The sequence below is a fragment of the Cynocephalus volans genome, chromosome 1 (assembly GCF_027409185.1).
Source record: "Cynocephalus volans isolate mCynVol1 chromosome 1, mCynVol1.pri, whole genome shotgun sequence".
Classification (NCBI taxonomy): Eukaryota; Metazoa; Chordata; class Mammalia; order Dermoptera; family Cynocephalidae; genus Cynocephalus; species Cynocephalus volans.
This window is the reverse complement of record NC_084460.1, coordinates 281,813,823-281,885,083: the sequence shown is the minus strand read 5'-3', so window position 1 is coordinate 281,885,083 and position 71,261 is coordinate 281,813,823. Positions and strand designations below refer to the sequence as shown.

General features: G+C 45.2%; 3 protein-coding genes across 3 annotated transcripts in view; 1 reads left to right on the top strand and 2 right to left on the bottom strand.

The window, feature by feature from the left end:
* RUFY4 (RUN and FYVE domain containing 4) overlaps positions 1 to 5,086 on the bottom strand; it is a 14,321-nt gene extending 9,235 nt beyond the window's left edge. Inside the window, exons 1-6 of the mRNA XM_063079076.1 lie at positions 5,041 to 5,086; positions 4,810 to 4,916; positions 1,467 to 1,595; positions 1,160 to 1,266; positions 689 to 832; positions 199 to 268 (exon numbers count right to left, since the gene is read on the bottom strand). Of these exons, the coding sequence (XP_062935146.1) occupies positions 199 to 268; positions 689 to 832; positions 1,160 to 1,266; positions 1,467 to 1,595; positions 4,810 to 4,916; positions 5,041 to 5,086 (603 nt within the window). The remainder of the gene's footprint in view (positions 1 to 198; positions 269 to 688; positions 833 to 1,159; positions 1,267 to 1,466; positions 1,596 to 4,809; positions 4,917 to 5,040) is intronic.
* A 21,642-nt stretch (positions 5,087 to 26,728) lies between these two features.
* Positions 26,729 to 27,808, top strand: LOC134387901 (C-X-C chemokine receptor type 2-like). The gene has a single exon (XM_063110495.1). It carries the CDS (start codon positions 26,729 to 26,731, stop codon positions 27,806 to 27,808), a length of 1,080 nt encoding a protein of 359 aa, XP_062966565.1.
* A 19,098-nt stretch (positions 27,809 to 46,906) lies between these two features.
* Positions 46,907 to 47,923, bottom strand: LOC134391673 (C-X-C chemokine receptor type 1-like). Its single transcript, XM_063115660.1, has one exon. The coding sequence runs from the start codon at positions 47,777 to 47,779 to the stop codon at positions 46,907 to 46,909; it is 873 nt and encodes a 290-aa protein (XP_062971730.1). The 5' UTR covers positions 47,780 to 47,923.
* Between the last annotated feature and the right edge of the window lie 23,338 nt (positions 47,924 to 71,261).

Below are 71,261 nucleotides of genomic sequence, written 5' to 3'. Positions count from 1 at the left end.
TGGGTATCCCTAGGAATATGAGCCCTCTCCTCCCCTGTGGCTCCCCAGTCCCTGGTCCACACATTGTCCTCTCTCTGTCTGTCCAGTTGGGTCAGGGCTCTGTATACACTCAGAGCGGGGAGCCCAGTTATTGCCCAACCTGGGGGTTTCAGCAAGATGGGGAAGAGGCAACTCAGAGTGAAGGTGGGGTAGAGGTACCTTCTTTGGGGAACCTTTGGTCTTTCTAGGTCTTCTGCCCTGGGTCTGGCTGGAGTTGGAACAGCGTGATCTGAAAGTGAAAGAGGCAGGGAACCCTAGGCCTTTCTTTAGTGGTGAACTTGGTCCTCAGATGGAGGATACCCTATCTCTCAAACCACCACTTAATCCTACCATGCTTCCTGCATTCCCCCCTCTTCCTTCATGCATCCCACTCTCCATTCCTCCATATATTCCATCCTAGTATTCCACCCTCCGTTCATCCTTTCAACCCTCCAACAAATCCTTAGGGAGTGTGTATTCTATACAGCATGATGGGATAGCATGACGATACACAGGGAAAAGGGAAGGCTAGGGAGTGGAGGATCAGGCATCAGTGAGCAAGAAGGGAAGGAGAAGCGGATGGAGGCTGAGAGCCTGGGGCTTGCTTGGGGTGCATGTGGTAATGGGAGAGGCATTGAAGAGAGTCTCCCTCCACACTGCACCCACTCACTCTGAGAACATGGGCCAGGCCCCATCCAGATCTGGCTGCTGCAGGTCCAAGTCAAAGGCCACCCCATTGAGAGTGTAGAGAGAGTCCAGAATGTCTTCTCGGAGGTCAGGACACAACAGCGGGCTCCGGGGGCCATACCATTCCCTGTATTTACCATGATCAACACCCTTAAACTTTTACCCTATTGCTATTATCACCTCTGATCCCAGAGTTCTGCCTTCACTATACACCATAATGGGACTGTTCCCCATTGGTGGCCCTTTGGGAGCAGAGGCCCAAGCACCATTATGCTAGCAGGACTCCTGGGTTTTACCCTCCCTTCTCCTCTTACTTCCCTGACTATTCCTTTCTGACTCTCATTTTAATTGTCCTTGATGTTAAATCATCCATCTGGAGTAAGGAAGGCACTTTCACGAGGGAGGGAAAGTGGTCTTAGGCAGTATTTGTAGGACAATATACAGGCACCCCCACCTGGTGAGCTGTGGGTTCAGGAGGCAGAGCTGCAGGGACTCAGCCAGCTGTCTGTGGACCAGGCAGAAGCGGATGAAGGCACGGCCTTTTCCCAAGGGCGTCTTCAACTGCAGAGGTACAGGGGACAAAAAAGGGAGGATGGTATTAGGACTGTGGGAGCTCAGCCACCACAGCAGGGACTACATGAAAGTAGCCTCGGATGGGCCCTATCCCCTTCCCCACCCCCAGCAGCCATTCCCATCAAGGCCTGGTGGTGGGGCCTGCCATGCTTTTCAGGTCAGCCTTCCTACCACCTGACCCTGGATACCTTGTCCTGTGAGCGGATGAAGCAGGTCAGCTCTGTGTCACCCCGCTGCTGTTGCCGCAGGGCAGTGCAGAGGAAGTCCCAGTAATCCTTCTGAGGCCCCAGGAAGCTCTTCTGCTCTTTCTGGTCAAACTGGAAGCAAGATGAGGGAAAGGAAAGTATAGCAGTGCTTCCTCCTAGACTGCATGTCACCTTCCAGCACTCTGAGCAGGCATGCAGTAGAGAAAAGGGTTTGTGCAGACAGACTTCAGGTCCTAGGCTTCAGGTCCTAGCTGTGCCCTTACTGGCTATGCGACCAGGAGCAAGCTGCTTGACCTCTGTGAGCCTCAGTGTTCTCCTTCATTCATGTGGGAACATTAGCTGAGCAGTTAATATGTGCCAGGCCCTGTTCTAAGCTCTGGGGATACAGCAATGAACACACTGACCTAATAAAAACTCATATCTTGGTAGGGGAGGTAGCCAATGACCAGGCCAAATGTGTAAAACATACATACAACATGTTAGATAGTGATGATTGCTCTGGAGATGAAGTAAAGCAGGGAAAGAGAATAGAAAGAGTGGTGTGTGTGTGCATGTATGCATGCATGCATGTGTACGTGTTGAAAATTAGATTGAGGTGGCCAGAAAAAGCCTCCAGATCTGAAGGAGGTGAGAAAGTGTGCCATGCAAATTTCTGGGGGGCAGCATTCCAGGCAGAGGGACTATCAAGTGCAAAGGCCCTGAGGCAGGAGCAAGCCTGTTGTGCCCAAGGCACATCCAGGCAGCCAGTGCAGCTGGAGTACAGCAGAGGAGTGGCAGACTGGCAAAAGGTGAAGCCAAAGGAGGAGAAAGGATATTTCTGTATGTGGGGAAGGGTGCCAAGCCCCTCAGAGGATTAAATAATGTAGAACAGGCTGAAGGCAGCCCCTCCACCCAGAAGCAGGCAAGAGAGCAATGCCCAGGGACCCAGGTAGGAGCTGAGGCAGCCCCTCCTCCCAGAAGCAGGCAGGAGAGCAATGCCTGGGGTCCTAGGCAGGAGCTGAGGGCAGCCCCCCACCTTCTGGAAGCACGTACGAGAGCACACTGAAAGCTCTACTTCAGTGTGGGTGGTCCACCACAGCCACAACCACAGCCACGGCTGCCACAAAAGTGGCTCTATGCCACAGTAGTAGACAGAGCCACCATGCAGGCAACCTGCCAGACACTCAACTGCATCGACACAAGGAGAGTCAACAGTGAAGACCATAAAAAGAAGAGGATCTCTCTCTACTCAAAGCCCACTCCAAAGTAATAGAAAAAACAACTGTTCTACCAGATGGCCAGACACCAATGTAATGATACTAGAAATATGAAAACCCAAGCAAATATTACACTACCAAAAAAAAAATACAGTAATTCTCAAATGCCAGACCTAGTAAAAGCAGGAAACCCTTGAAATGACTGAAAAAGGAATTCCAAGGAACAATCTTAAGGAAACTCATCGAGATATGAGAAGACTCAGACAACATAAGGAAACAAGGAAAAAAAAATCCAAGATATGAAGGAACACATTTACAAAGAGATTAATACCTTAAAAAAGAATGTAGCAGAACTCATGGAACTGAAAAATTCACTCAATGAAATAAAAAACACAACTGATAAGCAGCAGGCTAGAACAAGTAGACAAAAGAACTTCTGACCTTGAAGATGGTCTTTTCAAAATAACTCAGGTAGATAAAAAAAGGAAAAAAGAATTTTAAAAAATGGAGGAAATCTAGAAGAGCTAGAAGACAAACTTAAGTGCATTAACACTCAAATCACAGTTGTTCCAGAAGGGGAGGAGAAAGGAAAAGGCATGGAAAACCTACTCAGTGAAATAATAATGGAAAACTTTCCAGGTATAGGAAGAGACATGGACCTTCAGATTCAGGAGGCACAAAGATCTCCAAATAGATTTAATCCAAAAGATCCTCACCAAGACCATTATACTCAAACTGGCAAAGCTCAAAGACAAAGAGAAAATCTTAAAAGAAGCAAGAGAAAGGTGTCAACTCACCTATAAGGGAGCCCCTGTCAGACTAACAGCAGAATTCTCAACAGAAACTCTATTGGCCAGAAGAAAATGGGATGGTATATTCAAAATACTAAAAGAAAAATACTCCCAGCCAAGAGTACTATACCCAGCAAGGCTATCCTTCAGAAACGAGGGAAAAATAGTGTATTTTGCAGACAAACATAAGCTGCAGGAGTTCACCACCACAAAACCAGCCCTAAATCCCCAAGGAAGTCCTGCATCTGAAATCCAAAAAACGATAATTACTACCACGAATACAGAAGAAAGAATAAAACCCACCAGTAGAACAAAAATGTAAATGAGAAAGAAAGAAACTAAATCTTAACACTGTAATGACAATGTAATAAAAAACCGTAATGACAATGTAATAATGCCTGCTTTATTTCTGATTTTAGTAATTTTGGTCTTCCCCCTATTTTTCTTGCTTAGTATAGATAAAGGTTTGCAAATTTTGATCTTTTTAAAGAATCAACTTTTGGTTTTCTTGATTTTCTCTACTGTTTTTTAATTCTCTATTTCATATATTTCTGCTGTAATCTTTGTTGTTTCCTACTTATATTTGATTCTGGTTTAGTTTGCTCTTTTTCCCTTTCTTAAGGTAGAAGTTTACATTACTGATTTGAGATTTTTCTTATTTTTAATATAGGTGTTTATAAGTATAAATTTTCCTCTAAGCACTGCATGAGCCCTGCATCCTATAAATTTTGATACGTTGCACTTTGATCTTTATCTCAAAGTACTCTCTAATTTCCCTGTGATTTTTCTTTTTACTCTTTGTTCAATTAGGAGAGTGTTGTATAATTTCCACACATTTGTGAATTTTCTAAATTTCTTTCTGTTACTGTGGTCAGAGAACATATTTTCTATGATCTTAGTCTTTCTAAATGTATTAAGACTTGTTTTGTGGCCAAAAATTAAAAAAATTGAAAAAAATTTGAGGCAAATAAAGGGCTTAGCATGGCACATAGTAAGTGCTGAAGAATCTTAGTGATAGTTATGTTTGGGGCTCTAAGCAGCAGCAAGAAGGGCCAGTCCTAGGACATGCATGACTTTTGAAGCTTTGGTTTGTAGAGCAGGGTGGCTGCCCTGAACCCCTGGTCCCACCCCACCTCAGCTTTGTCCCACCTCCTTTTGCAGGCTACAATGACAGCCTCCAAGAGTGAGTTTAGATGTCAGGAGGGACTTGCTGATGCTAAGGGAGATGAGACAGTGCATAGTAACAAAGGAAGGCAGTGGCTCTTTCTCAGTATCTGGGCAAGCCTCCTGGTGATCTGGGCCTGTGGAGAGGGTTGGGGAGTGGAGGAGAGGGCCCACCTGCAGCAGCAGCTCCAGGCAGCTGCAGAATCTGTGCAGCTCGGCACTGGCATCTGTCACCGGCCCTTGCCCATCGCCATAGCCCTGGAAGATGGCAGAGATGGCAGCTGTGGGGAGGATGGCAGATATCAGACATCAGACATCATGGAGGGAGGCCTCTGAGGGAGAGGCTCCCAGGGCCCTCACTTCTCCTGCACCTCAGTTGCAGGAGATCTCTCAGGACACACTCACTTTTCAGGTCCCTGGTGACTTTGAGGATAGCCCCCTCTTCTGCCATGGGTACTTGAGAATGATGTGATTCCTTGTGGTTTGGAAAGGCAGCCCAGGAAAGACACTCTGGGCTCAGCTGTCCGTCTGTCTCCTTAAGCAAAGGAGGAATCAGTGCCTAGAGAGGGAAGGCGACTTGTCTAGGGTCACATGGTGAGTCAACTAGTGGGGTGAACCAGCTCTTTCTTGTAGGCCAGTGTGCAAAGATGCCAGGCACTGTGCTCATAGCTTGACATCCTTGTCTCCTTCCGTCCCCACAATAACCCCAGCAGGTAATTAAGTCCATTTCACACAAGGTGAACCTGGGGCACAGAGAAGGTAAGGCTTTTATCTGACATTTCAAAGCTGAGTGGTGGAGCCAGAATTTGAGTTCAGGTCTCTGTGCCCTCAGGGTGAGTGCCCATGCCAGGTGGACTGTGGGCTGGGGGAACCTCACCTCCCTTCCCCACAGAGAGCCCTCAGCCTTGCCAGAACAGTCACCGTCCTTGAGTCACAAAGTCATCCTTTCCAGGGCCTCAGCTGAGTGGAAAATGTGTGTTCATTGAGCAGAGGGAGGCAGAAGGAAAGCGAGGCCCAGAGCTGGGACTGGGTCCGAGGCTGGTTGTGTGGGGAGCTGGGTGCCTGGTGTTAGTCCTGCTGCTCTCTCCCTGTGGGGGACCTCAGTCTACTCTTCTCCCAACAGTCCTGGGCCTCACACTGGGACATTGTGGCCCTGAGAGCTCGTGCGATGAAGGTAAATGATGGGTGGGGGAGGAGTGCAGGGAAGACAAGGGTGGGAGTCAGGCGACCTGACCCTCACTCACTGTGTGACCTCGGGGAAGTCACTTGCCTTCCTTGAGCCTCAGTTTCCCCATCTGTAGGCCTAGTGATTGGACTGAGGGTCTCTGTAGTCCCTTCCAGCCCAGATCCTCTGTGAAATCCACAGACAGCCAGATGTCCCTCCTCCTACCCTCATCCCAATCCAGGACCCTCGCTCTGGGCATTAGTATCCTTTCCCTGCCACCCTAGACCCAGGGCTCTCCCTGTTACTCACCTGGGAGGGCCTGGATGGCTGGGACGTGGAGAGCGGGGCTCTGCAGCCTGAGCCTGTCCCTTGTGCACAGCAATTCCCAAGCGTGCTGCCTGAGAAGTGACTCAGGCCCAGCCTAGCCTAGCACCCTGGATGGGGAAACCCAGCTCAGAGTGGGAGGAGCAGAAGACCCTGCCAGTGAGGGGCAGGATCCAGGCCACCAGGCAGAGTGATGATATGGGGTGGTTCCCCTCAGCAGACCCAGGGTAAGCTCACTTGTTGGCCAAGCACGACTTATCCATGGTCATAGCAGCAACCGGGCTAGTCCAGTCTCCTTTAGCTTTCCCTCGCTTGCTCTTGTCTTTCTTCCTTTGCGCCACCAGGGGGCACAAGGAGGCCGTGGTGCTGCCCCAGTTGGTCCTTCTGCCTGTGTCCTCTGTTGTCTGTCACTTGGTTGGAGTGTGGTGCAGGTGGAGAGGAGATGACAGGGTTCCACCAAAGGTCTCTGTCCTCCTGTCCACCTCAGTCTGTTGAGGGGTCCCCGTGAGTGCTGGTCACCAGGCCATCCTCCCAGTCCTGGTGCCCACTCCTAGAAGGATGGAAGTGAAACCACAGGTGAGATGCTGTGTCCAGCCACCGGCCGGGAGGGCTGCCCAGTGGGCTGAGGCCTCCCGCCCTGGCCGTGCTCTGCCTATTTGAGGCTCGGGACTTTCCAGGCCGGGCGTCCCCTGGGGCTAGTACTGGGGGCAGAGAACAGAGGAGCAGGGACCTGCCAGGATGCTTTTCCACAGGTAAAGTGGCACGCAGCGGTGCCCAGGGCTGTCTGCCCTCTGCCCCGACTCCCTGCCGGTCTCCCCCGTGCAGAGGCTCCCTCCCCGTCACTGTGCCCGAGTCCCTGTGTCCCGTCCCTGTCTCTCCCTCATTCTGTCTCCGCATCTGGTCCCTGCCTCTGCCGTCGTCCATCACCCGGGACCCCGCCGCCCCTCCCCGCGCGCCCGCGCCCTCGGGCCTCCCGGGTCACTTCTGCGTCCGAGCGCCCGTGTCACCGCCCTCGCGCGTCCCCGCAGTCCCCGCGTCCTGGCGGTGCGGGCGCGGAAGGCGAGGAGTCCGGGCAGGGCGGGCTGGGGGCGTCGCCGCTCCCTCCCGCGTCGCTGGCGCCCTGGGCCGGGCCGTCGCCGGGGCTGGGGCGAGTCGCTCCCGGGGCGCCCGGGTCCCCGTGCCCGTCCGCCGGGCTCCGGGCCGGATGGGCTGCACGGTGAGCCTGGTGTGCTGCGAGGCGCTGGAGCCCGGGCCCCCCTGCGGCCCCCAGCCCCCGGGGAGTCCCCCGGCCCCGGCGCCGGCCCCGTGCTGGGAGCCCGGGGGTTCGGGCCACGCGGAGAGGAGGCGTCTGCCGCTTCAGGTAGGGCGCTGCGGGATGGGGTGGGGGAGGTCGCTCAGCCCACCTGAGACAGGTAAGGAGCTCAGCCAGGAAAGTGCAGGTCAGAGCCTGGGAAGGGGGCAAGGCAGGCTCCACTAGGGAAAGGGGGCGGGGTGGAGGGGCAGGACCAGGTGAAGGGGCCGCCAGCCAGGCTGAGGTCTCATCTGGGTTTCTAGTGCCCTTGGACGAGGGTGAAGCGGTACCTGACCCTTACAAAGGCAAATAGCTCAGGGCAGGTTTAGGAACCAGTGCTGGGGAAAGGCAGGGAAAGCATTAATTTTCTCTGGGCTGGAGCATGGGGGAACTGTGGCTGTCTTCCCTGATTGGGGCTCTGTGGGTAGAAGAGAGTGTCTTCTGAGGCAGGAGGGTCCCACCAGAGCCAGGACTGACCCAGGATGGCGGGGACAGTTGGGCCCTCACCTCTGCATTCTCTGTTCCTGGTAAGTCTTGGAGTCTTTCAGGTGGGAAATCTCCCAGGGGGTGGAGCGTGGCCTGAGTTGGGGGGAACCACCAGGCCTGGTACAGGTGTGGGCACTGGAATTCCCGTGGAAAATCAGGAGGAGATATTTGGGGTCACCAGGGACAGGACAACCCCACTCTAGGTTCTCTGCAGATTCCCAGCCTGCCTCCATGGTGTTGGCTGGGAAGGGGGCAGCCTCTTGAGACTTGTTTGCTGTGATGTGGTTTGGACTGTGCTGGTGTCTCATGTTCCTCCACCTGAAGCAAATGGGGTCTAGGGAAGGGGACTCAAAATGTACCCTGTGGGGCCAAGCCCGTGGCGCACTTGGGAGAGTGCGGCGCTGGGAGCACGGCGACGCTCCCGCCACTGGTTCGGATCCTATATAGGAATGGCCAGTGCACTCACTGGCTGAGTGCCGGTCACGAAAGGACAAAAAAAAAAAAAAAAAAAAATGTACCCTGTGGCCACATCCCTGCCTTTTCTAGGGGCAGCTAGTGAAGCCAGATGAGTTTCTTTTTTTTTTTTTTTTTCCTTCTTTTAAATTATTATTATTATTTTTTTTAAATTTTATTTTGTCGATATACATTGTAGCTGATTAATGCTCCCCATCACCAAAACCTCCCTCCCTTCTCCCTCCCCCCCTTCCCCCCAACCATGTCCTTTCTGTTTGTTTGTTGTATCAACTTCAAATAATTGTGGTTGTTATATCTTCTTCCCCCCCCCCCGTTTGTGTGTGTATGTGTGTATGTGTGTGTGTGAATTTATTTTTTTTTATTTTTTTTTATTTTTTTTTTTTAAATTTTATTTTGTCGATATACATTGTAGCTGATTAATGCTCCCCATCAACAAAACCTCCCTCCCTTCTCCCTCCCCCCCCTCCCTCCCAACAATGTCCTTTCTGTTTGTTTGTTGTATCAACTTCAAATAATTGTGGTTGTTATATCTTCTTCCTCCCCGCCCCCCGGGTTTGTGTGTGTATGTGTGTATGTGTGTGTGTGAATTTATATATTAATTTTTAGCTCCCTCCAATAAGTGAGAACATGTGGTATTTCTCTTTCTGTGCCTGACTTGTTTCACTTAATATAATTCTCTCAAGGTCCATCCATGTTGTTGCAAATGGCAGTATTTCATTCGTTTTTATAGCTGAGTAGTATTCCATTGTGTAGATGTACCACATTTTCCGTATCCACTCATCTGATGATGGGCATTTGGGCTGGTTCCAACTCTTGGCTATTGTAAAGAGTGCTGCGATGAACATTGGGGAACAGGTATACCTTCGACTTGATGATTTCCATTCCTCTGGGTATATTCCCAACAGTGGGATGGCTGGGTCGTATGGTAGATCTATTTGCAATTGTTTAAGGAACCTCCATACCATTTTCCATAGAGGCTGCACCATTTTGCAGTCCCACCAACAATGTATGAGAGTTCCTTTTTCTCCGCAGCCTCGCCAGCATTTATCGTTCATAGTCTTTTGGATTTTAGCCATCCTAACTGGGGTTAGGTGGTATCTCAATGTGGTTTTGATTTGCATTTCCCGGATGCTGAGTGATGTTGAGCATTTTTTCATATGTCTGTTGGCCATTTGTATATCTTCCTTAGAGAAATGCCTACTTAGCTCTTTTGCCCATTTTTTAATTGGGTTGCTTGTTTTCTTCTTGTAAAGTTGTTTGAGTTCCTTATATATTCTGGATATTAATCCTTTGTCAGATGTATATTTTGCAAATATTTTCTCCCACTCTGTTGGTTGTCTTTTAACTCTTTTAATTGTTTCTTTTGCTGTGCAGAAGCTTTTTAGTTTGATATAATCCCATTTGTTTATTTTTCCTTTGGTTGCCCGTGCTTTTGGGGTCGTATTCATGAAGTCTGTGCCCAGTCCTATTTCCTGAAGTGTTTCCCCTATGTTTTCTTTAAGAAGTTTTATTGTCTCAGGGTGTATATTTAAATCCTTAATCCATTTTGAGTTGATTTTAGTATACGGTGAGAGGTATGGATCTAGTTTCATTCTCCTGCATATCGATATCCAGTTATCCCAGCACCACTTGCTGAAGAGGCAGTCCCTTCCCCAGTGAATAGGTTTGGTGCCTTTGTCAAAGATCAGATGGCAGTAAGTGTGTGGGTTGATTTCTGGATTCTCTATTCTATTCCATTGGTCAGTGTGTCTGTTTTTATGCCAGTACCATACTGTTTTGGTTATTATAGCTTTGTAGTATAGCTTAAAGTCAGGTAGTGTTATGCCTCCAGCTTTATTTTTTTTGCTGAGCATTGCTTTGGCTATTCGTGGTCTTTTATTGTTCCATATAAATGTCTGAATAGTTTTTTCCATTTCTGAGAAAAATGTCTTTGGAATTTTGATGGGGATTGCATTGAATTTGTATATCACTTTGGGTAGTATGGACATTTTCACTATGTTGATTCTTCCAATCCAAGAGCATGGAATATCTTTCCATCTTCTTGTATCCTCTCTAATTTCTCTCAGCAGTGGTTTGTAGTTCTCATTATAGAGATTTTTCACCTCCTTGGTTAACTCAATTCCTAAGTATTTTATTTTTTTGGTGGCTATTGTAAATGGGCAGGCTTTCTTGATTTCTCCTTCTGCATGTTCACTATTGGAGAAAAGAAATGCTACTGATTTTTGTGTGTTGATTTTGTATCCTGCTACTGTGCTGAAATCATTTATCAATTCCAACAGTTTTTTTGTAGAGGTTTTAGGCTGTTCGATATATATAGGATCATGTCATCTGCAAACAGGGACAGTTTGACTTCATCTTTTCCAATCTGGATGCCCTTTATTTCCTTCTCTTCTCTGATTGCTCTGCCTAGTACTTCCAACACTATGTTGAATAGGAGTGGTGAGAGTGGGCATCCTTGTCTAGTGCCTGTTCTTAAAGGAAAAGCTTTCAGCTTTTCCCCATTCAGGATGATATTGGCAGTGGGTTTGTCATATATGGCTTTAATTATGTTGAGATACTTTCCCTCTATACCTAACTTATAGAGGGTCTTTGTCATGAATGAGTGCTGAACTTTATCAAATGCTTTTTCAGCATCTATAGAGATGATCATATGGTCCTTGAGTTTGAGTTTATTAATATGGTGTATCACATTTATTGATTTGCCTATGTTGAACCAACCTTGCATCCCTGGGATGAATCCCACTTGATCGTGATGAATAATTTTTCGTATGTGTTGCTGTATTCTGTTTGCTAGTATTTTAGTGAGGATTTTTGCATCTATATTCATCAAGGATATCGGCCTGTAGTTTTCTTTTTTGGTTATATCTTTACCTGGTTTTGGAATCAGGATGATGTTTGCTTCATAGAATGAGTTTGGGAGATTTGTGTCCGTTTCAATCTTTTGGAATAGTTTGTAAAGAATCGGTGTCAATTCCTCTTTGAATGTTTGGTAAAATTCTGCTGTGAATCCATCTGGTCCTGGGCTTTTCTTTGTTGGGAGCCTTCTGATAACAGCTTCAATCTCCTTTATTGTTATTGGTCTGTTCAAATTTTCTACGTCTTCACGGTTCAGTTTTGGGAGCTTGTGTGTGTCCAGAAATTTATCCATTTCCTCCAGATTTTCAAATTTGTTGGCGTATAGTTGTTTATAGTAGTCTCGAATGATTCCTTGTATTTCAGATGAATCAGTTGTAATATCGCCTTTTTCATTTCTAATTTTTGTTATTTGAGTCTTCTCTCTTCTTTTTTTTGTTAGCCATGCTAATGGTTTGTCAATTTTATTTATCTTTTCAAAAAACCAACTTTTTGATTCGTTGATCTTTTGAATTGTTTTTTGGTTTTCAATTTCATTCAGTTCTGCTCTGATCTTAATGATTTCTTTCCGTCTGCTAACTTTAGGATTGGATTGTTCTTGTTTTTCTAGTTCTTTAAGGTGAAGTGTTAGGTTGTTCACTTGCCATCTTTCCATTCTTCTGAAGTGAGCATTTAATGCAATAAATTTTCCCCTCAATACTGCTTTTGCAGTATCCCACAGGTTTTGGTATGATGTATCATTGTTTTCATTAGTTTCAATAAACTTTTTGATTTCCTGCTTGATTTCTTCTTGGACCCATATGTCATTAAGTAGAATGCTGTTTAATTTCCATGTGTTTGTATAGTTTCCAGAGTTTTGTTTGTTATTAATTTCTAGTTTTAATCCACTGTGGTCTGAGAAGATACATGGGATAATTCCAATTTTTTTGAATTTATTGAGACTTGATTTGTGACCTAATATGTGATCTATCTTGGAGAATGATCCATGTGCTGATGAGAAGAATGAATATTCTGAGGTTGTTGGGTGGAATGTTCTGTAGATATCTGCCAATTCCAATTGGTCTAGAGTCTTGTTTAGATCTTGTGTTTCTCTACTGATTCTTTGCCTAGATGATCTGTCTAATATTGACAGTGGAGTGTTCAGGTCCCCTGCTATTATGGTATTAGTGTCTATTTCCTTCTTTAGGTCTAATAGAGTTTGTTTTATAAATCTGGCTGCTCCAACATTGGGTGCGTACATATTTATGATTGTTATGTCTTCTTGATGGATCAGTCCTTTTATCATTAAGTAGTGTCCCTCATTGTCTCTTTTTATGGTTTTTAGTTTAAAGTCTATTTTGTCAGATATAAGAATAGCCACTCCAGCTCGTTTTTCTTTTCTGTTTGCATGGTAAATTTTTTTCCATCCTTTCACTCTTAGTCTGTGTGAATCTTTATGGGTGAGGTGGGTCTCTTGTAGGCAGCATATAGTTGGGTCCTGCTTTTTGATCCAGTCAGCCAGTCTGTGTCTTTTAATTGGGGAATTTAAGCCTTTAACATTAAGAGTTGTTATTGAAAGGTGTTGATTTATTCCTAGCATTTTATTGGTTGTTTGGTTGTCTTAGGTGTCTTTTGTTCCTTGCTTTCTGATTTACTGTTTGGTTTCTTTGTTTGTTGGTTCCTTAGGTTGTAGATAGTGTTTTTGTTAGCTTGTTTTCTCTTCATGAATGCCATTTTTATTGTACTAGCGGGTTTAGATTTTTCTTAGGTTTTTATGGCAGTGGTAGTTATTTTTCAGGAACCAAACCCAGTACTCCCTTGAGGATTTCTTGTAAGGGTGGTCTTGTGGTAGTGAACTCCCGCAGTTTTTGTTTGTCTGAGAAATATACTATTTGCCCCTCATTTCGGAAGGATAGCCTTGCAGGGTAGAGTATTCTTGGCTGGCAATCTTTGTCTTTTAGTATTTTGAAAATATCATCCCATTCCTTTCTAGCTTTTAGGGTTTGTGATGAAAAGTCTGATGTTAACCTGATTGGGGCTCCCTTATAGGTGATTTGACGCTTCTCTCTTGCAGCTTTTAAGATTCTCTCTTTGTCTCTGAGTTTTGCCAATTTGACTATGACATGTCTTGGAGAAGGCCTTTTTGGGTTGAATACGTTTGGAGATCGTTGAGCTTCCTGGATCTGAAGATCTGTGATTTTCCTATACCTGGGAAGTTTTCTGCCACTATTTTGTTGAATATGTTTTCAATGGAATCTCCATTTTCCTCCCCTTCTGGAATACCCATGACTCGGATATTTGAGCGCTTGAGGTTGTCTGATATCTCTCTCAGATTTTCTTCCATGTCCTTGATTCTTTTTTCTTTCTTTTTGTCTGCTTGTGTTATTTCAAACAGCCCATCTTCAAGTTCAGAGGTTCTCTCTTCAACTTCGACAAGCCTGCTGGTTAAACTCTCCGTTGTGTTTTTTATTTCGCTGAATAACTTCTTCAGTTCAGCAAGTTCTGCTACATTTTTTTTCAGGACATTGATTTCCTTGTATATTTCCTCTTTCAGATCCTGTATACTTTTCCTCATTTCATCATGATGTCTAGCTGAGTTTTCTTGTATCTCATTCAGTTTCCTTAGAATTATCACTCGAAATTCCTTGTCAGTCATTTCAAGGGCTTCTTGTTCTATAGGATCTAGAGTATGAGATTTATTAACTTTTGGTGGTGTACTTTCTTGATTTTTTGTATTTCTGGTGTCTTTTTTTTGGTGTTTATTCATTGTGGCAGGGGGTTTCACAGTCCACCGGTTTAAGACTAATGACTAACTAGGATGTTGCTGTGGTTGCCAATTTGGTATGGCTCCCGCCGTGACTGCTCAGTTGGCCTCTAGTGTCTTGTGTGTGTGGTTGCCTCGGGTCTTGGGCTTCTCCGGGGATCCACCTTTCTGGTCAGCTTGTACTCTGCTGGGCTGGTGGATCACGTACCACAGGGTGTGTGATCTCTGTTGAGCTTTCACTTTCTGTACAGGACTTCTCCCCGTTCCGTGTGCTCTGGCCCAGGCTGTTAGATCGTGCAGTGGCGACCCCACCGGGTGTGTGGTTTCTGTCGAGTCTCCGCCTCCCTGGCCGCACGTCTCCCCCCTCTGTGCACACTGTGCTGGGTTGGGGCCTGTCTTCTGCACCCCTCGTCTATCAGCTGGGCCTTCAAGACCCTGCTCAGCACCGCCTCGCCCAGGAAGTCTACCAGGTTTCTGCTAGGCACAGACGACCGGTCTCTCTGGGTGCCTTTGTAGCACTATGTAGATCTTTCTCGGGTCTTGTTCACCTTTGTATCCCCCCGGTATAAACCGAGTCTAGTGCCCGCCTGCAGCCTGCTCTCCGGCAGGTTCAAGCGGACCTGGGAACTCTCCTACCACACTATTCCCAACCAGAAATTCGTTAGGCTTTTTTCCAAACTGGTGGTCGCAGAGATGGTATCTGCCTCCCAGTAACAGGAAGTTTACCAGGGCCGGAGTCCAGGGTGTGGTGGAGTGACAGTCGGCCCGCCCGTACTTCCTAGCCCTCCCAAAACTGGTCGGGACGCCCCACACCCCCAGCCCCGCCAGAGAACCGTGGAGGGAGTGGGAGAGGAGGTCGGCCCGCAGGGTCCGGAAAGCCCCGCGCCAGGCCAAGCAAATGGGCTCAGTGATGGCCGAGCAGGGCGGAGCTGCCCGCACCTGGGAAAATGGAGGCAGCACCGGGGCAGTGAGTGGCCTGGTGGTGCAGGCGGGAGCCGCGTGGGCATCCACCCCCCGAACAGAGCTGTGCCAGGGATCACTCACAGTGCTGTGCCAGGTCGGGCGCTCGCTCTGTCTCTGGTTTGTTGCCTTCCATGTTCTCGGCGCTGCCCCCTCGGGCTGTTCAGTTGCGGTGCCGCTCGGGCGCTCCCAGGAGTCTTCTTTAATGCCGGCCTGAAACCTCGAATCCTGGATAGGGCAGCTGGCCGCCTTCAGTGCGGCCCCAGCCTCCGGGATCCTGGCTGCATCCACAGCAGCCCTGGCGCCGTGTTCCCTGTTTCAAGACTCACTTTTGCAGCTAAGAATCAGTTCTTTTCCTGCTCCACACTTCAAAGCTGTTGCCTGTAAATGAGGCAGCCTCTCCTGCCGGGGGCAAAGTGGCGTTGAGCCCCCACGACCGGCCAGCAGCAGCAGTCCTCCCTTAAGAGATGGCCAGAGGAAGGTCCACAAGTTTCCCGGCTGCCTGAGGCCCAGTGGCCACCTTTTCCACCTCAGCTACTCCGCGCCAGCCGCCGCAGCCGCCGCCATCTTGAAACTCCGCCAGATGAGTTTCTATGTTAATGTGTGTGTGTGTGTGTGTGTGTGTGTGTGTGTGTGTTGTGTGCTCATGTGACCCCTATGCCCCACTTGCCTGGACATTCCTCCTGGGCACAGATTCTGGCATGCTTGTGGTTTTGTTCCACAGGGCTAAGCACAGGGCTGAGCACTTGTACACTGAAGTCTCCATCCTTCCTAAGCTGCAGCCCTGCCATCACCAAGGTGACGGACCATGGCGAGGGACAAGTTGGGTGGGGTGGAGTTGTTGTCTGAGCCCTCACAGAGGCTGGTGCCCTGGGTGTAAAGCTGGTGGAGGCCAGAGCCTAGCTTAGGGCCTGGGGGAGGTTGGGGGAGGAGGCCTGGAGTGTGGATGGGGCATCAGAGACAACTGCTGCTTGGGGGTGGTGGTGGGGGCATGGCAGAGGGCCCCTGCAAAGGCCATCAGGCCACCTCCCCTGCCTCAGAGCTTGGGGAACTCTCCTCTGTCCTGAAAGGTTTCAGGGGAGCTGAGTTCACAGTGTCCCTCCCTCGTCTGGGCCCATCTTGGATCCTTCTTGGCCAGAAAGTTCTTCCAACCTTAGTTTTCCCTCTGGAAGTTTGAGCTCATTTCCTGGTATTTGGGGGTTGGTGCAGAGAACCCTGGGAGGGACCTCAGATCCTTGGGCATCCAGATGTTTGCTGGTGGCTCCTACACCCCTGGCTAGGTAGAGCTCCTCGGGGCTGAGACCCTCTAGTTCCTAGTTTTCTCTCCCACTTCTCAGACTTGTTCCTAAGACCTCTTTGCTCTCTCGTTTTATTCTAAGACCTAGGCTTGTGTCCTCTGGACCTTCTGTTGGTGGACCTCCTTGATTCTTTTGTATGCCTTCCACCTAAGTCCTAATGCAGCCAGCTTTGACATGGGCTATGCCAGGTGGGGGTGGGCAGGGACAGGGATAGGCAGTGGGGTGAAAGGGAGGAAGGAACCAGGGGCATGGTTGGGTGATGAAAGAGAAGGCAGGAGCAGGGGGATGAGTATGTGCATGCACTGGTGTGTGACAGTGATAGGGACAGGGACAGCAATGAGTGTCTGTCTGCATTCGGATGAGCTGGTTCCTGAGAGGCCTCTTGAGAGAGCCTGGAGCTGTCATGACTCACTCCCTGGTTATCTGCACGGATAAAACTCCATCCGGCCCATGTGCCTGGCTCAGGCTCCAGATGGGGATGCTGTTGCTGTAGATCTCTCCCCTCCCCAGGCCCCCCATTCACAATGTGACTCTCAGGAGACTTCAATGGCCCAGGATAGAGCAGGCAGGCCACCTATCACCTGGGCCCTCACTAGAGGAGGCATGAGACCCACGTCCCTGTGATGGATAAGCATCTCCTGGTGTCACCCTCAGGAGCCAGGAGGCTCAGAACCTACCCAGGCATCTGATTGTCCTGCTGCAGACATGACCATTCCTCAGGGCATGCTTCTCTCCCGGAGCCATGGGTCACCAGCTTCATTCCTACCTTCCTGTTCTCTGCTCCCCCGGGCTGCCCTGCCCTGCCCAGGCCATGTAGCCTGTTCTCTGCTGTGCTACTGGCTCATCCCCCTTGGCAGGTGGTCCTCCTCTCTCTGCTGGCTGCCTTGTCTCCCCAGACCCTGGTGTCCACACCACTCTCCACCCCTGCCCCAAATCTGTGGCCCACTGTAGTGGATCAAATTATGTCCCCCCAAAACTCCCTAAGCTTGAATTGTGTCCCCCAAGTTTTATGTATTAGAAACTTAGCCACCACTGTGACTGTTAAGAGAGTGGGAAATCCTATTATAGTAATTCAAAGGTGGAGCCTTTAATAGGTGTTTGGTGTAGGACCATGCAGTAGTGAATGGATTAAAAATGGTGGTCAGGGGTGTGGTTCTGAGGGCTTTAAAAGAAGAGAGTCTGTCTTGCTTTCTCTGCTCTCTCTGCTTCCACCATCTTGCAATGTGAGACTGCTGGGTCACTGTTGCCAGCACCAGCTGGACTTTGGACTTCTCGGCCTCAGAAACTGTAAGCAATAAATTTCATTTTCTCTATAAATTACCTAGTTCCAAGTGTTGCTTTGCCTCACATGGATTTGTCACCTCTCTTCCTCTGGGTGATGGAGATGCAAAAAGGATTACTCAAAACCCATTTCTTCTGAGCAGTGAGAGACCCTGAAGGGGTTAATTTCCCAGAACCCTCAAGAAAGAGGCATTCTTTCCTTGGGAAATTAGCCAAAAACTCCAGACCAGGAAGTTACAGAAAAGAACATAGGTGGGGTTATGGCTAATTATAGTTTAACAATAAGGGCTGGTAACATCAGTAAAACAAGCAAAGTGACATTCCATAATGCAGTTTGCAAAAGGTTAAGTTGATCCACCAATGAAAGCTTGATCTTAGCAAACACTGTTTTTCCCTACAGCAATTTCCCCAGTATTTTACATATCAGTCAAGAAACTTGTCTGTCATTGAGCCAGCAACTTTGCTGTGTTACAAGGACGTTAGCCTGAGGAAAGTTTCCTGTCTTTTGCAAGGTTAACCTTTCTATATGTAATTCCAAAAGGTTAGGCTAAACCTGAGACTACAGGGCTTTGGAAAATAGGCCCTGTGGAATACATTTGCTTTATAAATGTTAGTATATTCCACACCAAGTATTTTGTTATAAGCAACAGGAATGGACTAATACAGTGGTTAAAAGTACAAACCTGGGGATAAAATCCTATCACCAGTTTTTATTTGCTGTCTTATTATTGTTGACTTTGGACAAGTGACCTCACCTCTCATTTCTGAGCTCCCTCACCTGTACCCGGGGATGAGGTGGGGAGTCCATGGGCTAATGCTTATAACAGGGTCTGCACATGTGAAGTGCACCTTAGCTGTACATATAATGAGGGAAAGGGGCATGGGCTGGTTTATAGAGGTGGGAGGAGCTGAGGGATGGGAGATGGGAGCCCAGGGAATCCTGAGTCCTCGGTGGCCAGGAGAGGAGGAGAGGCTGATTTGGAGGAGGAGAGGGAGGGGAAAAAGGCCAGGCAAGCTTCTTCAGGAAGCACTTCTCACTCTGTGTGTGTGTGTGTGTGTGTGTGTGTGTGCGCGCACGCGCACGATGGTGGGACTGAGGCTGGGAAAGCTGCAGGTCAATATGGGGCTGTGGGACAGCACTTGGACATGAAGAGAAAGGCTGCTCTTTTCTCTAAAAACCTCCAGCTCTGTAACTTCCTCTCTGTGTGGTTTCTAGGGACTTGCTGAGTTTGTGGTTCCATGTCCAGGTGCTGGAGCAGGCAGGCTGGGAAAGAGGGGGTGATGTTGGGGTGGGGGTCTAGCGTGTAACCTCTAAAGGCTCCTGAGAGCAGCTGGAGGAGGGCATCTCCCAGGGTCCCCTGGGTCTGCTGGGGCCAGTGGGATGTGTCTGGGACATCTGTGTATCAGCTTAATGGTTCCTCTGTCCTATCAAAGTCAGTTATTTTGTCTGGGATTATATAGCTTCAAAGATAAAGGTTTGCGTACAATTATCTTGGTACAGCCTGGTGCAGTATTAAGCATTTAAAAATGCCCTTATATTCAGTTATTAACCGATCATCCATCTGGCCGTCTCTCCACCATTATTTTATTCATTCCACATTTACGGAGAATCTGCTATGTGCAGACCTTGTGCTGGGCCCTGGACAAAGGAAGAAAGGGAAGGGAAAAGGATGAAGAAATCTTTCATTGCTCAAGAAATGGGAGATTCAGAAGTGCATGCAACCAACTGTGTGTGAGCGCGTTGGAAAATGAGCGAAAGCCCTGGTGTTCAGAGGAGGGGGCGGTGCCGGCCAAGCCGTGCAGCTGGAGAAAGATCCACGGAGGATGTGGGTTTTGAATTGAGCCCTGAGTGCTGACGGGGAGAACCAGGAATGGTGTGTTGAGAAAGGTGTGGAGGTCAAAGTCGAGGGATGGAGGGAGAGCAGGTTCCAGAGGCCGGGGCTGCATCACAGAGCACCTGAAAGGTCCTGCTCCAGAGCTGGGACGGGATGTGGCGGGCAGTGGGGATCTGGGGACTATCTGATGTCAATCAGGATAATCTGGGTGTGGGTTGGAAGGAGGAGATGGGCAGGATGGCATGTTCTGCTGTGCTGGGGACCTGAGAGTGGGAGGGGTTTCCAGTGTTATAGCATACTCCCCCATCCACCTCTAGAGGAGACTAGAGAGCTGAAACTGACTCAGGATCCTGACTTGCCTCACCTGACCAGGGCTCATCCAAGACCCTGAGGGGCCTCTAGTCTGAAGGGGGTCAGGGGTTAGACAGGATAAAGCTTTTAGGAGTCACCTTTGCCCCAGAGTAGGGGCCAGTGAGTGGGAAGCTAGGTTTGGGGCTGAGCAGAGGGCTGGGGAGGACTGGGCCAGGTGTCCCCACAGTTCACTAGTCTCCACCACTTTTGCCATCTCTGGGCCACAGACTGAGGCTGCCTTCAAGGGTGGTGGGTTCTGAGGTGCTGGAATTTGGGACTCTGGGAGGCCAGACTCTCTTTTCCCCCTGGGAGGGGATGAGGTCATCTTGCTCTGGATCTTAAAACCTTTGGATCCGAACTCATCATGCAGCAGGGGAAATTGAGGCTCAGAGATGCAGGTCACTGGTCCAGATGGGAAAGACAAGGGCCTTTCAACCTTTGGAAGGCTGAGTGGTGGGGAGCTTGGTTCTGGAGCCAGCCTGTCCGAGTCCAAGTTCTTCCTCTGCATGGTCCTGCCTGGACTTCAACAAGTCACCTCACCCTCTAAGGTCCCCTTCTTGAAATAAACTAGCAAGAGTGACTCAAGATTATGTGAGAGAGAATATTTTAAGTGCCTGGAATACAATAGATGTGCAGCAAATGACTTTCCCCTTCCTTTCTAAATAATTCTGTCTGCTGCTTCTCTTTTGTCATTTATATGGTGTACCACACTTTTCAAATCACTTTCCCTCATTCTTTTTAATTATAAAAATATTCATACCTATAGAATAGTTGAAAGGTTATGTTATAAACTCTCTAGATTCTACAGTTAACTGATTCTGGGAGCCTAGACTCTCTTTGCCCCTGGCAGGGGATGAGGGCTTCTTGCTCTGGAGGCAGGGGGTGGGTGGAGTGATGGCTGTATCTGTGCCCTCCCACATAATGTCCTGAGAAGGTAAACTCCCTCATCCTCAAAGGTTTCATTGTCACTGATTGGGGGAGGAAGGGGACAGCCCTCCAAAGTGTTGACTATTTTCCTGTGGCTCAGGCCCCCAGTTTTTTCTTTCCTCTGGGCATCCCCTGTCATTTTACTCCTGGGGAAAACTGAAGCCCGAGAAGGATTTGGCTGAATTAATAAAATTAGTGAATATTAGAACTGGAAAAGATCTTAAAAACCTTTGAATGCAAACTCATCATGCATCAGGGGAAAGTGAGGCTCAGAGATGCAGGTCACTGGCCTAGATGGGGCAGTGAATTAAAACAGAGAACAGGCCCAAAGAATCCCTGAGTAGACAAAACCAGTTAGGCCTCATAAGTGACCTTAACCTTGCTTGATTTGCAAGCATAAGCAAAACTTAACTTGAGCTGTTTCTCGTATATGGTAAATGCCTATATTAAAAAAAAGCAGTACTTCAGCTGGACCAATCAGAAGCAGCCAAGAAACTTGTAATGATGTAAGTCACGCTTCCCCTCCTTCCTCCTCTTCCCACCCTACTTCCTCTCCCCCTTCCCTTCTCCTTCTTCCCCCCAACTGCTCCGCAGCAACATCTTAGAATGAGGCATGGAGCCGGGGGAAGCCAAACCCATCCACAACCAGGTAAAGAGCACACCCAAACACCCTTTCCACGCAGGTAGCCCTCCATAGCCACTGCAATTGCCATGGCTGCTGCAAAAGCAGCTGGTCTCTATAGCAGCAGTCACAGTCACCCTGCAGATGGCATGCCAGACTCTCAACTGCGTTGACACGAGGAGAGGCACCAGTGGAGACCAAAAAAGAAAAAAAGAAAAAAAAAAAAAAAAAAGAAGAAGAGGTCCTCTCTCTCCAACAAAGCACACTCCAGAGGAACAGAAGCAGCACCTGATTTACGATAACAGGGGAGGACCTGATCACACCTGTCTGAGTCCTGGACAGATCATCCGGGCAGCTAACAAATGGAGGAACAGTTAATCTATCAGATGGAGAGAACAAATCTATGGTTATTAGAGGGGGGAGGGGGAGGGGAAGGGGAGGGGAAAGGGGGGCAAAGGAAGAAGGGGGGAGGGAGAAGGGGAGAGATTGCATAAGGGGCATAAAGAAAAAGTATGGTTTGTAACAGTGAATATGTTAATAAAAATTAAAAATAAAGTCATAGATATAAAAAAGTTGAAATGACTGTGGTAAGCTCTAGATTCTATAATTAACACTTAGATATATTTGCTTTATCTCGTCTTCATCTATATCTCCATCCATCAATCCATCTTATTTTTTGATTCATTTCACAGATAGTTAAAGCATGCATTGTATTAACTACATTACAGTTCAAATCCCTTTTTAATACACACTCACAAATGTCGTAAATGGCCCAGGAAAAAAGCAGGGATTGTTATCCCACATTTGACAGCTAAAAAGAAAGCAGGTTCAGAAGTGAGATCGTGGCCTCCAGTCACAAAATGAGTTGGAAGCAGCATTAAGCAGAGTGCTCTACAAAAGTTGAAAGTTGTTATATGTTACTATTTTTATCTCACCAAACACCCTTCCCCACCCAGCAGTACTTTGGCCATTTCTCCACAGCCATGTCTCTTTTATGGGGTCCTGAACCTACGTGCCCTGACTCCTTCCCATCTCCTTTCCCACCCCTATCCTGCAAAGGCCTCTGGCCTCTTCCCTCAGGTCCCTGGGAGGCTGCTGGGTTGAAGGAGGGCAGATCTCACTTTCAGAAAGGCTCCTGCCAGGTGTCTGTGTCCTGCCCAGAGCCTGGCCTGAGTTGGTTGTGAGTGTGGCATTCAAGTGCTGTAGGGGTTAAAGGAGGGGGGGTGCCAATGCATCCAGGAAGCAGGTGGTGTGCCAATGACCTGCCCCCCACTGGCTGGGGTTGGAGCTGGGCCAGCAGCGCCCTCCTCTCAGTTGCTACCAGCACTGGCCCTGGGACCAGCTCTGCCACGAGACTCACTCACCGCCTTCCTTGGCAACCAGCTTCTTGCAAGACACAGCTTCTGCCCACCCACTGCCCACTGCCCCTGTCCTGCCAGCCCTGTGTCCCAGACACCCACCCCACCCAGTGGCTCCTCTACCAGAAAGGTGAGTGTGTGTGTGTGTTTATGTGTATGGGGATGGAGCCAGCCCCAGGGCTGCTGGGCTGTAGGTACTGATGCTGTCAAGACCACCCATCATGACATAAATTAGGGGCAGGTGAGGTCAGTCCCCCCAGTCACATGTCTCTGGGCTAGGCAAGCCCCTCAGAGGCCAACCTGTCAGTCCCCTGCCTCCAGATGTTTCTGTGGTTCCAGCAGGGATGCCTGGGGTGCGGCTGTCTCTGCGCTGAGAGACAGCCACCAGTCAGAAGGAGTTTTGTTTGCTGGGGAAGTTGCTGGTGTCAGTGGCTGCTTGGGACTGCGGCCAGCTGGGGCAGTGGGGAGTGACACATTGGCCAAGGGAGGGGGAAGGTTGGGGGGTCTCTTCTGCTACCTGCTTGCCCATCTCAGGGCTGCATAGGGGAGAGGACCATGAAAGGGGTGTGGGTATTTCTTCCCTCTTCATCTCTTTCCTGTCACCCTCTGGAGTTGCTACAGGGCAGCCTTTCCACCCTAGGGGGGCTCTCTTTGCTCCCAGAGGGCTGACCATGGCTGCAGGGGAGGGGCTGGCGGGCCTGGAAAGTTTCCAATTAAAAGCACTTTCCCCCTTTCCAGCCCCTCATTGTGGGTCCTGGCTCCCTTCCCCATGGGCACAGCCTGGCGTGAGTGCCCTGTGCCACCCTCCCCCAACCAACAGCTCCTACTCCTTCCTCGCCCCTCTGGGAAGAAATGGCTAATCCAGGTGGTTAATGAACAGACAGCTGCCTTCCACCCCCCCTTCCACCCCCTCCCACCCCTCCTCTCCTCCTCTGACTCTCTGATGCCCCTGCCTGCCCCACTTTCTGAGCTGGAGAATCCACACAGAGCTAACCTCAGTGTCTGCCCCCCCCATTCAGGACCAGGGCCAGGACTGCCTGCCCAGATGTTTTTAGGCTGGCCACTGTCCTAGAAGAGGAAGCTGGGAGGGGGAGATGTGGGGGGTGACAGAGAGAAGCCTGCTATGCTCCCAGGCTGCTCCCAGCAGCGGGGTGGGATGGGGTTAGGGGACAGGATGGGTGCTGGGTGGGGAGGGCAGGAAGGTGGCTGTGGGGTGAGAACAGAAGGGGAACTGGAAACTAGGGTTCCACAGTCCTTGGGGACAGGGACTGTCATCTGGAAGCCCAGCTGCCCCTTCCCTGTGGCAGAGCAGAGGTGGGGTTGGGAGGGTGTGGGGAGCACTCTCTTTCTTCTTCCTGAAGCTGCCTGGGGGTGGGGTGGGGACCACTGTGGCTCAGACTTGGTCTGAAGTTGCTCCTTCTCCTGTCAGCTGGTGGCTACTCCTGTCTCCCCAGCTCTGCCCCAGACCTTGCAGCTTGTTATCGCTGAGGCATCCTCTGTAGGACCCCGCTGGCCCAGAGGTGTGGGAGGGAGGATCTGGATTGGGATGGAGAGTTGGGGGCAGAGACCTAAATGGAATCAGCCCTGGAGACCCAGACTTGGCTTGGCCTGGACCCTGCTGCCCATGGAGGGCAGGGATCTGGAGAGGCGTGGGCTGGGGCCAGGCTGGGAGGGTCTCAGTCAGTCCACAGCCTGACTCAGACAACCAGAAGCGGGGAGCCGGGACTTTGATCTGGAGCTGAGAATTCTTGGGTTGTAGCAAAGCAACCTGGGTACCTCTGCTTCCAAACCCTGGGTTTGACCCCTTCTGGCTGTCCTTCTGGATCCCTCATCCCATACTTCTACCTCAAAGGCCCCGGGCAGCCTTTCCCATGGGGTGGTAGTGTCCAGGAGTTGTAAACGGAGAAGCTGGTGGCCAGGTGGAGTGGGGCCGGGGTGGGTGCATGAGTTCAGGGAAGAGGTTACTGTGTTTTGTGACCATTTTCTTGTCTCTGGTGGCCTGTGACTGAAGCCTTGGCATTTGGGAACCTTCAGCCATATAGGAACAGGAAGCGAGGGGGGCAGAATGGATTTTTGGTTGAAGGAGGGGACCCCACAGATGGAAGCTGGGCTCACTTTAGGAAAGAGCTTCCTACCTCTGGCAGGTCTGCGGGAGAACAGGCTGCCTGGTAAGGCAGTGAACTTGTTGTCCTGGGGGCATCAGACAAAGGCTGGACAATAGCTTGGAAGGATTCCTGAGCTGGGATGTGGTTAGAGGAGATGACCTTTACGGTCTCTTGGGATGCTGAGGTCCTGGGATTCTTGGAATCAGGAATTCTCAGACAGGGATTGAAAATCCTCTGGCCTGGGACATGGGCACAGACAAGACTCACAGGGTCCCTCACCCCTCCAGTGTTTGAGGAGCAGAGAGTCTGAGGCTCTGCGATGGCACCATGCTCCTCCCTCTGTTGCTCAACCCCATACCAGGTCTGCTCCCAGGTGCTTCCTGCAGGGGCTCTGAGCTGCTTCCCATTCTTCTCCAAGCCTTGTCCTGCTGGTTAACCCCGGAAGGGCTGGAGCAGACCCGGGAATGCAGCTATAAACATTCATGGACAAGTTTTTGTGTGGACACACGTTTTCAGTTCTCCTGGATATATATCTAGGATGGGAATTGCTGAGTCAGAGGGTAATTCCCTGTTTAACTGAGCAACTGCTGAGCTGGCTTCCGAAGCAGCTGCGTCGTTTTACATGCCCACCAGCAATGTATGAGGGTTTCAGTTTCTCACACCCTCACCAGCATTGTTACTGTACACATATATACACTATATTAGTAATAATATAACATAATAATATATATTAATAATAATAATATATTAATTATGCCCAGTCTGGTGAATGTGAAGTTGTTCCTGGGACTTTTCACTTTCTGTTTATTCTTTTAAACTCTGAGTTCCTTTTTAGGGTAGAACATAAACTTGGATATTGTCATAGGACAGCAAACCTCGCAGTAAAGAAATGGCAGGATGGTGATCTATATTGGTTCAAAAGGAAGCTAATTTGGTAGCTGGTTTACTTTAGTTTACTTTGAAAAACTGGAATGATATTTCAGAGTGGCCGCAGACAGCCCTCTCCACCAGGCACCCCCCAGAAGCACATCTCAGTACCAAGGGCAAAGCCCGCAGACGTAGACCAGGTGTGGGGGGAACAGGGGAGTCAGGAGAGGATGAAAGCATGCACATGCAGGACAGGAAGGGACCCCACCAGGACTGGTGAGCCACCAAAACAAGGGTAGTGTGTCTCTTCCTGTCTTTGCTACTCCCTGCCACCCCGCCCCCTTGTTCTGAGAGCATCCTGCCTCTCTCTGCTCAAGCCCTCCTGGCATAATACAGCTGCCAAGCGCTCCCCAAATAATCTGTTACACTGCCGCCCACGTGGACATTCAGTCAGCCACCTGCTTACCATTTGTAATATTCTTTCTCAACCTACACAAATACTCCCAGATCAGGCCTCCTTCTTCCCCAAACAGAAATGCTGGGCTTTATTAACTCTTCAGTTCTTTCTAGCTCGAGCCTTCTGAAAATCTGTGCTGCTACTGCTCAAACTGTTTTTTCCAGAATACTTCTTTTAAAGTAAACTTCAGAGCACTGGACAAAGGGGCGTATCTCTCAGCTTTATACTCAAACCGTCCTCTCTTTCTAAGGGTACAACCCAATCGGATTGCCTATTTCCAGATTAAGAACTGAATGGCATCTCGCATTTCTGAACATAAATCCAGCATGAACTGCCAAAGATGCTCATCACCGAGGATCCAACATGTGTTCTGTAGGGATTATCCAAAGGGAGGTTTCAGCAAAGTTGCGGGTGACGGCGATGTCAGGGAAAATGCTAAGAACCTCTCTCTGGTATTGACGGGAAGTATAGTCTTTTCATAAAATGTGCCATTTGTCACTAAACCTGTCTCATAACCTTTGAACCTCTCCCACTTCCAAGTTTAAAATGAAAACTGCTTCCATGTAATACACAAGACATTGCAAAGAATTCTTCACGCCCCAGTTCCTTGAATGGACAGTCCAGAACCTGGGGAGACTTTATTGTGCAGTAACCCTCATTTCTCTTCCATAGGCCACCACATAAGTTTACATCAAGATGGAAGCCTTTAACTGGGAAAATTACGGTTTAGAAGATTTCTTCAGTGGAGATTTCAGTAATTACACTTACAGCTCTGACCTGCCCTCTGTGGCAGAGGATTATGCCCCATGCCACCCAGAATCCCTGGAAATCAACAAATACATTGTGGTCGTCATCTACGCTGTGGTGTTCCTGCTGAGTGTGCTGGGAAACTCCCTGGTGATGCTGGTCGTCTTATACAGCAGGGCCAGCTGCTCTGTCACCGATGTCTACCTGCTGAACCTGGCCATTGCCGACCTGCTCTTTGCCCTGACCATGCCCATCTGGGCCGCCTCCAAGGCAAACGGCTGGATTTTTGGCACACCCCTGTGCAAGGTGGTCTCGCTCCTGAAGGAAGTCAACTTCTACAGCGGTATCCTGCTGCTGGCCTGCATCAGCGTGGACCGCTACCTGGCCATTGTCCATGCCACACGCACACTGACCCAGAAGCGCCACTTGGTCAAGTTTGTATGTCTGGCCATGTGGGCACTGTCCATGCTCCTGTCCATGCCCATCTTTGTTTTCCGTAGGGCCATCTACCCACCCTATTCCAGCCCAGTGTGCTATGAGGACATGGGAAACAACACAGCAAAATGGCGGATGGTGCTGCGGGTCCTGCCCCAGACCTTCGGCTTCATCCTGCCACTGCTGGTCATGGTGTTCTGCTACGGATTCACCCTGCGCACTCTGTTTAAGGCCCACATGGGGCAGAAGCACCGGGCCATGCGGGTCATCTTTGCTGTCGTGCTCATCTTCCTGCTCTGCTGGCTGCCCTACAACCTGGTGCTGGTCGCAGACACCCTCATGAGGACCCAGATAATCAAGGAGACCTGTACGCGTCGCAATGACATTGACCGGGCCTTGGATGCCACCGAGATTCTGGGCTTCCTCCACAGCTGCCTCAACCCCCTCATCTACGCCTTCATTGGCCAAAAGTTTCGCCACGGACTCCTCAAGATCCTGGCGGCCCGTGGCCTCATCAGCAAGGAGTTCTTGGCCAAAGACAGCAGGCCTTCTTTTGTCGGCTCCTCTTCAGGGAACACTTCTGCTACCCTGTAAGACCTCCTGCCTCAGTTGAAGTCCCCCATGCTTCCTCCCTTCCCATCAGTGTCCTGTTCCACACCTCATGCCACTGGCTGTTCGTGGTCACAGTGTCAATGCAGCCTCCCATTGTGGTTACAGGAGGGGGCTGAGGCCACATCCTTACCAAGTCCACATTGCCTGTGCTGGTGCCACCCCTTGCCGTAATTACTAAGCCAACTGCTGGAGCTCTGACCGCCCTACCACTGGGCCCACAGCACTCTGTTTTCTAAGAAGTGCAACTCAAAACCACAAGGACATACCACTCACACCCATTACTGTGGCTATTTTAAAAAAAAAAGAAGAAGAAGAAGAAAAAGAAAGAAATTAAAGAAAAAGCTCAAATGTCAGGCAGTATGTGGAGAAACTGGAACACTTGTACATGGCAGGTGGAAATGTAGAATTGTGCAGCCGCAGTGGAAAACAGTGTGGCAGTTTTCCTCACACCCTTAAGCACGGAATTACCACATGATCCAGCAATTCTACTTGTAGGTATACACCCAGAAGAGGTGAAAGCAGGGACTGGAACAGATGTTTCTACACCGATGTCCATAGCAGCATTATTCTCAATAGCAAAAGGTGGAAACAACCACATGTTCATCAACAAATGAACCAGTAAACAAAATGTGGTAAATAGCTACAATGGCATATTATCCAGCTTTAAAAAGGAATGAAGTGCTGATACATTTACAACATAGATGATCCTTGAAAACATTATGCTAAGTGAAAGGAACCAGAAACAACAGGACTAATATGGTATGACTCCACTTACATGAGGGGCCTAGAATAGTCAAATTCATAGAGACAGGAAGTGGCGTAGTGGTTACCAGGGTCTGTGGAGGGCAGAGAATGGGGCGTTATTGTTCATGGGTACAGAGTTTCATTGGAATGATGAAAAAGTTCTGAAGATGGACAGTAGTACTAGTCGTATAACGATGGGAAAGTGCTCAGTGTCACTAAACTGTACACTTAAAAAATGGTTAAAATGGTAAATTTTATTATGTATATGTTACCTGATTTTAAAATAGAAAACAACAAAAAACCTCGGCCTAGAAAGGCACATTAACCACTGCACCAGTGCTGGAACCACCTACTTATTATTTCTTGTAAGTGAGATCAATAAATGTCTTTTTTGTATAAACTATTTCTATTTGGGTATTTATTGCATTTCTTCCAACTGAAAGCTTCCAAACTGCTACAGAGAGGTCAGAGAAGCGTGAGGAAAGGCCCAGAGTGAGGGTCTTTACAAGAAGGAAATCACTTTGCAGTTTCTTGGGTCCAAGAGAGGAGGACCGGAATAGAGACAGAGACCAGCCTTCCCCTCCCATCCCCAGCCCCAGCCTCCTGCTGCGGAACGTGCATCATGGGGAGGACCCTCTAGTGCTCCCGTGTCCTTAGGGGAAGCAGTGCCAGGAGTGTCATGGTGGCCTTAGAGGGCACAGAGAGTTGAGTGCGTTCGCCAGAGCAGCCACGCTGGGAAGCAGGAAGGCAGAGAGCACTGGAGCTCCAGCAGCAGCCCCCACTGTGAGTCTCCCTCAGCCTCCCCTCCTTCCCCACAAACACACACACACCCGACATTCAGCGTTGGACATGAGAGGGCCAGTGCAGAATGCGGACATGGGTCCTAATCTGTCACCGGAGAGAACAAACGATTCGAATCATTCCTTCAACCATGTTTATTGTGTGCCGACTGTTGCAGGGGTTTGGGACAGAGCAGTGACCAAAACAGAGCTTGTCTGGCGGAGCCCACCTTCCGAGGGCTTGTCTCTGGAGGGTCTTTGTCAGGAGAGGCTCTGGCTCTGAGCAGCCCGCTGAGGAGGTAAGAAAGCCAGAGTCACGGGAGGTCACAGTTCACAAACAATCCCCTTCGTGTTAACAACCGTCTGAGCACTAAAGCTAGGAGACTGCAGGGAGGCAGGAGGAAGCTCTGAGCTGGAGGGCTCCAAGGGCAGGTGCCTTCCACTCACCGCTTGTGAAAGTGCTTTCCCTGCTGCATCCAGCAGCAGGATTAACCAGCAACAGCCGCCCCATCCTGAGCCAGGCGCTGTGCTGCACTCAGGATCCAGCACGACTCCGCTGCTCTGGCCCAGCCTTCGAGCTGCTTCTGATCCAGTAGGAGGGACGTGGGCGGCAACACGGACCTACCAGCCACCGGCGCTGCCAGAGGGCCCAGGGGTGCTGTGTCTGGACAAGGCGGACGGACAGATGCCTCCCCGAGATGACTCAGAGGGAGGAGGCCACATGAGTGTTCACTCTGGTTCCAGGACTCTGCTTTTTCCTCCTCTAACGAGGGCTGGAGGAAACACGGCTCTCCAAGGAAAATGAGAGGTTGGGATGAGCCAGAAGAAATGAGGCAGAGACTGAGTTGCTCTCACGTGAGCTCTGTTAATGTGTATCCCTGTCCCTTTCAATGTCTCTCTCTCTTCCTCTGATTCTCCCTCTCTCTCTCTGTCTCTCTCTCTCTCTCTCTCTCTCACACACACACACACACACACACACACACACACACACACACACACACACACACACACACACACACACACACAAGAACAAACTTGGCACAAATACTTCACCAACCAGGCCATTACTGAGACAGGGCACATCCACGGCCTGCCTTTGAGCTGTTGGTTTCTTTCTTCCCCGTCATTGTCCCAGGCCTGGGTGCCACCATCTGAGCGTCCAGGCCCTCTCTACCTACATCTGCCTGCTCAGCCTGAGTTGGCCCCTCTTGTTTCCTGAGAGGTGTTCCTGTGCTCACACTAATACCACCTGTCATTTTTCATCTGTCTCCCTGAGTTTATGACGTCTTTCTCCACCACAGTCCCCAGCCTCTGCAAATGGGCTCCTTTTATTGATTAAATCAAAACAGACTCCAGTCTATTTTGGGTGACATTAAGAAGTACCCCCAGATTATGTGTCACCTTCATGCTCAGTGCATGTAGACCCGTATGCAGAACCCCACTATCATGAAAGGCCAGACTTCAGGAGGCCTAAAGGTACCCAGGCCATCCCTTCAATGCACAGATGAGGACACTGAGGCCTGAGCACAGCAACCTGACCGAAATCTCATGGCTGGATAGGAGTAGAGCTGGGATATAACTTCCCAGTTCAGTTCATTGTTTAGCAGGTAATTAGCTTTTCTCATGGTGACATTCAGGCACCTGACAGATAGGAAATTACATGTAAGACGTCCTCAGAGCTGCACACTCACTGGAGTAGGACCCATGTGCTTTTACTGTTCCTGGACTCATCTGTGCCTGGAACTAGGCATGTGGGTGTCCCAGTCATCCTGATGGAGGGAAGGACTAGCAGAGGCTTAGGGACACAGTGTGGAAGCAGTCTCAGTCTGGTTCCCCTACTCTGAGCTGCAGGCAGCACAGCTAAAGAGACACAGAGCCCAACACAAAATTGAAAGGCAGGCAAAACCAGCCCCAATTAGGACAGGAACACATCAGTTAGGGTGGAATTTGTTGTCAATCACCATGAGGAGGGATTTTTTTTTTTTTTTTTTTTTTATAGATGACCGGTAAGGGGATCTTAACCCTTGACTTGGTGTTATCAGCACCACACTCAGCCAGTGAGCGAACCGGCCATCCGTATATGGGATCTGAACCCGGGGCCTTGGTGTTATCAGCACCACACTCTCCCGAGTGAGCCACGGGCCGGCCCGAGGAGGGATTTTTGAGATGGATTTGCTACTTAAAGAGTCAAGCCAGGCTATTGGCTTTGCTTCTGGTGCTGGGCCCTGAAGCTGACGGGACAGACAGTCTGAAAGGAAAGAAGGACAGGAAGTGGGGAATAGTGAGGATGGGCTGGAGTGCACTAGGACAGTCTGGAACTTCTGCTGGTCCAAGTTCAATGTGCAATGGTCTGCTGGAGAACTAGGTGCCCCGCACCCCAAAAGTAAACACACACCTGCAGGGCTGGGACCCTGCTGCTACCCCACGCCCACAAGAGGAGCAGCAGATAGGCGACATCAGGCACTGTGCCTGGGGCTTTGTGCTGACATCCCAGCACTTCAACAGATGGCAGCTGCCACTGCATTTCTTCCTCCAGATCTCATGTTGTAAGGTCTCCTCTGGCCCGCTAACCTGCAAGTGCAAAAGGAAGAGAATTTGGGGAAACAGTGTAAAGCTAGGTGACCACACAGTTGTTGGCTTTTTTACCTGGTGGTAATCCCGCAACATCTGAGACGATTATCACACTAGGGCTGTGTCTGGAGCTCACAGACCCATCAAGCCTGTTCACAGAGTGGGTCACAAACCCTTCACATGCCAGGCTTGGTCGCCAGACCCCTCACATACCAGGCTGGGTCCCCAGACCCTTCACGGAGGTCTCTGAGCTAGGTAACTGGCCAAAAGGTCCCTGGAGCCATAGTTTGGAAGGCATGGCTGAGCTAGGTGGACGCTCGAGGCAGACGCCCACCTGCCTACTTCGCCAAACTCCTTTCTCTCTCTTTCTCAAGAATAAAAGAATAGCAACAAAACTAAAAAGATACATTGGCGCACATGCGCACTAACTCCACACAGACACAATTCGCTTACAATGGATGTGCTAAACCACACCCAACCGAATGAGGCGAGGGCCCTGACCAAACTATTCTATTTTCCCAACACATAGTTCCATCATAGCTAAGTGGACTCAACGCAAATCCTCCACACAAAGACAGGTGCAAACTCTAAAGAAAAGGAACGGTTGCTGCAAACACTGGAATGATGTTTACTAAAGAGGAGGGAAAGGGAGGGGGCTCCAAGGAGGGAGCAGCACAGGGGGCTTTCAAGGGCGCTGCTCAGGCTCCCTTCCTTAATCTAGACGGTGGAGGCCTGGGGTTTACAGTATTATTATCCTTCAAGCTCTGAAAGTTAAGTTTTCTATAACCTGTAGTATGTATGCTATTCACACTAGTAATACTTTTAACCATTAAAACAAAGGGAAAATTAAGGAGAAAGTGATCAGAAGAACAAAGGGACAATTTGGGTCATTTCAAGGAGCCACTGCAGGGAGTGGAGTGCTGGCTTTTCAACCTGTGGTTTGGGGTCAGAATTCACCAAATTAGAAAAAGATATTATCCTCCACTGCTGGTAGGAGAGTCCATACATTTAGAGAAGGTAATTTGACATTATCTCTTTTAATGCACACAACATTGGATACAGGAATTTCCCTTCTAGAAGTGTATCTTCCAGAAATACCCACATGGGTGGAGAAATGTGTAGAGGATATGCATTGCAGCATTGTTTATAAAAGTCAAAGCTTAGAAACAACCTCAATGTTCAATAGGGATTAGGTTGGATAAAGTATGGAGGTGCATTTACATTATCAGGTACATTGAATGCAGTAGTTTAACAGCAAGGTTAATAAGATGGTGCTAGGTAGAAAAAGCTAGAACAAAAGACCACATATGGTATGATTCCATTTACATACAATGTCTGGAAAAGGCAAATCTATAGAGACAGAAAGCAGATGAGTGGTTGCCTGGGGCTGGGGTTTGGAGTGGGGATTGGCTACAGACAGGCTCAAGTGTTCTTTGGGGGTGATGGAAATATTCTAAGTCTGGATTGTGGTAATGCTTACGCAGCTCTGTAAGTTTGCTAAAGCTCATTGGATTGTATACTCAAAACAGGTGAATCTTATGGCAGGTAAGTTATACTCAATAAAGCTGTTTTTAAAAAAGAATCTTAGGTGGCTGTTTAGATCAGTTTGTTAGAGCACGGTGCTCATAACTCCAAGATCTGGGGTTTGATTTCTGTATTGCCTAGCAAAAAAAAAAAAAAAAAAAAAAAGAACAATATCTTAAGAGATACGGAAGTAGCTATATGAATAGACATGGAAATATCTTCAGAAAGTAATGTTTAAAGAAAAAGAAACACAGAATAGCATGTGTAGTAAATAAATGGCTTACCCATTTGTGTAAAAAACACTTTGCATATGTGGGTTTATAAATGTTCCTAAAAGTGTGGGAGGATACACCCCAAGGTGTTAATAGGAGTTACTGCTGGAGAGAAGAATTGGAGGACAGAGTAATATTCATGATTAGTTTGTATTCATGATTAATTTTGCATTGTTTCTGTGTAATTGATTTTGCTGGATTTTTCCCAAAATGAAGTGCTAAGGCTGATGGTGGATGGGGCGTGCAGGCCAGCATGGACGTAGGCCTCCTTACAGACAAGGGCTGGCTTGTGGACGTGTCCATTTCTATGTCATCTTCTCTCATTGAACAATATTCTTCCTCTTTCTTTAACTTCATTTCTTGGTAAAGCTGCTTTTTGAAAAAGGTCACCATAGTCTTAAATGAGTTAAGCAGTAAGGGGGCTAGTTGACATTAGACCAGAAAAGAACTGGGCAGCACTGAAGTCCATTGAGCGGCATTTCTAAGGGTGCTCCATGTTTTAAGTGGGCTCCTTGGGCCGGCCCGTGGCTCACTTGGGAGAGTGCGGTGCTGATAACACCAAGGCTGCGGGTTCGGATCCCTACATAGGGATGGCCAGTTAGCTCACTGGGTGAGCGTGGTGCTGACAACACCAAGTCAAGGGTTAAGATCCCCTTACCAGTCATCTTTAAAAAAAAAAAAAAAAAAAAATGGGCTCCTTGCTTAAAATGTGAATTTATGGATGACTCCTGAATGGACCAGGGTTCTGGCAGGAATTAGATGGCACAGTCGAGCTGGGCAAGGAATGAGAGTTTTACCAAACTGGGTAAAAGTTGAATAAAGGGACCTTGACAGAAAGTGTGGGAAGAGTTTGGGCAAAATAATGATAAATAATGTCATACCTTGAGGCCAGGAACAGTGGGGAGCTGTCACCATCTCCAGGCCTAATGGGGCAAGATGAGAAAGCTATTGAAGGGGCCAGAGACAGCAGTATGTTGAGGGCTGCCTAGCAGGGGCCGACCATAGCAACAAGCAGGGACAGAGCTGCGGGAATAAATGCCCTTCCATGAGGCTTCTCCTGCTCAGGGTTCTTCAAGTTTTTTCTACCAAGGTTCCCATTGGCTGAACTCAGTCCAATCTTCCACTTGGGTCCCCTTGGTTGAGCTCAACTTGGCCTCCCACCAGAATTCCCATTGACTGAGCACATTCTAACTTCTACCAGGATTCACATTGGCTGAGTTCAACTTGACTTACTACCAGGATTCCTGCTGGCTGAGCTCAGAAGCCAGAGGACAAGGGAGTCCACTGAGCCAGTCCATACAGGTCAGCATTCCAGGGTACAGAGCACAGTAGAGAAAGGCAGAGAATGGATCTGGAGGAATAAACAGAAGATATCCAAATTGCCACCCCAGTTTAGGATTAAGGTAAGGCTGAGGATCCCAGTCCTACTAAATCTGTGTGACTGAGATAGGTCCTGGGAATCTGAAGTCCCAGATGACTCTGATCAAGACTCAAGTTTAAAACTCACTGACTCAGAAGCAAACTGGACATAAGAAGTGCCCTCTTGGGATTAGAATTGTTTGTGAGGGTGATTCTTTCCCATACAGGTATGTATCCTACTTCCTCTCACTCTCCGCACACACTTCCAGTCTCCAAGACCCCAATTCCTGCTGACCCCTAGCTAAAGAGGTCAAAAGCACTGGAGCCTCCTCCTGACCATTCTGTCTGCCTGAGTGGAGCAGCTGTGGGAATGAGGAGGGGAAGCGGGAGGAACAGTGACCAGGGCCCCAACTCAAGGCCATTCCCCCAGCAGCTGGAGAGACGTGCACAAAGCACCTTCCCGGAGAACAGGGACACATCACTGATTTCTCAACAGGGCCTTGCAAAGTGTGATGTCAGACCTGTTCCCCTGATCATAGACTACGGGGCTGGTTTCCCATCAACACTCACTCTGTACCAAGCAGACCCAGAGGCAGGGCTAAAGTGTTGATTCCCATGAGGTGTCTGTCTTGTGTTTTTCTCTATTCCTCTACAGTAATAATTCCAGCTAGCATTTCTGGAAGACTTTCTTGGATGTCCAGCACTATACCAAGGGATTTGCTATGCTGGGCTGCATATCTGGTCCTGGCACTTTGAATTCCTCTGCTGCCCCCTGTCCAACTTCACACTTGCCTGAAAGTCCAACCCATTTGCCCAAAATGCTTAAACCAAGCAACTTCTGCAAAGCTTAGGGGTCTCAATGCCATAGTAGCCCAGGGACCAGTGTCAGGGTTACACAAAAAATGCTCTGTTTATGGGAAGATTCTGCCAGTTCAGCTTAGGACATGTACATGTAAATGTGTTATTTACTTTGTAATTTATGAGAATGGTGACCTCTAGGGTCATTCAGTGTCATGCCCGCCCATCTGTGAGTGGCTTTGAACTGCTTTAGCTAAATCTAGAATGTCTGGGCAGAAGGGAGCTTGAACATCCACTCCTTGATTGACCTCCCTTTCTGACAGGTGAGCAACTTGACATCTAGAGCAAGTGGGCACTGGCCAGAGGTCTTGTCTTGACCTACAAGTGACAGGAGCAACACTGGACCCTGGTCTCCAGATTCTCCATTTATCACCCTCTGCACCACCAGGAAGCCTCCTGTCAAGTCACTGGGGAACTCGATTCTTTAGAGACTGACAGCAGGATCACAACATTGTGCACATCAGCTTTTCCTTTCATACCTGTGGATAAAAATTCAGGGAGAAAGAAAACCCAGGAATAAAGATCCAGAGGGCAGCCCTAATGTGATTCCTTCATTTATTTATTTATTCCTGTTAATGATGAGAGGCAGAAGAAACATGTGGAGCACATTCCATGGTAAACACTGACATAATGAGAGCTTCTTGTAAGAGCTTTTAATGCCAAGATGACCACACAGAGAGATGTTTCTTTTTTTTACCCCAAAACATAGACATAAAGGAGGTATTAAAAGAAAAAATCCATTAGTGCATGGTGAAATGAAGCATAATTGAAATAGCAATCATGAACAGATAAGTGTTGGAAGAAAGGTACCAAACTGTGCCTGAGGTGGTCTAGAGTGGTTTAGGGTATAGGCTTTGGGGCCAGATCCCTGTATGCACATCCAACTGTAGTTCCTTAAACTCTAGTGCCTCAGTTTTCTCCTGTGTAAATAGGCTACTTATAGAATCAGCCTCATGGAGTAGTTTTAAGGATTAAATGAGGTGCTTAATACATACAAGGTGCTTAGCCCAGGACCTAGAACATAGTAAGCTCTCAATGTTAGTTATTGATATTTACTTAAATCTTTAATTTTGTTTCAACTTCACAGATATAGTACTTTGGGCTAACATTTATGCATAGAAATTTTGACATAAAATTCAAATGAATTCTTGGCTATAATGTTAATACAAAATATACATAGCCACCATGTACTTGCTGGTCATATAAAGGTAGTGATATTTTAAAAATCTGTACTAAAACTTGAGCTATTCTACTTTTAGCCATTCTTTTATTTACATGACCTTATAAGTCGTTTTAGGCAGTTTTCATCTAGGGAGCCCCAAATCACCCTGTAAACCTGCAAGAAACTGATCTTAACTTACATGGCTTCCTGAGGGCTGGTACTCATGGACTCTGATACACAGTGAGCAGTGTGTGGCCACTGGAATAAGCCAGCTGGGGTGTTCTCTCTTTTTCTCTCATCATGCCTAAATCCTGCTCTGAAAATCACTTGCACGTGGTGGACGGAGATGAATGGGCTCTTCTGTTCATTTAAAAGTTGGAACTATCTGTATTTTAGATCTGGTTCTTCTCCTGACTCTAGACAAATAGAGGTGAATACATTCTCTGTCTACCTCCAACGGTCTCATGATCTAATGTGGAAATAGTCAAGAAGTCAATCAACACAACCCAAGTGAGATGTGTTAGATTTTAGGTATGCAAAGATTTTATAGGTACATGTGGAGAAGCTCTTAACTTTGCCAGAGAAGACTTTTAGAAGGGTCTACCTCTTGAGCAAATTCTTGAGGGATGAACAGAATTTAGCCAGTTGAAGGGTATCCAGTGACAGGGAATAGTATGTGCAAAGACTCAGCATAAAAAGTTTAGTGACTTTTCTGGGGCTATGGTCACAACATCTGTCATGCTCAGGCTCCTTTACTTGTCTGTAATCCTGCGGGGCCAATTGTCGAGCTAGGGCTGGGTCTGGAGCTCACAGACCCCTCAAGCCTGTTCCAGACTGGGTCACCAGACCCCTCACATGCAGGTCTATGAGCCAGGTAACCGGCAAACAGGTCCTTGGAAGCCAGAGGTTGGTAAGCATGGCCGCTTGTGCAGAGGTGGCTGCCGGAGGCAGTAAACTACAGCCAAGGTGGTGGCTCCACGCAGGCACACTAACTCCGCCCGCACACAACTTATTCACAGCAAATGCTGGGCAAGATTGTGAACATCTGAGGGGCCCTGACCATTTTCCTATATTTTCCCAACAGCATCCCTTCTCCAAGCTGTGTTTGTTCTACTGACACCGCCTGCCTGGATATAGCTGGGCCAAGTAGAGTTGCTTTCCTGGAAGTGGGAGCCTGGGATGGTACCTGGACTTTTCTGTTGATCTGAGTTGGTGTAAACTCAGAGAGTGTCTGAAAGAAGAAGAGAAAGCTGGTGTGCCTAGGAAGAAGAGTGAAGCGGACCTGCTAAATGAAGCAGAGATGAAGAATCAGTGGCCCCAAAAAGAGAGAGCCTGAGAAAGGAGCCACCCTCTTGAGCCTGGTTCTGGTGCCTCTTGGAATCTCATGACACTTGGGACCCGTCAGCTACCCTGGATCCTTTCAGTGAATTCCCTTTTGGCTTCAGCCTCTTTAAAGCAGGATTCTGTCACTTACAGAGAAATGTAGAGTAAGGCGGACATCATGACACATTAGAGGAATTTCAAGGAATCCAGTATGGCCAAAGCAAAGTCCATACCAGATGTGAGGATGAGACAGGACACGGGCCTGGGCCAGTAGGCAAGGCCAAACTGCAAAGGGCCTTGAGTGCCATGCTATAGGGTTTGAACTTTATCCTGCAGGCAGTAGGAGCTCTGGAAGAGCTTCAGTGCAATCCGATGGCTCCCTTGAGCTGGTGTGTGAATGGACTGAAAGGTGTAGAGGTTCCAGGCAGGAGTCCAGTTAGGAGGCTCCAGCAGACACGGTGAGGGTCTGGACAAAATAATGACCGTGGAGTGCAAGTGAGGGCATGAGATAAGAGATGTTTAAGGGAAAACCAACAGGACTCAGCTATCAATTGGACAGGGGATGGGGCAGTGAGGAATAGGGAGGGAGTCAAAAATGATTGGTGAACCCATAGCTTAGACAAATGTCCTGAAGGGAACAGGTGTTGGGGGGAAGATGCTGGCTTCAATTTTGGACTTATGCTGAAGGTACATGCAGGCATGTCAATGTGCATTGGAAGAGCTAGCTCTGGAAGCCCAGGAAAAACTGACCCTGCCACAAACACATTTTTGGGGATTCTCATATAGATGGCAGATCACTAAAGCCTCCAGAGTAGATGACACCACCCAGAGAAACTGGAGAATAGAGAAAGGACAGAAGGGGGAGTGAATAAGATCTTGAAGAATGCCAGCATTTAAGGGAGTAAAATAGGATTAAGTGCCTTCAAAAGAGCCTGAAAAGAAGTCAAAGATTTCTTTTCACAGGAGGAAAGCAGGAGCCCAGGGGAAATAGAACTTCCAGAAGGAGGAAGTGTGACTTGTGAGAAAATAACACTCTCAGCCACTCCTGGTGGCAGTGGGAATCTGACCACTTTTCACCGTCTCCTCCACTATCTCCCTAGTTCAGACACCATCAACCGTCTTCCAGAATGTCTGAAATAGCCTCCTAACTGGTCTCTCAGCCTCCACCCTTTTCCTGCATTCTCCATTTAGCAGCTGGGTTGCTAAGAGCCCTGCTCACAGCCCTCCACTCTTGGCCTACTTGTAACCCGACCTGATCTGGCCATGGCTGCTTCCCTAACATCATCTCCTGCAAAGCTCTCCCATCACTGAACTCCAGCCACACAGGCTCCTTCTCACTCTGAAACATGCCAAGAGTAGTCCTGCCTCAGGGCTTTTGCACTTGCTGTCCCCTCTCTCTGCAATGAGCTTCCCCAAATATTTCACTTCCTTCAGGTCTCTGCTCAAATGTCACCTTCCCGAAGAAGCCTTTCTCCATCACCTCCTCTGGTCTAGCCCCCTCACTCCCCACCCCATTGCCCTCCTTTATGTAAAGCATTAATCACTGCCTGACACCATGTGTGTGCTTGTTTTCTGTTACATATCTACCAGAATGTACAATCCAGAAGGACAGAGACCGTATCTGCTTGGAACACTGCTGTATCCCCAGCACCTACACCCGGGCAAGGAAAATAGTGGTCATTAAATATTTGTTGAATAAATGAATTGGCACATTGTATCCAAAATCTAAAATGTACACTCTTTCTCCCAGACTCTATTTCTAAGTATTTGTCCAAATAAATGATTAAGGTTATCCACAAAGTTTTAGGCACAAGGATGATCACTGCAATGTTGTTTATGAGTAGATTGGTTAGATGCCATGTGGCCCATCTGGACAGTGGAACCATGCACTGCCAGAAATGAGGCTGCAGTTGGATATTTAGGAACACAAAAAGGATTTCACAGTAAACAGGCGTTTCTTCTCCAGCATGAGCTGGACATAAGACAAGTGCACACAAAGTTGCAACGACTGCTGTTAATTATAACAAAATCAAAGCAGGGGACCGGTGTCCTCGAGCTCCAGGAGGTAAGAGTGTTGCCCTCTTGGCACATTTATTCCTCAGAAAAATGAGTAATAAAAGTGATGGGAGCCTGCAAGCCCTAGGGATGATAAAAGAAAGCCATTGTTTTGAGCAAAAGGTGGACACTATCAGCTCTGGATTTGCTCGATGATGTTTAGGGTTTAGACAACAATTTTCTTTTTCTTTTTCTTTTTTTAATATTTATTTCTTTTTAAATTTTGTCGATATACATTGTGGCTGATTATTGCTCCCCATCACCAAAACCTCCCTCCCTTCTCCCTCCCCCCCCCAACAATGTCCTTTCTGTTTGCTTGTCGTATGAACTTCAAATAATTGTGGTTGTTATATCTTCTCCCCCCCCGGTCTTTTTTTTTTTTGTGTGTGTGTGTGTGTGAATTTATATATTAATTTTTAGCTCCCACCAATAAGTGAGAACATGTGGTATTTCTCTTTCTATGCCTGACTTGTTTCACTTAATATAATTCTCTCAAGGTCCATCCATGTTGTTGCAAATGGCAGTATTTCATTCGTTTTTATAGCTGAGTAGTATTCCATTGTGTAGATGTACCACATTTTCCATATCCACTCATCCGATGATGGGCATTTGGGCTGGTTCCAACTCTTGGCTATTGTAAAGAGTGCTGCGATAAACATTGGGAAACAGGTATACCTTCGACTTGATGATTTCCATTCCTCTGGGTATATTCCCAACAGTGGGATAGCTGGGTCGTATGGTAGATCTATCTGCAATTGTTTGAGGAACCTCTATACCATTTTCCATAGAGGCTGCACCATTTTGCAGTCCCACCAACAATGTATGAGAGTTTCTTTTTCTCTGCAACCTCGCCAGCATTTATCGTTCATAGTCTTTTGGATTTTAGCCATCCTAACTGGGGTTAGATGGTATCTCAATGTGGTTTTGATTTGCATTTCCCGGATGCTGAGTGATGTTGAGCATTTTTTCATATGTCTGTTGGCCATTTGTATATCTTCCTTAGAGAAATGCCTACTTAGCTCTTTTGCCCATTTTTTAATTGCGTTGCTTGTTTTCTTCTTGTAAAGTTGTTTGAGTTCCTTATATATTCTGGATATTAATCCTTTGTCAGATGTATATTTTGCAAATATTTTCTCCCACTCTGTTGGTTGTCTTTTAACTCTTTTAATTGTTTCTTTTGCTGTGCAGAAGCTTTTTAGTTTGATATAATCCCATTTGTTTATTTTTCCTTTGGTTGCCCGTGCTTTTGGGGTTGTATTCATGAAGTCTGTGCCCAGTCCTATTTCCTGAAGTGTTTCTCCTATGTTTTCATTAAGAAGTTTTATTGTTTCAGGGTGTATATTTAATTCTTTAATCCATTTTGAGTTGATTTTAGTATACAGTGAGAGGTATGGATCTAGTTTCATTCTCCTGCATATGGATATCCAGTTATCCCAGCACCATTTGCTGAAGAGGCAGTCCCTTCGCCAGTGAATAGGCTTGGTGCCTTTGTCAAAGATCAGATGGCAGTAAGTGTGTGGGTTGATTTCTGGATTCTCTATTCTATTCCATTGGTCAGTGTGTCTGTTTTTATGCCAGTACCATACTGTTTTGGTTATTATAGATTTGTAGTATAGCTTAAAGTCAGGTAGTGTTATGCCTCCAGCTTTGGTTTTTTTGCTCAGCATTGCTTTGGCTATGCGTGGTCTTTTATTGTTCCATATAAATGTCTGAATAGTTTTTTCCATATCTGAGAAAAATGTCTTTGGAATTTTGATGGGGATTGCATTGAATTTGTATATCACTTTGGGTAGTATGGACATTTTCACTATGTTGATTCTTCCAATCCAAGAGCATGGGATATCTTTCCATCTTAGACAACAATTTTCAAATGCTGCTTGCACTGCCACATCTCCTAGCCCTTTCATTGTCATTCCCAGCCCCATGTCCCCACCACTCAGGCCACAGTCCATGGGCCAGGGCTGGAGTTAGCCACAGCACCCACCTCCTACCACCCTCAGGTGTCCCCAGCCCCCAACTCTGAGCCATCGCCTTCTGCAGGCCTGTGTGCTTTACCCTTGCCCCCTAGGGATGAGCTCATCCCTCAGAGCCCTTGGCCCTTCCTTCCTTTCAGGAACGGCCAGACTTACATGAACGCAGGGTGGGCAGGGTTCAAACTGAGACTCTGCTCAATGTCGCTAACCTCCCTTCATGGCCTGGAGGGGCTCCTTAAGCAGTGGAACTAGGATAAAGGATAGGAGGAAGAGATGGAGGATTGGATGAATGTGTTCACCTTGCAAAAATCCACCAGAAATGACACTAAGGTGATTTTTTTAAAGGCATAATCCCTCAAGGTACAAGAAAAAAGAAAATGTGAGAAAAAAACAACAGAAGGTAATAGATTTTTAAAAAATGGAAGTCAGAAAGTAGATGGACAAGTGGCAATTGAGTTATTACACCTGAAGAAAAGATACAGAGACAATAAGGGAAGCCAAAGAAATCTTAACCAAAATCTTATATTTTCAGAAAGATAAGAGGAAATACTGCATTCATGAGGCAAGAATGGGATGCTATAAAAAGCAATCTTGGGGAATAGAAAAATGTCTATTCGAAATTTAAAATATGATTACAGAAATTTAAAGTTTCAGTGAAAAAGTTGGGAGATAAATTTAAGGGTAACTTCTTGGAAAGTGAAAAGATGAAGATATTGAAAAACAGGCAAAAAGTATGGGAATGTTAGAAAATCAATCTTGAGGGTTGAACACCCAAATAAAAGGAGTCCTAGAAGAGAGAATAGGGAAAATGAAGGGTGGAAAAGTGTCAAAGAAGTAATACAAGAAAAATTCAGTGGGCTTGCCGGTGGCCCACCTGGGAGAGCATAGTGTGGATAACACCAAGGTCAAGGGTTCGGATCCCCAAACCAGCCAGCTGAAAAAATAAAATAAAATAAAATAAAATAAAATAAAATAAAATAAAATAAAATAAAATAAGTTCTAATGTCTGCATTGCTCTCCATAACAATTGGATCAGAATGTCTAGAGGTGGGACCAGGCATCAGTATGTTCAAGGATTCCAGGCAATTCCAATGTGTGGTAAAGTTTGAGATCACTTGCATCTGCTAAAATCTACATGTGTAATGTTTCCAGTCTTAAACTGAAACATAAACCATGCTGTCCAAATCATTAAAAAAAAAAAAACAAAAAAAAAGGGGAGGGGAGGTGGTAAGGGAGGAATTGGTAAAGGGCCATGAAAATCTATTACATTGTGTATTGTTGAATATGCTTATTATCATGATTTGAGCATCAATATTTCACACGTGTTGATATTCAATGCTACACCCCAGAGATACGTACAATCACCTACATTTCAATAATAAGAAAAAGTTCATTAAAAGGTATTGAAATAAAATTTGTATGTTGTTTAATATTACCGATTGGTTATGCAATAATTTATAGTTTCTCTAGTTATTTCATAGTTCCTAAAATGTTACATGCTTGATATTTGTTTTTGTGAAGTTAACAAAATTTTTAGAGCAAAAACCTTGCCATTTTAAATAATATTATCTGATAACGGAAAATAATGTACCTCTCAGGTTTACTGGTGAAGAATGCTGTCCATTTGTCTCTAATACCTCATTAGTCAAACTTTCTAATAATGTAATTTAACATTCTTTATGTTCATTAATCTGTTGTATACCAAAACATTTCTTTGGTCCTTTTAATGTCATCTAATATGACTGTAAATGTGTCATTGTTTATGAATCATTGTGTTACATATTTTAAACTCTCAGGTGTTAAGTCTATATGTGTAAAATACTTAAAATAGTGACCACAGTGTATAGAGTAAATAAGTACTTCCCACTGTGATTCATCACTTTTTTTTTTTTGTGACCGTCAAGGGGATCACAACCCTTGGCTTGGTGTCTCCCGCACCGCGTTCAGCCAGTGAGCGCACCGGCCATCCCTATATAGGATCTGAACCCGGGGTGGGAGCGCCGCTGCGCTCCCAGCACTGCACTCTCCCGAGTGAGCCACGGGGTCGGCCCAATTCATCATGTTTTTAATGGTTTATACTTTTCATTATTTACTATTTTGTTTGGTATTTGTTCTTTTAAAACTTGTGTATAATATAAGGATCGGCCCATGGCTCACTTGGGAGAGTGTGGTGCTGATAACACCAAGGCCATGGGTTTGGATCCCATATAGGGATGGCCATTTAGCTCATTCACTTCGGAGAGCATGGTGCTGACACCAAGTCAAGGGTTAAGATCCCCTTACCGGTCATCTTTTGAGGAAAAAATAAAATAACCTTGTGTTTAATATAAACAAATAAATATTAATGAAAGAGAAAAAAATTCATATAACCTGAGTTTTCTGATTAAAAGGATTTACTAGGTGCCTCGCACAATGAATGAGAAAAAACCCCCACCAAGTCACATCATTGTGCATTTTGAAACTAAAGATAAAGAGAAGATTAAAATGTTTAAATGTCTGTGTACATATAAAGCCTAAAAGAATCTTAAAAAAATTACTAGAGCTAATAATGAATTTGCTAAGGTCCCAGATGACAAGGTCAATGTACATAGTGCAATTATATTTATATATAGTATATATATAATACAGACTGGTAACAAAAAGAGGAAAATGAAAAAAATTTAAAGTACCACTTATATTAGCATTTAAAAAACTCCATAAAATATTTAGGGATAAATTGAACAAAATGTGTACAAGATCTGTGTACTAAAACTACAAAACATTCTCTGCAAAAAATTAAAGAAGTCCTAAATTGAGAACATATCATGCTAATGGACTGGAAGACTTAATATTAAGATACCAGTTTTCTCCAAATAGATCTATGGATTCAATATAATCCAAATTGAAATCCCATTTGGATATTCATAAAAATTGATAGTAGATGCTAAAATTTATCTGGAAATGTAGTCAAAGCCGTGTAGAAAAGAGGAGCAGGCCTGGAGAACAGGATGGAACAAGACAACAAAGGGGTCCAGTAGAGAGGTCTCCCAGAAAGAAAATAATTTAAGAGATTTATTTTCACTCACAATGAATGTGAGTGTATTGAGAGAGATGCTTGGGACTGATAAAATGGTAAGTACATGGAAAATCCTATCCTCAATTCCAGGGAAAGGAAACTTCTACAAAGAAAAGAAACGTAAGCACTGTACTGAAGTACGGGTAATATTTTACAAGTCATTCTAACAAAAATATTGAGTGCTGATTTAATCAAAAAGTGTGGTATCCGTGTCCTGGGAGAATGGGTAAGGCAGTGTTTGTGTTTTTGTGGACAGGAGTAAAAAAAGACTGAGTGAGCATTAAATTCTCATAAGACAAAAGAGAAAGTTATCAGATGATACTTAAAGCTGAGGGAGGAGTGGGGCAGAAATTAAGAACTAGCAGAATAAGTATATACTTCGATGAAACAGCTATGAGAGTTGAAAGTTGTTGCCTTTGCCTACAGAAATTGGGTCTGGAAGGCTGCTGGTTTTCATTATAAGTTTTATATCGTCATTGACGTCTTCAACAACGAGCGTAAAATACTTTGATAAAAAAAGAAGCACTGATTTAAGAAAGTCTGAGTTAACATATTCTGGTTGCTTTTATTTATGTCTTTGATTTCAAGGTTGGAAGAAACATGTTGAATTTGAGAACAGAATACCAGGACGATAGAAGGAATGGTGTGGGAGCTCAGCTGTTGGCCCTTGTGGCTTTCTGGGTCCAGCCCATGGTGGCCCGTCCACCCTCTGCATGGAAATGGCCGAAGGTTGGACTCCACCACCCTCGGTTAGTGATCACCTCTGGGAAGACACATCTCCAGGAAGACCCTAGACCAAGGAGGAGAGGGTCATTTTACTTCATTTGCATCTGTGAGATTTTTCAGCCCTTGAAAGGTCCTAACAAAAATGCAAGTTGCTGGGAAAGGGGCAATCTTAAACCGCTGCGGCATAAAACTGGATTCTCAAGTAATATTTTTGCTGGAACGAACAAAAATTGACCCCTGGATGGGGGGCAAGGGATGGTGGGGGCTGTGGTTGGTCAGAAGGAAAACGAGTTTAGGGGAAAACAGTAGATTTTGACATAACTACTTGGGGACTAGAACATTTAAAAAAGCTTGTAAAACAAACAGACTAAAAGCCTGAAGAGAAAAAAACAAGAACAAATTTTAACATGTTAAATTCAGCAAGCATTCATATCCCAATCCCTGTCCCCTACCTTATTCTGATGTGTGCCCCTCTCTTTCTACAGTCCTGTCCCCAAGCCTCTCAGCAGTTCCCCAGAGGGTTAGCGGGGCCTGAGGACACCAAAGCCCAACTTCCCCATGTTCCACAGCCTTCCTCCCAAGCTCAGACAGCGTCTGTGCACAGCCAGATGACCCCCCAACCTTGGGGTCACAGTTATTCTTTCCTCACAAAGGTGAGGTACTCTTTCACTGGAGGTTTTCAGAGATTCGAAGGGCCATTGACAGAGGAAGAAGTGTAAGAGGTAATTCCATGATGTGCCAAGAACTCCTTGCTGACGAGGCCACGGGCCGCCAGGATCTTGAGGAGTCCGTGGCGAAAATTTTGGCCAATGAAGGCATAGATGAGGGGGTTGCGGCAGCTGTGGAGGAAGCCCAGAATCTCGGTGGCGTCCAGGGCCCTGTCAATGTCATTGCGGTGCTCACAGGTCTCCTTGATCATCTGGGTCCTCATGAGGGTGTCTGCGACCAGCACCAGGTTGTAGGGCAGCCAGCAGAGCAGGAAGATGAGCATGACAGCAAAGATGACCCGCATGGCCCGGTGCTTCTGCCCCATGTGGGCCTTAAACAGAGTGCGCAGGGTGAATCCGTAGCAGAACACCATGACCAGCAGCGGCAGGATGAAGCCGAAGGTCTGGGGCAGGACCCGCAGCACCATCCGCCATTTTGCTGTGTTGTTTCCCATGTCCTCATAGCACACTGGGCTGGAATAGGGTGGGTAGATGGCCCTACGGAAAACAAAGATGGGCATGGACAGGAGTATGGGCAGTGCCCACATGGCCAGACATATGAACTTGACCAAGTGGCGCTTCTGGGTCAGTGTGCGTGTGGCATGGACAATGGCCAGGTAGCGGTCCACACTGATGCAGGCCAGCAGCAGGATACCGCTGTAGAAGTTGACTTCCTTCAGGAGCGAGACCACCTTGCACAGGGGTGTGCCAAAAATCCAGCCGTTTGCCTTGGAGGCGGCCCAGATGGGCAAGGTCAGGGCAAAGAGCAGGTCGGCAATGGCCAGGTTCAGCAGGTAGACATCGGTGACAGAGCGGCTGACCTTGTTATACAGGATGACCAGCATCACCAGAGAGTTTCCCAGAACGCTCAGCAGGAACACCAGGGCATAGATGACAACCACAATGTACTTGTTGAGTGTCTCAATGTCTCTCCTGCAGGGGCTGGCATCTTCTTCTATAGGTGGCAAGCCAGTGAAATTTAGAAAATCATAATTAGACCCGAACCACCAATTAAATGTGTCATCCGTGGTGCTGGCCATGGTTTGATCTAGTTGAAAGTTAGAAGGAAGGAAATGTGATTTAGTAACTCAGATTTGAGGCACTCAAATCACAGATGTGAGAACAGTTACTGGGACATCGTTTGCTTCTCTGTTGCTTTGGCAACCAGAGATCGCCCCCTTAGCCTCCAACTTGGGCTTCTTTAGAGGCAGCTTCCCCGTGTTACCAACATTCCATAAACCCAGGGCCCGGCCTGAGTATAGAATAAGATGGAATGTCCCCCTCTTTAGGCTTCTCCATCCTCTGCCATGTCTGCCATCAGATGGGAAGACCAGGTTGGTCTCATGCATTCAGGGCAGGGCCAGCAATGAGCCAAATGGAGGAGGCAAACCTGCTCCCAGGTGTCCCTTTCTATCTTATTTACCCTCCTATTCTCTCTGATTCATATTTACCCTTTTTGAAATTTACAGAGGGAAGGAGATAATAACAACAAATTGACCCACCACCACTGGCAACCAGGCTGGTGAACACTGAGGAGCGGGCACCAGATGTCCCGGGGTCCTGAGATGACAGCGTAAAAAGAAACAAGAAAACAACAACAAATTGCATTAAGCTGGATTTTAAGCCCTGTCTTTAACTGAGCAATAAGTATCTTAGTTCTCTGTCTAAAGGAATTTTAAGCATTTTTTTAAAAATTTTTATTTTTTTTTCTTAATTTTATTTTGTCGATATACAATGTGGTTGATTATTGTGGCCCTTTACCGAAACCCCCCTCCCTCTCAACAATGTCCTTTCTGTTTGCTTGTCGTATCAACTTCAAGGAATTGTAGTTGTTATGTCTTCTTCCCCCCCCAACCCCCGGTTTTTTTTTTGTGTGTGTGTGAATTTATTTATTTATATTTAGCTCCCATCAATAAGTGAGAACATGTGGTATTTCTCTTTCTGTGCCTGACTTGTTTCACTTAATATAATTCTCTCAAGGTCCATCCATGTTGTTGCAAATGGCAGTATTTCATTCTTTTTTATAGCTGAGTAGTATTCCATTGTGTAGATATACCACATTTTCCGATCCACTCATCCGATGATGGACATTTGTGCTGGTTCCAACTCTTGGCTATTGTAAAGAGTGCTGCAATGAACACTGGGGGACAGGTATACCTTCAACTTGATGATTTCCATTCCTCTGGGTATATTCCCAGAAGTGGGATAGCTGGGTCATATGGTAGATCTACCTGCAATTGTTTGAGGAACCGCCATACCATTTTCCATAGAGGCTGCACCATTTTGCAGTCCCACCAACAATGTATGAGAGTTCCTTTTTCTCCGCAACCTCGCCAACATTCATCTTTCAGAGTCTTTTGGATTTTAGCCATCCTAACTGGGGTGAGATGGTATCTCAGTGTAGTTTTGATTTGCATTTCCCAGATGCTGAGTGATGTTGAGCATTTTTTCATATGTCTGTTGGCCATTTGTATATCTTCCATAAAGAAATGCCTACTTAGCTCTTTTGCCCATTTTTTAATTGGGTTGCTTGTTTTTTTCTTGTAAAGTTGTTTGAGTTCCTTGTATATTCTGGATATTAATTCTTTGTCAGATGTATATTTTGCAAATATTTTCTCCCACTCTGTTGGTTGTCTTTAAACTCTGTTAATTGTTTCTTTTGCTGTGCAGAAGCTTTTTAGTTTGATATAATCCCATTTGTTTATTTTTCCTTTGGTTGCCCATGCTTTTGGGGTCATATTCATGAAGTCTGTGTCCAGTCCTATTTCCTGAAGTGTCTCTCCTATGTTTTCTTTAAGAAGTTTTATTGTTTCAGGGTGTATATTTAATTCTTTAATCCATTTTGAGTTGACTTTAGTATATGGTGAAAAGTATGGGTCTAGTTTCATTCTCCTGCATGTTGATATCCAGTTCTCCCAGCACCATTTGCTAAAGAGGCAGTCTCTTCCCCAGTGTATAGGCTTGGTCCCTTTGTCAAAGATCAGACGGCTGTAGGTGTGTGGGTCAATTTCTGGATTCTCTGTTCTATTCCATTGACCAGTGTGTCTGTTTTTATGCCAGTACCATACTGTTTTGGTTATTATAGCTTTGTAGTATAGTTTAAAGTCAGGTAGTGTTATGCCTCCAGATTTATTTATTTTGCTCAGCATTGCTTTGGCTATGCGTGGTCTTTTGTTATTCCATATAAATGTCTGGATAGTTCTTTCCATTTCTGAGAAAAATGTCATTGGAATTTTGATGGGGATTGCATTTAATTTGTATATCACTTTGGGTAGTATTTTCACTATGTTGATTCTTCCAATCCAAGAGCATGGAATATCTTTCCATCTTCTTGTATCCTCTCTAGTTTCTCTCAGGAGTGGTTTGTAGTTCTCATTATAGAGATTTTTCACATCCTTGATTAACTCAATTCCTAAGTATTTTTATTTTTTTGGTGGGTATTGTAAATGGGCAGGCTTTCTTGATTTCTCTTTCTGCATGTTCACTATTGGAGAATAGAAATGCTACTGATTTTTGTGTGTTGATTTTGTATCCTGCTACTGTGCTGAAGTCATTTATCACCTCCAAGAGTTTTTTTGTAGAGGCTTTAGGCTGTTCAATACATAGGATCATGTCATCTGCAAACAAGGACAGTTTGACTTCATCTTTTCCAATCTGGATGCCCTTTATTTCCTTCTGTTCTCTGATTGCTCTAGCTAGTACTTCCAACACTATGTTGAATAGGAGTGGTGAGAGTGGGCATCTTTGTCTGGTTCCTGGTCTTAAAGGAAAAGCTTTCAGCTTTTCCCCATTCAGGATGATATTGGCAGTGGGTTTATCATATATGGCGTTAATTATATTGAGATACTTTCCATCTATACCTAACTTACAGAGGGTCTTTGTCATGAATGAGTGTTGAATTTTGTCAAATGCTTTTTCAGCATCTATAGAAATGATCATATGGTCCTTGTGTTTGAGTTTATTAATATGGTGTATCACATTTATTGATTTGCGTATGTTGAACCAACCTTGCATCCCTGGGATGAATCCCACTTGATCGTGGTGAATAATTTTACGTATGTGTTGCTGTATTCTGTTTGCTAGTATTTTAGTGAGGATTTTTGCATCTATATTCATCAAGGATATTGGCCTGTAGTTTTCTTTCTTGGTTATATCTTTAGCTGGTTTTGGTATCAGGATGATGTTTGCTTCATAGAATGAGTTTGGGAGATTTGTGTCTGTTTCAATCTTTTGGAATAGTTTGTAAAGAATCGGTGTCAATTCCTCTTTGAATGTTTGGTAAAATTCTGCTGTGAATCCATCTGGTCCTGGGCTTTTCTTTGTTGGGAGCTTTCTGATAAGAGCTTCAATCTCCTTTATTGTTATTGGTCTGTTCAGATTTTCTACATCTTTGTGGCTCAGTTTTGGGAGCTTGTGTGTGTCCAGAAATTTATCCATTTCCTTCAGATTTTCAAACTTGTTGGCGTATAGTTGTTTATAGTAGTCTCGAATGATTCCTTGTATTTCAGATGAATCAGTTGTAATATCACCTTTTTCATTTCTAATTTTTGTTATTTGAATCTTCTCTCTTCTTTTTTTTGTTAGCCATGCTAATGGTTTGTCAATTTTATTTATCTTTTCAAAAAACCAACTTTTTGATTCATTGATCTTTTGTATTGTTTTTTGGGTTTCAATTTCATTCAGTTCTGCTCTGATCTTAATGATTTCTTTCTGTCCGCTAACTTTAGGTTTGGATTGTTCTTGTTTTTCTAGATCTTTAAGGTGAAGTGTTAGGTTGTTCACTTGCCATCTTTCCATTCTTCTGTGCTGAGCATTTAATGCAATAAATTTCCCCCTTAATACTGCTTTTGCAGTATCCCACAGGTTTTGGTATGATGTATCATTATTTTCATTAGTTTCAATAAATTTTATGATTTCCTGCTTGATTTTTTCTTGGACCCATGTGTCATTAAGTAGAATGCTGTTTAATTTCCATGTGTTTGTATAGTTTCCAGAATTTCGTTTGTTATTGATTTTTAGTTTTAATCCATTATGGTCTGAGAAAATACATGGGATAATTCCAATTTTTTTGAATTTGTTGAGACTTGATTTGTGACCTAATATGTGATCTATCCTGGAGAATGATCCATGTGCTGATGAGAAGAATGAATATTCTGAGGTTGTTGGATGGAACGTTCTGTAGATATCTGCCATGTCCAATTGGTCTAGAGTATTGTTTAGATCTTGTGTTTCTCTACTGATTCTTTGCCTAGATGATCTGTCCAATATTGACAGTGGGGTGTTCAGGTCCCCTGCTATTATGGTGTTAGTGTCTATTTCCTTCTTTAGGACTAATAGAGTTTGTTTTATAAATCTGACTGCTCCAACATTGGGTGCGTACATATTTATGATTGTTATGTCTTCTTGATGGATCAGTCCTTTTATCATTATGTAGTGTCCCTCATTGTCTCTTTTTATGGTTTTTAGTTTAAATTCTACTTTGTCAGATATAAGAATAGCTATTCCAGCTCGTTTTTCTTTTCTGTTTGCATGGTAAATCTTTTTCCATCCTTTCACTCTTAGTTTATGTGAGTCTCCATGGGTGAGGTGGGTCTCTTGAAGGCAGCATATAGTTGGGTCCTCCTTTTTTATGCAGTCAGCTAGTCTGTATCTTTTGATTGGGGGAATTTAAGCCTTTTACATTAAGAGTTGTTATTGAAAAGTGTTGATTTATTCCTAGCATTTTATTGAATGTTGTTTGGTTGTCTTAGGTGTCTTTTGTTCCTTGCTTTCTGATTTACTGTTTGTTTTCTGTGTTTGTTGGTTCCTTAGGTTGTAGATAGCTTTTTTGTTTGTTTGTTTTCTCTTCATGAATGCCATTTTTATTATACTAGTGGGTTTAGATTTTTCTTGGGTTTTTATGGCAGTGGTATTTTTTTTTTCAGAAACCAAATGCTGTACTCCCTTGAGAATTTCCTGTAAGTGTGGTTGTGTGGTGGTGAACTGCCGCAGGTCTTGTTTGTCTGAGTAATATACTATTTGCCCTTCATTTCGGAAGGATAGCCTTGCAGGGTAGAGTATTCTTGGCTGACAATCTCTGTCTTTTAGTATTTTGAATATATCATCCCATCCCTTTCTGGCTTTTAGGGTTTGTGATGAAAAGTCTGATGTTAGCCTGATTGGGGCTCCCTTACAGGTGATTTGATGCTTCTCTCTTGCAGCTTTTAAGATTCTCTCTTTGTCTTTGAGTTTTGCCAATTTTACTATAACATGTCTTGGAGAAGACCTTTTTGGGTTGAATACGTTTGGAGATCGTTGAGCTTCCTGGATCTGAAGATCTGTGATTTTTCCTATACCTGGGAAGTTTTCTGCCACTATTTTGTTGAATATGTTTTCAATGCAATCTCCTTTTTCCTCCCTTTCTGGAATACCCAGGACTCGGATATTTGAGCGCTTAAGGTTGTCTGATATCTCTCTCAGATTTTCTTCAATGCCTTTGATTCTTTTTTCTTTTTTTTGTCTGCTTGTGTTATTTCAAACAGCCCATCTTCAAGTTCAGAGGTTCTCTCTTCAACTTCCACAAGCTTGCTGGTTAAACTCTCTGTTGTGTTTTTTATTTCGCTGAATAACTTCTTCAGTTCGGCAAGTTCTGCTACTTTTTTTTTCAGGGCATTGATATCCTTGTACATTTCCTCTTTCAGGTCCTGTATACTTTTCCTCGTTTCATCATGATGTCTAGCTGAGTTTTCTTGTATCTCATTCAGTTTCCTTAGAATTATCACTCGAAATTCCTTGTCAGTCATTTCAAGGGCTTCTTGCTCTATAGGATCTGGAGCTTGAGATTTATTATCTTTGGGTGGTGTACTTTCTTGATTTTTCGTATTTCTTGTATCTTTTCTTTGATGTTTATTCATTGTGGCAGGGGGTTTCACAGTCCACAGGTTTGACACTATTGTCTGACTCAGATGTTGCTGTGGTTGCCAATTTGGTATGGCTACCTCAGTGACTACTCAGTTGGCCACTAGTGCCTTGCGTGTGTGGTTGCCTCGGGTCTTGGGCCTCTCCGGGGAGCCACCTCCCTGGTCAGCTTGGACTCTGCCGGGCTGCTGATTGACGGGGCGGTACCGCAGGGTCAGACCCAGTTTCAAAAGGTGATGGTTGTCTTTAGAAAGAAGTGCATGGGGGCTGGCTAGTTAGCTCAGTTGGTTAGAGAATGGTGGTCAAGGGTTTGGATCTCCATACCAGCCAGCTGATTTCCTTGATCTTCCTTGAGAGATTAAGCATGTTCTTGCCTCTACTTTCTGTGCCCTCTGCTGGGAATGCTCTTCCCCCAGTTATTCACAACAGTTCCTGAAATCAGGATTTTGAAGAGATAAATGTACTTCCATGATCATTGTAGCATTATTCTTAATAGCCAAGTCATGGAAACCTGGGAAAGAGCCATTTCCTCCTCTTCTTTCTTTCTTCTTCCTCTGGGCTTCTGAATGTGCCCGTTGCCATGCTCGATCCACTTCCGAGTCTGCCAGAATTTTAAGCATTTGAGAGGACAAAGTCTCCATCCCTGTCACTGAAATCCCCTCCTAAATATCCCCAGAATACTTTGGCAGTTTTCAAAAAAAATTTTTTTTATTGTGAAACACTTTATTAGAAGAAAATCTTCCCAGGACCAAATATGTGAAGCCTATCAAAACTGAGCTGCTTTGGGGTGGGGTGTGGCTCTGCCCAGACAGCCCCTGAGGAGCCCTCCCACAAACCCCCAGGGCTCCCAGGAGAACAGTCTGAAAACCTCTGCAAAGTTACACACATTGGAAATAAGGATACCTCCCATCCAGTGCTCATTCCATCCTGATTCCACCATTAATGAGCTGTGTGACCCTGAGTGGGTCCTTTTACCTCTATAGATTTGTTTTCTCATCTGCACATTGAGAAAGACTGAGTCGATAACTTCCAATTTTCTTCCAGGTCCCAGGTTCTCTACCTGCCAGTATCTGTATTTTCATAGACCAAGTTTTAGAGCAAAGCAATAAACACCAAGTTAGGGAATTGTAAACCTCTGCCCCACACAAGGGAGAGTTAGGAAAGGAGGGGATGAGGAAGCTGTGGCCTCCTTGTCACCAGCTACAACATTTATGAGGTCAGAGTTGAATTTGTGGTCACAAGAGAGAAGGCAGGAAGCCAGTTTGGAGAAATCCTCCGGTCCCAGAGAAATAGATGCATTTTCTAAAATTAGTAGAACCAATCTTTGCTGACCCAAAGAAAGTCTTGGGGAACAGAGGAAGCTTCCTACCTGAGGCACAGGCCAGGTGTGTCCAACCACAGGAGCCAGCAGCTCAGAGACCAGGTTGGCTTAAGAGTTAGAGGGAACCTGGTGAATAAAGGCAAATAGGGGAACCACATTAGACCACGCCTCCCTTCTAAGCCCCACCTATGTCTACATTTGGGGAAAAACAGATTCAGTCAAGGGATCATGGGTGTCAGAGACTCTTGGGGTCCACATGTCCCAGCATAAGTACCAGGCCTGAAGCTGGGGTTAAGGATCTGTAATCTGGATTCTCTACTGTATGGATGATCATTTTTATTTTCGTACTTTTCTTGAATTTACTTACATTTGTATATCCCTAAGTTCCCTAGTAGATCACCTGTGAAAGCTCCAAGGGCAGCTGGATCTGGAGGACAAGAGCAGAAAAGAATCTTTCACTTAGTGGGAGGAAAGAGCCTTTCTCTGGAGGAGGGGGAAAGGCACATGGAGATGAGCTTGGGAGAAGATTTTACCCACTTGAAAAGGTTCTGGCAAGGCGGCCCTTCTACGTGTCTTCTCTAGCCCACCCCCTACTTATAACTGCCCCCTCTTAACCTGATCCATGATGTTCCTAATGGAGAAGCATTTTTCCACTCTCTGCAGAACACCCAGTGCCACAAAGACTGTTGTAACAGATGCAAACTAAATGCCAGTCGATTGGCAAAATGTGGGGTCTCTGTGGGGTGATACTGTTCTTACTACTCTATTAAATATGACGGCTTCCATGCAAGACGTGTGAGCAGCACAATGTGGCTGTTAAGTATATCCACGTTGTCCCTGTGTCAGCTGATGCCAGCATAAGCATCTCAACATTCCTTAGAAGAATCCACTTGGGTCTCAGGACTAAAGTAGAAGAAAAGGAGGTAGAGGAGCGGTTTCTCTCCCCTGTCTGGTGATCAGCCCCATTGTCACACTGACAGGTTCAGGGAAAAGTATGTGACCTAAGATGAGCCAGTGAGGCAAAGGTCGGATGTTTGTTCAATGACTGGAAAAGCAAGTATGTGGTGCTGGTGCAGCTGGAAGCACTATTGCTACCATAAATGCCAAAACTAGCCCAAGGACAAAAACTAACACATGGAGGAAGGCAGAGCTCGGAGAATCACAGAAAGACAGAGCCCTCCAAAGTGATTCAGAAATCCTCACGAAGGACCCAAAAATCTCACTTTGGGACCAGACAGCCCATGATGCCAACGCTGTCTCTACTTTATTGGTTTGTGGTCTTGGAAAAGTTTCTTGACATGTATCAAATGTCACCATCTATAACAATGAGGACAATAACACTTGCCTCCCTGAGCTGTTGTGATGATGAAATGAGATGAGAGCTCGGGCTCCAGAGCCGAAGCAGCTGCATGCAAATCCCAGCTCTGCCCCTGGCTAGTGTGTGCCCTCAGGCAGTGTAGACACTGGCTCCATGCCTCAGTTTTCTCACCTGTAAAGGGAGAATAAAAGTAGGATCTAGTGCATAGGATCGCTTTGAGGATCAGTGAGCTAATACATGCAAATTGACTCACAGATAAATGAATCTAACAGATAAATCTAGCAGATAAATGTTCAGTTACTTTTAGCTGTCTTTAAAAATGATCCCCCATGCTCTTGCTGGGAATGTGTAGCAAACGCACTAAAAATGGTGACTCTGTCACTCTGAAATCCCACTTGACATGATGAAAGGTAGGAAGCCAGGGGGTTGGGGGCAGAAGAAAGGAAGGATAAAGCTTACCACAGGGTGTTATAATTATAAAATTTGATGATCATTTCAATGTTCTTCAAAAATAGTTATATGGGACTTCTGGGAAGATAGAGGACTAGAGGTGCCAGGGCACATTCTTCCTGCAGAAGAAGACTGAAATAGGCCCAGCACCATCACTGCCATAGTTGCTGGAGCCATTGTCTAGTCCCAGAATCATTGCCCATCACAGAGCAGCTCCCCACAGAGCAGCAGTCCTGTGGGTGGCTTGTTGCTGTAGCTGCAGACTCTGCAGATGCAAGGGAGGCAGCTGCAATCCTGTTGCCATTACTGCTGCTGCGAGTTAACCCTGCTGCTACCAAGGACACTGCAGACATGAGGCAGGCAGTTATAGCTGTTGGTGCGTTTGCCATCCCTGCAAGGTAACCCCATTGCTGCCAAGGAATGCAGATGCCAGGAAGGCAGTTGTAGCTGGTGCTGCTGCAAGGTAACCCTGCTGCTGCTGCGGACAGTGTAGTTGTGTGTGCTACCACTGTGGACACTGCAGCCAAGTGGGCAGCTACTGCAACCACCACTGCTGCAGTTACTGCCACCACTGGTGCCACCAGGCAGCCACCATCATTGTGCAAGCAGTCCACCGTTGGAGCCACTGCTGTCACATAGGCAGCCCTCCAAAGCCACTGTCACAGCCACCACCACTACAAGGGTGGCCTGCTACTACTGCAGAAGGTGAAGCAGCCACTGCCGATGTGCAGGTGGACTGCCGACCACTTGACTGCATTGACATAAGGAGGTTCAACAGTGGAGTCCAGGGAAGGAGAATAATCATAGTAGTAATGCTTTACCAGATGACTAGACATCAATGTAGAGATACTAGAAATATAAAAAAAACAAGAAAATATGAGTCCACCAAAGGAATACAATAACTGTCAAGTACCAGACCCCATAAAACAGGAAACCCTTGAAATGACTGAAAAGGAATTATGAACAAAAATCTTAAGGAAACTCAATGAGATACAAGAAGGTGCAGTTAGATGACACAATGAAATGAACAAAACTATCCAGGATATGAAGGAGAAAATTTACAGAGATTAGTACTTTAAAAAGAATGTAGCAGAACTCATGGAACTGAAGGAGTCATTCAATGCAATAAAAAACACAACTGAGAGCTTAAGCAGCAGACTAGAGCAAGCAGGAGAAAGAATTTCTGATCTTGAAGACAGTCTCTTTGAAATAACTCAGGCAGACACACACACACATACACTCAGAAAAAATAATTTAAAAAAATGAAGAAATCTAGGCAAGATAGCAGACAACCTTAAGCACACATATCATGGGTGTTGCTGAAGGAGATGAGAAAAGAAAAGACATTGAGAACACATTCAACAAAATAATAGCTGAAAATTTCCCAGGTATAGGGAGAGACATGGACCTTCATTCAGGAAGCTCGAAGATCCCCAAATAGATTCAATCCAAAAAGGTCCTCTCCAATACACATTATAGTCAAACTGGCAAAACTCAAAGGCAAAGAGAGAATCCTAAAAACAGCAAGAGAAAAGCATCCAGTCCCCATCAGACTAACAGCGGACTTCTCAGCAGAAACTCTACAGGCCAGAAGAGAATGGGATGATATATTCAAAACAGTAAAAGAAAAAAAAAAAAAAAAAAAAAAAAAACCAAACCTGCCAGACAAGAATAGTATATCCAGGTAGGGTATCCTTCACAAATGAAGGAGAAATAGTGTATTTCCCAGACAAACAAAAACTGCAGGAGTTCACCACCACATGACCAGCCCTACCAGAAATCCTCAAGGAAGTCCTGCATCTGGAATCCAAAAAATGATAATCACTACCATGAATACACAAGAAAGAATAAAACTCACTGGTAGAACAAAAACACAGAGAAAGAAACTTTATCTTACCACCTCCAAAACCAAGAAACACTGAAGACAAACAATAAAAGGGAAATAAAGGAACAAAAGATATTTAAAACATCCAAATGAAAATTGATAAAATGCCATGAGTAAGACAATACCTTTCAGTAACAACCCTAAAAGGAAATGGATTGAATTCCCCACTCAAAAGACACAGACTGGCTGACTGGATTAAAAAGCTAGACCCAGCTATATGCTGTCTACAAGACACTCGCCTCACCTGTAAAGACACACACAGACTAATAATGAAGGGATGGAAAAAGATATAGCACACAAATGGAAATCAAAAACAAGCAGGAGTAGCTATTCTTATATTGGATAAAATAGACTTTAAACCAAAAACTACAAAAAGAGACAAAGAAGGCCATTATATAATGATAATGGAATCTATCTAGCAAGAAGACATAACAATCATAAATATGTATGCACCCAACATTGGAGCACCCAGATATATAAAGCAAATACTATTAGACCTAAGGAAAGAGACAGACCCAAATACAATAATAGTTGGGGACCTGAACACCCCTCTCTCACCACTGAGCAGATCAACAGTTCAATAAATCAACAAAAGACCAATTGCACCTGGCAGATTTCTACAGAACATTTCACCCAACAAGTACGGCATATGCATTCTTCTCATCAGCACATGGAACATTCTCCACGATAGACCACACGTTAGGTCACAAATCAAGTCTCAGCAAGTTTAAAAAAACCAAAACCATTTCAAATATTTTCAGGTCACAAGGGATTAAAACTAGAAATCAATAACAAGCCTTCTCCATGTGTCTTCACGAGGCGGAGAGAAAGAGAGCAAGCCCTAGTGTCTTCGTCTTCTTATAAGGACACTAGTCCCATCTCAGGGGCTTCACTCTCGTAACCTCATCTAAACCTAATCCCCTCTCCTACTAAGGCCCCGCCTCCAAATACCATCACACTCGGAGTTAGGACTTCAATAAATACATTTTTGGAGGGACACAAAGTTTGAGTCCAGAAAAAGCAACATGTCACAGTTTGACTTAATCTATTTCCTTCCCTGATAGCTTTCTCTTACATATCCGTATTGCAAGGTTCTAGTAAATTCTATAAAACTTGTATCTGTCTGTTTTAGTCCGTTTTGTGTTGCTATAACAGAATTATCTGAGACTGGGTAATTTATAAAGAAGAGAGGTTTATTTGGCTCATGATTCTGGGACAGCTGCGTCTGGCATGAGCTTCAGGCTGCTTCTACTCATGGTGGAAAGTGGCAGGCTGCCAGTGGGTACGAGCAGATCACATGGCTAGAGGAAGCAATAGAGAGAGAGAGGAGGTGCCAGGGTCCTATAAACAATAAGCTCACCTGGGAACTAATAGAGCAAGAACTCACTCATTACTCCCCCACACCCCGCACCGCAGGGAGAGCACTAATCCATTCATGAGGGATCAGCCCCCATGACTCAATCAGTTTCCAACACTGCCACATTGGGGATCAAATTTCCACATGAGTTTTGGAGGGGAAAACACATCCAAACTCCATCACTGTCTTTGGTGTAGGCTTGCTTATTTTACATGCAGCCAACTGTCCTGAGCTCTACCTTGTGTGCCCAAGCAGCAGAGTCAACATTCTGTCTGACAGACTCAGATGCAAAAGTAGTGTCCTTGACTGAAGTAAAAATAAACTGCAGAAATGCTTAGGGAGGGCAGAGGGGTTGGAGACAGGAACTGGGCTGATGGAAGACGGGAAGAAAACTTTTCCTTAGTAGCTTTTAATATATATATTTTTATTTTCTAAACATGTGAAAGAGTTCCCATTACACATTTTAAATGTAAAAAATAATCTTAAAATGTTAGAAAGTGATAACTTGGACATGGTGATGGGAAGTCTGCAGAGCCCCTGAGAGGCCTGCTTGAAGCTCTGGAGGCTGCAGGCACTTCTCTGGCTGCTCTGTCTTCACTTCCAGCCAGAGAGCCAGAAAGACCTTTAGCCAGTACCAGGGAGCACCTTTCTGGGCTGGGCTTGGAGACCCGCCATTGTCTTTATTCCCTCTGCTCCAGACACTCCCAATCTGCTCACCCAAAGCTCTCTAGGGCCTTGTCTCTTTGCTGTCATTGGACTGTCTAGCTGCCTGCACTCAGTCCCTCCACTACAAGTCAGGGTGTCCTGGCCTCTCCTCTGTCCTCATTGTTTCTAAATGCAATTCCAAAGAGATCCACAAATGAACTTTTCCACTTTCCTAGGCACCAAAGGAAACTTGACCCATGGTTTTAATTTCATTCTGGCAGTGAATTCTCATCAACTTGCATTGATGGTTGAAACCAACTTACTTGCCCCAAGAACACTGCATTATTTTTCATTTAAATGAAGACCCCTGACTTATTCTATAATATACACATATCCAGCTTCCTGCTGAAATCACTTCTCCCTGTGCTGATGCCACAGGCCCCAATTCAGTCTGCAGATGAGTTTCTTTGGGAGCACAGGATTGATCTATTTGTTCATTGAAATTAGAATTGGTTTTCAACTTTTAAAAATTGAGACTTTTTTACATTAAAAGAAAAATCTGTATATGCTGTCCTTTAAAATTTGGAATATCTGGCAACAATGAGACCATGGAAAAAATTGGCTAAACCTGCCCTAAAAATACAGCCACACTCACACCATTGTTTGATTTTCAACAAAAGTTCCAAAGCAACCCAATGGGAAAAGGAAGGTTTTATCAAGAATAAGGTGCTGGAACAACTAGATATGGGAAAAATATGAACCTTAACCCCTACATCTTACGCAAAAATGATTTTGAGGTGGATTATAGACCTAAATGTAAAAGTCAAAATTATAAAGCTTTTAGAAGAAAACAGTGAACATCTCTGTGACTTGGGAGTAAGCAAAGGTTTCTTAGACAAATCAAAGGATGCAAGAACCATAGAAGAGAAAGTTTGACAAGTTCGACTTCATCAAAATTCAAACTTTCTGTCCATGTACTGGCCAGCCTCCAGGAAAAACAAAACAAAACTAAACTTTCTGCTCTTCAAAAAGACACCATTAAAAGAAGGAATAAAAAAGCCACAGTGTGGGAGAAAATAACTGACCAAAAAACTGGCATCCAGGATATATAAAGAGCTCCAATGATAATAAAAGTCATAAAAGGCAACCCAAAAAAGTGGGCAAAAAAATGGAACAGACACTTCAAAAAGAAGATCTACAAACAGCCAATATGTACATAAAAAAATGCTCAACATCATTGCTCATCAGGGAAATGCATATTAAAATCACAATGGAAACACCGTTACACAATCGCCAGATGTCTAAAAACAAAAAGAATGACAACATCAAGTTCTACCGAGGACGTGGAGCAACTGGAACTCTCACGCGTGGCTGGTGGGAATGTAAATGGTGCAGCTGCTCTGGTCAAAGATCTGACGCTAAATATGAAGCTAACTGTTCCTGCTCTCTGACCCAGCAATGCCACTCCTAGGAATATACCAAAGAGAAGAGAAAATATATGTCCATGAAAATATTAATAGTTTTATTCATAACAGCCCAAAATGAAAAAACAACTCATCTGTCCCTCAATAAGAGGATGGAGAACCAAATGGTGGTATATTTATATATTGGAATATTCATGCAATGGAATACTTCTTGTCAATAAAAAGGAATGAACTACTAAAATATCACACAGTACCCCATACATATGTACAATTATTACGTGTCAATTAGAATTTTTTTTAAAAAAAGGAATGAACTACTAATGTACTAAACAACATGAATGTATCTTAATATATGCTGAGTTAAAGAAGCCTTCTGCTTTTTTAATTAATTAATTAATTAATTAATTAATTAATTTTTAAAGATGACCGGTAAGGGGATCTTAACCCTTGACTTGGTGTTGTCAGCACCACGCTCAGCCAGTGAGCAAACCGACCATCCCTATATGGGATCCGAACCCGGGGCCTTGGTGTTATCAGCACCACACTCTCCCGAGTGAGCCACGGGCCGGCCAGAAGCCTTCTGCTTTTATGAAGTTCTAGACCAAGCAAAACTTGTCTATGGTAGAAAATAATCACAGCAGTAGTTACCTTTGGGAGGATGAAGGCAGAGACAAACTGGAGGCAGGGGGACAGGAGGAGATTTTTAGGATGATAGTAATATTTTCTATATGGATGGGGGTCAGGTTGCACAGGAGCACCAATTTGTCAAAATAGCGAATATATACTTAAGATTTGTGCACCTCATTGTATATACATTTTACATCAAAATAAAAAGTTGTAAACAAATATTGATCTCTAATTAATGATATATATGCTGATGTAAGTAGGGAGAAGCATACTGCTGTCTGTAATTGACTTTGAAACACATCAAAAATTAAAATGATTGATGGATATAGGGATGGCTAGATGGCTAGATATGAGATAAAGCAAGTAAAATATTAATGGCAGAGTCTAGGTAGTAGGTATACGGGCATACACTCTAAAATTCTTTCAACTTTGCTTTATGTTTGAAATTTTTCACAATAAGATGTTGGGGGGGCCTAGCTGGCATTCAGCCTTGACCAACTCCTTTAAACAGGGTGTGTACCTCCATTTTGCCACACTCCTTGCCCCTCCTTACAGCCTCACGCCCAGACGGCGTCCCTCATTTACGTTACCTGCACCACTCGGTACAGGGATGTTATATCCTAGACTCATACCGCGTATCCTGAATCTCTGGAAAAAGCTGAATGGAATTGTACCAGTCCCACTACTTACCAGTTTTGAGATTCTGGGTAAATTACTTCACCTCTGAGCCTCAGTTTCCTTATCAGCAGGATGAAGTAAACTGTGAATGCAAAGCTCCTGGCACGCAGTTGGGCATCAGGTAAAAGTTAGCTATTATCACACAGTTTAATACATTGAGTTTACAAATGTAGGCAGATAAAGCCATGACTGATTTTCACAGTAAGAAAATCTCTAGCGTTTAGACTCACAGGAGAAAGGCAGGGAGCACTATTTTCCTGGAGATTGCCCCGTTTGCTTTCACTAGAGTTCTTGTCACATAGGAGAAGCTATCTTTATTCAGCATGTGTAACGAGCACCGACTACTACAAACACTACATGTATCTGTGGGCGATGCACAGTCTCTGCCATCCAGGAGCCAAGGGGGTAACTGCATAATAAACATTTGTTCACACTCCCGGGCTGGCAAAGGCTTCCGGGAAGAGGAAACACTCGAGTTGGGTCTTGCAGGATGAATAGGAGTTTTCCAAGTAGACCTGGGGAAAGAGGGCTGCCCAGGCAGAGACAACAGCATGTGCAAAGGCTTCAGAAACTCAGAGGTGAGAGATTGTTTGTATTATTAGCACTCAGGGAAAGCAGATGAGGCTGGAGAAGGACATAGGGACCAACTCACGCCTTGTTATCGATGCTGCAGAGGTGGGTTTTGTGCTGCACGTAAAGAACCACTGGCACATTTAAGGAAGATATTTCTACAGCAGAATGGGGCTAGATTGATGGGAGACCTGAAGCAGAGAGACCAGCCAGGTACCAGCACTGCCCACTGATCAGAAGAACTGCCTGGGACACTTTCAAGCCTTCGGATTCCAGGGTCGTGCCCAGACCTATTGAATCAGAGTCTAGGGGAGGGACCACGAATCTATATAGTTAACAAGCACCCCAGGCTTTCCAACAACCAGGAAAACAGTGCAGGAGATCGTGGCCACCATCCTCTCAAAGGGAATGAAGGCCTGAACTAAGGCACGAGGGGAAGCGGGAGGGGCGTGTTACTTGGGGTTTAGGGAAGGAATCTGCATAATGTGACTAGGGCTTGCACATCAGGGTGAAGACAGGCTGGCATGACCGTGCAGATAGTTGTACCATCCAACAAGACAGGGAATGCAGGAGAAACAGTGAGTTTAGGGAGAGGAGATATTGATTTCTGCTTGGCCAGGAAATCAACAAGATGTTGGCCCTCAAAGTGTTGGGAGCCTGCACAGTCTTAGTAGTGATAAGACCATGAGTGGCTGAGGTTGCCCAGAATAGACTATGGCGTGAGAAGGGGAAGGTCATAGCTCCCAGATGCTTTTATTTTCTCTTGTGCCTCTTCCACAAATCTGTGACTTAAATGTCTCATGTCTTCCAGTCTTGGTAAGTTGTAATCAGGACAATAAATCACAGGCATAAGTTTGGAAATAAACAAGTGGAAAAGTAAACGTTCCCTAGGTCTCTGAAACCCACATGCTTGGCAGAGACAAGCTGCCTTCTGCCTTTCTACTTAACCCAGGACAGAGCTGATGGTGGCACTGACACCCAGAGGAAACCCAGTCTCTCATGCCTTGATTCCCTTTGTCCTCTTTATGCTACTTAAGGAAAAAACACTTTCCTTTGAAGATGATCCCCTTAAAATACAGAAACAGCACAAAGAATACACTAGTTGTCAGAAAATCTGGGTTAGAGTCGCATGAACTTGGGCAACTTAACCTCTCGCAGCCTCCTTGTCCTCTTTGTAAAGTCAGGATAATAATAACTGCTGTAAAGAACAAGTGAGAAGACAAATGTGCCCACAACTCTGCTCCAGGCCAGAAAGAAACGTCAAGTCAAAGGAGAGTGTGAGGAAACGATGCGACAGGCAATCTCGCCAACTGGGGCGAGCAGGCAATGACGAACAGCTTGTCACTTAGGGACCGGATTCCTGACATTGCTCTCACTGCGCCACTCTCTTTGGGCCGCATGGTCCCATCTCTGCTTCTCTCTGTGGGTCTGCACATCCCACGTGGCAGACACAGCAGTTGTCTGTCCTCTACCCATTCGCCTTCCTTCCTCACTAACAGGACCTCAGTTTGATGAGGACCGTCCAAGCCAGTTAGGACCAGGTATTGCCACTTTCCCAGCCTTCCTCTCACCTGGCAGTGGCCACGTACATGACACTGGCAATGAAGCTTAAAGAGAAGACTGCTGAGGACTCCGGGAAAGCTCTTGCTTTTCCTCACTAAAGGGAAAGACACCGCTTGGCACCACTTCCTTTTTTTCCCATTTGGTTGTGATTTCTAGAGCCAGGGCAACCATTCTGAAACTATCAAGAAAAGGGCAAAAGAATCAGAAAGAGGTCAGCCTTGGACATTACTGAGCTTCCGGACCAACATTGGCAGATGTTATGAGTCAAACAGAAAAACCAAAAAAACCCTCACCCCTATGTTTTTAAGCTACGGTGAGTTGGGTTTTTGTTACTTGCAACTGAAGGCACTTTTGACTGATAATATCATCTTATTTGGGGTTTTCCAAACCTTAGTCTTACTCTAACCACCTTTAGCATTTTTGCCATGTTTATTCTCGTTCAGTTTTTTTCTTTAAGTTGATTCATTTTTGTTAACTTAAATACTCACTTTAGCCTTGTAGCTTTCATGTATGAGTTTTATTTTTTCTAATACTCATTAAAATAAATACATAATGATTAAAATTAAAACAGACTCATCATGTACCACCGAAGACCATCTCATTTTTACCATTGGAGAACTTTGCAAAAGCAAAACCAGCTCTGTCTCTGTCTCTGATATTCTTGCTCTAAATTCTAAATTCTAAGGGTCTTTGCCTTCCCTCAGAGTCTTCCCCTGAGTCATATGGCATGTGGGGCCACCCACCCTTCAAGGAACTCTGGGAGATGGAGATGACTGACAGGTCTGTTAACCATACAGATTTCAACTCAAGATTAGTAGTAATGGGAGTATTCAATTGTCTCATTTCAAAACTAAGGTTTCTGCCCACCTGGGGATAAATTAGCAGAACAAGCTTCCTGGTGGAGAATAAATAGGGATACCCAGGCCAGCTGATACTGCTGGTACAACGAAAGCAGGAACCTCCTTCATATGGTTTTGAACACTTTGCTGTGTCCAATTCCCAAATGTAGATTCAGTGCTCATTCAATTATAAATGTACTTTTCAAGTCAGTGGAGGAAAGACACATGGTGTTAGGGTAGTTGGGAAATTATTGGGAATAAATAGTTATATCCTTAACTCCCTTCACACACACACACACACACACACACACACACACACGCACGCACGCACGCACACACACACAAATTCAAATGAATCTAATACTTAAATATGAAAAATTCAATCATAAATCATGCTACATTCATACAATAGACTATTATGCAGCAGTTAGAAAAGGCGGAAGTCCATATATTTGTACTGATGAGGAAATGCTTAATGTTCAATGAAAAAGCAGGTTATAAATAACATGTATAGAAAGACAATGTTTATGTTAAATGTGTGTGTTTGTATATACCATATGAGCATATAAAGAATGTAAGTGCATCAAAAGAGTTCTGAAAGGACAAACCCTAGAAAACAGTGATTATTTCTTTTTTAAATGGAGATTCAGAATTATTTTTTATTAGTTACATGAGATTAGCTGTTCTATTCAAGTTCACACACACAAAATATTTTCTTTCTCATCATCCCTCTTTTTGTACTCTCTGCTTTTGAAGTGTGTGTGTGGAAGGAGGGGCTGATAAAGAGGTTACTTCCTAGGAACTAACGAGGATGTAACCATCTGTCACCCATTTAATTAAAAATAAGCAGAAAAGGGTAAAATTTTAATGAAAAAATTCAACCACACAGCAGTAGAGAAAATGTAGAAGAATCTTTTATAATTTTGATGGGCAATCAGCTTTCTTAGCACTATGCTAATGACAAAGACCAAAAAGGAAAAGACTGAGAAATTTGACATGAAAGTGTAAAATCTCCATATGGCAAAGGAAACCAAAAACATAGATGAAAAGATAAAAGACATATAACAAAATGGAAAAAATATTTGTAACATAAAGGAAAAAGTAATATTAACAAACTATGGATTATTTAGAATAAATAAGAAAATTACAAGCTCAGCATAAAATAGGTAAAAGGTATGAAGAAACACACTATAAAAGAAGACATGTAAATGGCCAAAATCCACATTTAAGATGTTCAGCCTCACTCGTAATTACAGAAATGCACATTAACATGAGATATTTTTTATGTAGGTGGACAGGATTAAAAAGATCTCTAATGCCCGGTTGTTGGCAATGATGGGGAAATAGGTGCCCTTACATTCTGCTGATGGAGTCTAAGCTGAAATTGTCACAGCCTTCTGGAGGGCAATTTGGAAGATGGGTATCAAAATTTGAAATGAGCATACCTGTTGTTTTTCTCCAGGACTTTGTTTTAAGAAAAATAATGGTGCAGGAGTGCAAAGGTGTATGAACAAGGATGGTCTTTGTGTTGCAAAGTTAGAAACAACTGACATGGCCATCAGTAGGGTTTTGGTTAAATAAGTTTACGAGAGTGGAGGTGACATGAGACCAGGCATGTTATATGAAGGATACGAGAGATCTTTACATATTGACATGAAACAGATGATGTTAAAGTGAACAAAACAGCTCACACAGTTCCACGTATCAGGTGATCCTCTTCGGTTTGATGTGCAACCCTCTTGTAAGGTGCACACTTACCAGTAACATTTGTTATCTCCATGGGGTAGAATTTCAAGGGAAATTTCTGTCATTTAAAGTTTTTACAAGGGGTGTGTGTTACTTGTATAGTAACAAAAGTCAATAAGGATTTCATTTTGAAAAATTAAGGAAAAATGCTATTTATGCAATCCTTTAAAGGGTTTATTCACATATTTCTTTCATTCAACAAACACTAAAGACAATTGGACCCGAGCTTGGAAACCTCTTGCTACTCCTAACACCAAACCAGTGCTGTCTCTGTGTCCTCCACACACACGGTCCTCCTTCACTCCTGCCACAAAGGAGCTGCTGTCCCGTGGCCACCCCAGAGCCGATCCCACCAGCTGTGCCCTAGAGTCCCTCTCCCGCCACTCTCAGAATCCTCACGCTGTGAATTCCCATCTGGCTCTCCTGGGCTCCCCTCCGCTGCTCCCTTGCAGCCTCCTTGTCGGCAATGGAAACTGCTCACGTCTCTTCCATGCTAAGTGGAAGGAAGGGAGGGAATAGGGAGGAAGAGAGGGAAGAAAGAAAGGGAATGCTGGACAGAATTACGGGGGAGGAGGGAGAGGAAAGAGGCATTTGAGCATGTCCTTTACTAGTGGTGGCTTTTAATCATTCTTAAGGAAACATGGTAGCTTGACTATTAGAAGAACGCTGCAGAGGAAGCAGCACAAAAGCAAGGCCGTGAGCGAGGCGGGGAAGGTGCTCTCTCCCTCTGACCCCGAGGGCCGACCCCAGCCTGCGAGCCCCGCAGCTGCCGTAGGAGGCCCTCTCTGGACGCCAGCGCCTGGATGATCTCCACCGTGGGGGCTCGTCTCTCTTCAGCCATCGCTCTGTCCCGTGTTATGCTTCTCTCTCTAAGAGTCCAGGGTGTGGCCCTATAAGTGAGCACAGACATGTCTGTCATCCAGAGGTGAAGCTGACGTGTTGGACCGTGGAAGGCCAGTTTGCTGAGGACCTCGAAGGTTCAGAAAAGTAGCATCTTCCATGCAAGAGGATAATTAAAAAACCCCATTCTCATTCCATGTTTAATGACTAAAAGAAAAGGATTTCTCCAATGCAGGGGCATTTGCCCTTTTTCTGAGGGGCCTGGGTACCCAAAGGAATTGCTAATATAGCAGAGAGGGAGGCGTTGAAGGGGACAAGGGGGAGATGAGGAAGAAGAGGAGAGGAAGGGAGGAAGGGAGGAAGGGAGGAAGGCCTCCCACACTCCTCATGCCACACGTGGTCAGCTGCTGCCTGCGAAGCACATACTAAGACCCGACCTTCTCTGAAACACCTAATTACTAATACCATGGTCTGAGCAAAGACAGGTGTTTCATATCATGTCACACGGAGCTCTAGTCCCATTTGTACATCTCAGAAGACTCTTAGATTTAGAGCATCTCCTCTTCTTTGAACTGGAAGGGAGTTTACCTTATGAAATCTCATTTCATGAAAGGGGAAAGTGAGATTCAGAAAGTTCAAGTGAATATTGAAGTAACACCGCTACTAAGTCTTTCCTTTGTTTATCTTTTACTTAATTAGAAGCATTTTTCCAAATGTTCGGGTTCGGCTTGTGGTGCACTAGGACCTCCAAATATCTCTTTGATTTAGTCACCCTACAGGAAGTTTTATGAACTTGTCACATATCTTCCATTCACAAATTTCCTTTATCCCCCTAAATTTCCTTTCTATAGTGCACGACTTTGCGTGAAGGGCCTAGCAGAAAGCTGGATGCAAGCAGGCTTTATGCAACTGCTTATCTCATTCTCACTTACTGATGTGTGGGAATGTGCCCAAGGAGCAGTACATACTCTCTTCCCTCTCAAAAATCCACTAAAAATGACATTAATGACAGGAAAGGGACTTTTAAAGGCATAATCCCACAAGACAAAGAAAATGTAAGAGAAAATAACAGATTTTTTAAAAGTCGAAGTCAGAAAGTAGATGGATAAGTGGTAACTGAATTATTAGACTATTGGAAAAGATACAAAGACAATAAAGTGTGCCAAAGAAATCTTTACAAAAATTATAACATCCTCAGAAAGATCAGAGGAAATATTGCATTCATGAGGCAAGAATGGGATGGCGTACAAGGGAACATTGGAGAACAGAAAAAAGTCTACTGGAAATTAAAATATGATAACAGAAATTTAAAATCTCAGTGGAGTTTAAAAAAAAAACAAAAACACGCTAGCTGGTTAGCTCATTTGGTTACAGCACAGTCTTGTAACACCAAGGTCAAGGGTTCGGATCCCCAGCCTGGCCAATTGCCAGAAAGAAAAAAAAAAAAAAAAAATTAAAATTTCAGTGGAATAGTTGGGAGATAAAGTTAGGGGTACCTTCTTGGAAAGTGGTAAGGTGAAGATATTAAGAAATATGCAAAAAGTCATAAGAATATTAGAGAATTGCTGAAGTAAATTAAAATAGAGACCAGGCCTGAAAAAATTTCTAGTGGACCAAAACCGTTAGGCCTCATAAGTGATCTCAACCTTACTTGATTTGCAAACATAAGCAAAACTTAACTTGAGCCGTTTCTTGTAAACACAAGAAAGAGAAACAGAAGTTAAGATCAATCAACCAGAAGTAGCCACCAAATTTACAATTATATTACTTGGCCTTTCCAGTGAGAAACGGATGTTCTACTAAGAAAAATAACTGGAGATGACAGATAGTTTTGTTTAATGTAGTAATAGCTCTGTTTAAAAACAGTTCCTAAAATCTTTTTGATAACTTGAAGTCTTAAAATTTATACTAAGTTAAAGTAAATGATAAATATTTATTAACTATCTAGAACATTTCCAAATAAGATAAACTAGTAAACATTAATTCCTGAACATGAGTTTAAGCTTATGTATTTATGGCTTCTCACTGAAGAGGAACTAGAGATAGTTGGGTCTGCTGAGAAACATGTCCTGTGCTATGAGGAAACACATGCTATTTAAAAACTGTGAAATTAGCTACTTCCTAGTTTTTACTAGATGTTAAGGTTACTATGGACTAATCATTTTAA

Bases quoted from the DNA above. Each gene is read 5' to 3' on its own strand.
- LOC134387901 (XM_063110495.1), top strand. From the start codon at position 26,729: ATGGAAGCCTTTAACTGGGAAAATTACGGTTTAGAAGATTTCTTCAGT.
- LOC134391673 (XM_063115660.1), bottom strand. From the start codon at position 47,779: ATGCTGGTCATCCTGTATAACAAGGTCAGCCGCTCTGTCACCGATGTC.